We start from the raw sequence: 72,089 nt of genomic DNA on the forward strand, positions 1-72,089 counted from the left end.
GCTCAGGTGGACTTTGCCTGACTGAACATATATGAGCACGTGGGTGCTCACTCGGCCTTTGGTCGACTAGAAATATGCTAAAAATCATATATAAGGCTAAATACCTTTACGTTCGGACAGATTTTACCCAGCCAAACATATATAAGCACATAGGTGCTCGCCCGACCTTCACTTGACCGACCACACAACCCTTTTATCTTTCTTAATCTAAATCACTCTTTCACTCATCATACTGACCTATCATAATCCGTATCATCTACATTTTAAAATATTCATTTTATTTAGAATTTAAATCATGATCTCCTCATTATTACTTTTTATTGAGTGTTTTACTCTCACCACCGACTAGGGGCAATAATAAAAATTTACTATTTTGACGCATTTAAATTGGTTCATTATATATGATGATTCATAGTAGACATCATGACTAAATTTTTATACCAATAGATTCAGGATGCGTTAAAATTTATCCTCGTGAAATGACGTATATTCTAATATATTTTAGAGACAATTCTAGTGGTGTAAAATGTTGACCTCCCTTATCTAAAGGATGTGTTCGGGAAAAATAAATACCTCATCATTTATGTGTCTGTATTTTACCGTAAGATCCATGATACATAAATGATATTACATTTTGCTCCAGAGAAGTGGAAAATTTGGCTACTTTTTAAGACCCACTATATAAATCTTCCTGTGTTAATACTTTATAGATAATCATACTTTGAAACTCTCACTATAAAAAATCAATGAATTAGGGATGAAATTTAGGAACAAATAATTTTAATCCTAAATTGACAACAAATTTAGCAACAAAACAAAAATTCATCCCAAAGTAACAATGAACTTTACAACCAAATAATTTTATCCCAGAATTAGCAACAAATAAACTTTTGTCACAAATTTCGTTGCAGTTTGGCAACGGAATTTAATTTTGGTTCCAAATTCCGCGACAAATAAAATATTCATTGGCGCTTTTGCAACGAAAATGAGATTCGTTGCAAATTCAGTGACAAACTAATAATTCGTTGTAGTTTTTACGATAACTTTAAAATTAGTCGTAGAAACTTAATATTTTAATGAAGCATATGCATGAAATTTTTTTGATAAAATACATCCGAAATTTGAAAAAGAGATTCGAAATATTAGATTATGTCTATGTTGATGGATTTGCTCCATTTGGTAAATTAGGAAGAACTTATTCTTGTTGGCTAATTATTTTAACTCCGTATAATCTTTCACCTTATATGTTTTTAACATTAGTTATGTCTGACCCACAAAATCCAAAGAAGTTAATAGATATTTATATGCAACCCCTGATAGAAAAATTGAAACAACTATGTGATGAAGGTGTTCCTATATATGATATTCATACTAATCAGATGTTTGTAATGAAGGCTGCTCTTTTTTGGACTATAAATGACTTTCCAACTTATGATATGCTATCGGGTTGGAGTATCGTTGGAATCTTTGGATGCCTAATATGTATGCAGAGATCAAAGTCGATCAGATTAAAATACGAGAAGAAGCCGAGTTATTTTGATTGTCATAGATAATTTTTACCGCTAAATCATAATTTTAGAAAGAATAAAGATGAATTCACTAAGGATAGAATTGAAAGAACACCTCCACCATTGAGATTGATAGGTCTAGATATTTGATACAGAGTGATTCACTTTTCATCTGTTATTGAAAAGCCACATGGTACAATAGATGAATATGGAAGTACACAAAAATGGACTAAACGGAGTATATTTTGGGATTTGCCATATTGGTTTAGTTATTTGATACATCATTTCTCGATGTAATATATATTAAGAAGAATGCTTTTGATAATCTGCTAAATACGGTGATGAATATCAATGGAAAAAACCAAAGACAATCTCAATGCAAGAAAAGATATACGAATCATTTATAAACGACCCACTTTTGATGTCGATGAAAATAGTAGGAGACCAAAGTCAAAGGCAGTTTATACATTAAATAAGGATCAGAGACGTGTTCTTTGTGAATGATTGAAATCTTTGAAATTTCCAGATGGGCATATCTCTAATCTTTAGAGATGTGTCGATATGAAAGAATACAAACTGATTGATTTGAAAAGTCATGACTACGATATAATAATGAAAAGATTCATTCCTATTGCTTTTACGGAACTCTTACCAGATTTTGTATGGGGTGCGATTATGGAGTTGAGTATTTTTCTATATGATATTTGCTCAACAGTTTTGAGACATTCACAATGGAGAAGTTAGAGAGAGACATTCCAATCATTTTGTGTAATTTGAAAAGGATATTTCCACCATTCTTTTTTTATTCCATGGAGCATCTTTTGGTTCACTTGCCATACGAGGCCAAGGTTGGAGGACTTGTTCATTTTCGGTGGATGTATCCGTTTGAAAGGTTGAATTTTCATTTTCTATACTTTAACTCTTTGAATGCATACAAAATTTCTATTTATATTATATATTAATATTTAATACAATTTGTTCTTTTAACCACCATATTCTTATATCATTTGAAAAAAAAAGTAACAAATAAAGCACGAGTTGAAGTCTCTATTGTTAATGAATATATTATGGAGGAAGTAATAACTTTTGCATCATATTATTTTGAGCCTCATGTTCAAAGCAAAAGCCGAAGAGCGGGCAGAGATGATAAGGGTCCTATTAATCCAAATGTAAACTCATTTTCAATTTTAACTACCTTGGTCGACCAAGTGGATCATGTAAACAAAGATACTTAACTGGTAAAGAATGACGGGCAGCCCAGACCTATATTTTACTGAATTGTCTAGAAGTATCTCCATATGACAAGTAAGTATATTTTTTTTTATTTTTGTAATGTCATAAATTGTTTGTGTTATAATATATATTTTTTAGTAGGATTTTCCAAAACTTATATTTCGAATTGTCGACACAAGAGATTGATCGATTTTGCGAAGAAGAATTTGCTACATCGTTCAAATCATATGTAAGTAAAAATCTATATTTGTTTGACACATATCCATATTTTTAACAATAGGTGTTTTGACTTTAGGTTCATGGTAATCCAGCTCACCTTGAGCAAGAATGGCTATTCCATTTACCATGGGGTCCAAAAGAATTAGTACGCACTTAACCAGCATATTTCATAAATAGATATAATTTTCATACTCAAGATTATGGAATAGGGGAAAATACTATGAATAGTGGAATGTCTGTTCAGTCATCCAATGATGAAGGTGCAAGTAATGATTTTTATGGTTTTCTTGATGAAATTATAGAGGTAGAATATTTAGGGCCAGAAATACTAGTATCTTATTTATGTGTTGCTAGTTTCACTCTATCAAAGGGATGAAGGTGCATCCACATTATAATTTGGTTGAAATAAATCATAAAAAATTCTATAAAAGATATAAACCATTTGTGTTGGTACAACAAATAATTCAAGTATTATATTCTTCGTATCTTAGTTTGAAACATGATAAGATTGATTGGTGGGTTGTTTGTAAAACCAAAGCACGGAAAAAATGAGATACATTGGGAAAGCATTGCATATCAACAAGAGTAAGTTGCAAATATTGGTGCAATATCCCTTGGGTTAAGGTTGACCAGGTTGACTAAGCTTGAGTTAGCTCAAGCTTGAGTCTTGATATTTGGGTTTCGATGTTTGACAATACATGGAGATTGCAGATGCAATCATCTGATTGGGGAGATTGTTGGTACAATTCTACTCTGGTCAAGGATTGACCAATTAGATGTGAAGAAGAGTCAAGTAGGTCAAGGTTGGCCGGATGTTTGATTGGGAAAGTCCTAACTGGATGTTAGGCAAGGGAAAATCCTAGTGAGTGAAGCTAGGTGAAAGACCTAGTGAGTGAAGTTAGGCAGTTGGAAAATCCTGGTGAGTGAAGCCAGGTGAAAGACCTAGTGAGTGAAGGTAGGCAGGTGAAAGCCCCGGTGAGTGAAGTCGGGTAGTGGGAAAGTCCCGGTGAGTGAAGTCGGGCAGTGGGAAAATCTTAGTGAGTGAAGCCAAGTGAAAATCCTAGTGAGTAAAGCTAGGTGAAAATCCTAGTGAGTGAAGCCAGGAAGATGAAAAATCCTGGTGAGTGAAGCAGGTGAAAGTCCTAGTGAGTGAAGCTAGGCAGATGGAAAGACCTAGTGAGTGAAGCCAAGCACGTAGAAATCTAGGTGGGTCAAGGTTGACAGGACACCTGGTGCTAGGAAGCCCAAGTAGGTCAAAGGATTGACTGGATACTTAGCACGAGGAAATCCAGATGGGTCAAGGGTGATCAGACATCTGGTGAAAACCCAAGTAGGTCAAAAGATTGACTGGATACTTGGCACGAGAAAATTCAGATGGGTCAAGGGTGACCAGACATCTGGTGGAAGTCCAAGTGGGTCATGGAGGACTGGACGGTTGGCGGAGAAGTCCCAACAGGTCAAGGTTGACCAGATGTTAGCACAAGGAGTCCCAACAGGTCATGACTGACCAGATGTTAGGCTTGGGGCACCAACAGGTCATGGCTGACCAGATGTTAGGCTTGGGGCACCTTAGACTTGACTCGGGCAAGCTAGGGTTGGCCAATTTGATCAAGTGATCAAATTGAACTGAGCCTAATTGATCAGTTGATCGATTGGGCACAGTCTTGTGACAAATGGCAGCCTAATCGATCAGTTGATCGATTGGGAGTAATTGTCACGAGCATAGAAGCTTCCCCAATCGATCAGTCGATCGATTGGGGTCCCCAATCGATTGGGGCCAGATTTCTTGCGCAGACTCAAGAGAACAGAAGAAGGCTGAATTGATCAGCCGATCGATTCAGCCTCCACAATCGAATAACCGATAGATTGGGAGACGACCGTTGCGCAGGATAAAGCCGTTGGCGAGCGTCTTCCTCAGTAGTTCTTCCTCTCCACTTCTTGCGATCATTCTCATAGGCACACACCAGATCTTGGAGGCTTAGAGAGGAGTATTGGTGCACTTCCAAGCAAGTCAAGAGGTGTATTCAAGCAAGAAGAAGCAAGCAAGGGTTTTGTAAATCTTGTAAGATTTGTATTGTATAAGCTTGTTTTTCTTTCTTCTTGTATTATGAGTTTGTATAAGGCTTCTCCGCCTTCGGTAGTTACCGTAAAAGAGTGTTTTCATAATGGATGAGTGAGTGAGGGTGGGATCCTTGGATTAGTCACCTCTTTTTGAGACGGATACCAAGTAAATCCTAGCGTTAGCTTTGTGAGTGTTTGCTTCGAGTTCTTTTCCGCTGCACATCATCATCAAAGCAAGCAACAACGAGCACGCGACAAGCTATTCACCCCCCTTTCTAGCACAAATCGACCCTATAACAAGTGGTATCAGAGCGAGGTCACTCTTCATCAGAATCATCGCCGGAAGGGGCAAGAAGCTAGAGGGTGAAGAAGTTGAAGCAATTTCATCAAGTCAAAGACTTCATCAAAATCTCAACTTCAAGATGGAATTCTAAGATGGACTTGGATTCAACACAAGGGTACCTCCACCATTCACGATGATGAGCTTTGATTCTTGGAAACCAAGGATTGAAAATTTTCTTATGATGGATATAGAGCAATGGTTTGCTTTAATGGAAGGCTTTGAAGCTCCAACAAATTCAAAAGAAAAAATTCTCAAGAAGAGTAAGTGGAGCCAAGAGCAAATCCAAAGATGTGTGGCCAACGATAAAGTGGCCAAGCTATTGGTCAATCTATTTCCAAGCAACATCTTGGAACAAATTGGAGAATTTGTAGACGCCAAGGAGCTATGGAGCAAATTGGCTAAAATCCATGAGGTTCCCTCCACTGTACCAAATCAAGAGAAATCCAAAGAGGGTAACTCATTAGATCAAGACCAAGAGAAAGAGGACTCGGAAGTTGAGAGATGCTCAACATCCGAAGAAGAATTCCAAGAAGCTTCATCTTCAAAAGAATGCAACGCAAAGGGCAAAGAGGGAGCATACTCTTTGTTCCATATACAAGATGAAGATAAAGAAGTCTCCACCTCTAGGATTGAGGGGGGAGGGCGACATTTGGTGACACCGGACCAAGAAGAAGGAGAAGCTTCCACTTTCGAGTCAAGTGAAGAAGAAGAAGATGGCGCCACCTCCACAAATCAAGAAAAATCAAATGGAGGATCAAGTGTCATCCCTACATAAGAAGGTATAATAAGTTCAATTAAAAATAAAAATCATATTATATGTTTTGAGTGTAGGGAAAAAGGGCACTATGAGAGAAAATACCCAAAGTTGACCAAGAAAAAGAGTCAACCGTCACTAAAGGGCAAGGAGAAGTCCAAGGAGACCGCCCCCACAACAAAGAAGAGCAAGGAACACATTGTGTGTTTCTTGTGGAAGCAAAATGGACATTATCGAAGCCAATGTCCAAAGGGAAAGAAGTCAGTCGAGCCCAAAAGAGGAAGCATAAGTCAAGGGGGAACTCTTAAGAGCAAACCCAAGGTAACATTTATTGATGCAATTCCTCTTTGAAATGGTAAAGAGCATGCTAATTCTAGTTTATATCATTTTAATGCTATTTACCATAAAAACAGGAAGCATGATAGCATTAAGGAAAAACATGTAGTTCTTCATGCCAAAACCACTCAACCTAAGGCTAGAAAGATAGATAACAAATTAGGAAATAACTCTAAGGATTTTAGATACGTGCCTAAGAAAAGGAAAAATCAAGGCTTTAGTGAAGAATATAAGGTTGAGGAATTATGGAAAGAAAATCAAGTCTTGAGGTCAAGACTTGATAAAATAGAGAGGATCCTTAGAAAAATAACAAATAAAAAACAAGGGTCCAAGAAGAAAAACCTAGGCATAGGAAACCAAAAGTCATCCAATGGCCATAAAGGTTTGGGATACAAACCTAAGGCTAAGAAGGATGTTCCTTCATACCATAGGATTCCATAGAGCTATGGAACCAAACCTAGGTCTAGGAGTCAAGTCAAAGATACAAGGAAAGTTATCCCTAGGAGTATTTTTGCAACGACAAATGTGATTAAGATTTCTAAGAAGTCTAAGAAAGTTACAAAGAAGGTCACAAGGGAAGCTATCCCTAGAGTTGTCCTAAAGAAAGTGACCAGGGCTTCTAAGAAGCCTAACAAGGTCATTAGGAAGGTATCAAGGGAGGTTATCTCTAGTGAATACCTTGAACATCCAAGGAGCACCAATATATTTTGGGTTCCTAGGAGCATCTTCTCTATCCCCTAGATGGGTTAGAGAGTGTCAACTCTAATTGGAAGGATAGTTAACCCAATCTTGATGTAGTTGACACTTGGAGAGCATTTTCAAGATTTTTGTTAACATTTGAAAATGAAATGGATTAATAGTTTACTCTTTGGAAGAGTAAAATGTGCCAAAATTAGAGGAATTGAACTTAATTTAAATTGGCACACTTGAGAAAAGCATAAGAAATGGCAAGTTGAGATTTTTGGTGTTTTCTTAAGGAGTTAAGGGCAATTTAGGCCTTAATTTAAAATGATTACTCTTTGAAAGAGTAAAGTATGTCAAACCTTGAGGAACTATGCTTAATTTAAATTGGCACAACTAAGCAAAGGCAAAAGAAATGTCAAATTGAGGTTTGACATTTTCTTGAGAAAATGAGGGTAAATTTAGGATCAGTTTTAAGTTTAGCTAAGGATTAAGGATACGTAGATAAGTTATCTAGGTATATTTTATTTATGCTAATTTTCCATGCTTTGTTTGCCTATCATATGTCATGACATCATATTTATTATGAAAAAGATAAAAATACCATGTCATGTCATACATACATCATGTAATAATAGTATATTTTCTTTTGAAAATTATTTTATTTTGATGTATGCCATAAATCATCATACATTATTTTAATTTTCTTGAAATTAAGGACAATGACATTAACTAACAAGCAACATCCTAGGTGGATGTTCATGAATTAAAATGTCTAGATAAATATGCATGATCCCTAGTTTAGGGAAAAACTAAAATCTACATCTCACAAACATTATAAGATGACTTGTATATGTTTTAGTAAACATTAGATACAAGTGAGATGTTAGGATGATGAACAAGACTCAAGATGTTGATTTAGTGCATCTACTTGAGTTTTAATTTCATCAAAACACATAGTTATGTGTACTTTAATCATTGGGAAAGCTAATATACAAGTCATGCGCATTGAGCCCCAAGAACATGGTTGAAAATTGGTTTTGAAAAATATTTTAAATATACTTTAGAAAATCTTGGTGAAGACTATTTTTTTATAGTAATCATCATTGAAAAGTTAGACACAAATTTGAAAGAAACATTAAAGTTTTTGCAAGTTTCCAGGTTTGTATCAATTTTTGAAAATAAGAAGTATTTTCTTAGAAAACTATTTCTCCATTATAGTATATACCCTAAATAATATCTATAAGAGTTTTCACGATTTTTTTAATTTTGTAGAATTTTTGAGGAGTTTTTGAATTTCAGCTGAAATTTATTTTCAGGAAATCAGACCTTCAATCGATCACCCGATCGATTGGAGTGTCTCAATTGATTGGGCGATCGATTGAGAGGAGTTTCCTGTGAGCAGAAGTTCATTGAATCGATCAGCTGATCGATTCACTCAAGTATGGATCAATCAGTGGATCGATCCAAGCACTTTCTCCACAAATAGAAGTTTGCAGAATCGATCAGGTGATCGATTGGAATGGTTTCAATCTATTGAGTCCCAACTTCAATCAATTGGGAAGGCTGTTTTCGACTGTAAATGTCTAATTTCATAATTTTAAACCATTTTTAGTCTAGGTAACCATTTCTAACCCCTTGAAACACATTTGTATACATTTAGGGGAAATTTTCATGATGAAAACAAGGATGGATTGGTTAAGGGCCACTAGATTGAAGTTAGGTTGAGACTTGCATTCAAATATTGATATTTGAACATCAAAACTTCAAGTTTTGGGTTTTCTAAAGGTTTAGAGATTCCAAGTCATTGTTGGTGCAATGACAGGAGGTTGAAGCATGTTTTTAAGGGGAGCTACTTTTTAAAAATATGGAAATATTTTTCCAAAACCATTGAAGGTGGTAAATCCTTCATTTAGAAAAATGCTCAAGGTTGAGCATTGGAGAACAATGGAAGATTGGATATCTTCATTGTCGAAAAGGAGTAATGCTCAAGGGTGAGCATTGGATACAGTGAAGGGTATGAGACCTTCATTGTGGTGTTGTGAACAACATATAATGTTGTGAATAATGTTGAGCAACTCTTCAAGGGGGGAGTTTTTGATGTGTGCTAATAGGGAGAGAATATAGGGTTTAAGTTAGACCTTTGCCCCTCTAGAAAAATTAGGGGGAGAATGCAGGGTCTAAACTATGCCTTCATTATCCAAAGGGGGAGTGTGCCCTCTAGGAAAGAGAGAGAATGAAGAAAACCCTCATTCATGCTTTGGCATGAAGAAGAAGTTGAGACTATGAGATTAGCCTAACTTAAAGGTATTGTCAAACATCAAAAAGGGAGATATTGTTGGTACAATATCCCCTGGGTCAAGGTTGACCAAGTTGAGTAAGCTTGAGTTGGCTCAAGCTTGAGTCTTGATGTTTGGATTTCGATGTTTGATAATACATGGAGGTTGCAGATGCAATCGTCCAATTGGAGAGATTGTTGGTACAATTCTCCTCTAGTCAAGGACTAATCAGTTAGATGTAAAGAAGAGTCAAGTAGATCAAGGTTGACCAAATACTTGACTGGGAAAGTCCTAACTAGAGGTTAGGCAAGAGACAATCCTGGTGAGTGAAGCCAGGTGAAAGACCTAGTGAGCGAAGCTAGGCAGTTGGAAAATCATGGTGAGTGAAACTAGGTGAAAGACCTAGTGAGTGAAGCTGGCAGGTGAAAGTCCCGGTGAGTGAAGTCGGGCAGTGGAAAAATCCTGGTGGGTGAAGCCAAGTGAAAACCCTAGTGAGTAAAGCTAGGTGAAAATTCTGGTGAGTGAAGTAGGCAGATGGAAAATCCTGGTGAGTGAAGCCAGGTGAAAGTCTTAGTGAGTGAACCTAGGCAGGTGGAAAGATCTGGTGAGTGAAGCCAGGCACGTGGAAATCCAGGTGGGTCAAGGTTGACCGGACACGTGGTGCTGGATAGCTCAAGTAGGTCAAAGATTTGACTAGATACTTGGCACAAGGAAATCCAGATGGGTCAAGGGTGACCGGACATCTGGTGGAAGCCCAAGTAGGTCAAAGGGTTAACCGGATACTTGGCACGAGAAAATTCAGATGGGTCAAGGGTGACTAGACATCTGGTGGAAGTCTAAGTGGTTCATGGAGGACCGGACACTTGGCAGAGAAGTCCCAATAGGTCAAGGTTGACCGGATGCTAGGCATGAGGAGTCTCAACAGGTCACGATTGATCGGATGTTGGGATTGGGGCACCTTAGACTTAACTCGGGCAAGTTAGGGTTGGTCAATTTGATCAAGTGATCAAATTGGACCGAGCCCAATCGATCAGTTGATCAATTGGGCACAGTGATGCGATAAATGGCAACCAATTGATCAACTGATCGATTGGGAGTAATTGTCACAAGTACAGAAGCTTCCCCAATTGATCAGCCAATCGATTAGGCTCCCCAATCAATTGATCAATCGATTGGGGCCAGGTTTCTCATGTAGACGCGAGAGAACAGAAGAAGGTTGAATCGATCAGCCGATCGATTCAGCCTCCCCAATCGATTAACCAATCGATTGGGAGATGACTGTTGCGTAGGATAAAGTCGTTGACGAGTGTCTTCCTCAGTAGTTCTTCCTCTCCACTTCTTGCGATCATTCTCACAGGCACATACCAGATCTTGGAGGCTTAGAGAGGAGTGTTGGTGCACTTCCAAGCAAGTCAAGAGGTGTATTCAAGCAAGAAGAAGCAAGCTAGGGTTTTGTAAATCTCGTAAGATTCGTATTGTATAAGCTTATTTTTCTTTCTTCTTATATTGTGAGTTTGTACAAGGCTTTGTTGGAATGTATACTAAAAGCTTAGCTTTTTGTATAAACATTTACTTAGAAATAAGAATCATATTGGTTAAAAATGTATACATTTATATGCTAAATATAGTTGTTCAATTAATTTATTTTGTAGATAACATGGTGTGTGGTGTCACACATAGAAGATCATGTTATCGGTTCTTTATAAATTATAAATAGTAGCTCACGACTAAGATGGATAAGAACAAACCATTGGAATAGTCGTAGTGTAATTTGGTATTAGTTTATCTTAACTATAAAATTACACTAGTGCACTCTGAGTATATTGAGCAGAACCATTTAAGGTAAGTTCTTTTTATACTGACTTAATAAAATAACAAGACTTTAGTTATTATGGAAGTGTGTGCTCTTAATCCTAATATAATAACAAGCACATATATTTAGTATTTATTTTTTTGACTTATCAAAGGGTGAGATTTAGCTCGATAAATTAAAAGGTCCGATAAGTTGGGAAATGATATTACTTATAGTGTGTGTTGTTGATTATAGAAGGACACTGTGTCCTAGAAATCTAGGTTGATAATGTCCCCAAGAGGAGCTCATAAGGATTGTCATGTTAAACCCTGCAGGTGGATTTAGTCCGACACGATAATAAGGTTGAGTGGTACTACTCTTGGACTAAGATATTAATTAAAGTGAGTTGTCAGTAACTCAATTAATTAGTGGACATTCGACATCTTAAACATAGGGAGATTAACACACTCATGATAAGAAGGAGCCCAAAATGTAATTTGGGATTGATGCGGTAGTTCAATAATAATTCTATAGTGGAATGAATTATTATTGTGAAATTAAGTTGGGTGTTCGGGGCGAACACGGGAAGTTTAATTTCATCGGGAGACCAAAACTAATTCCTTCTCTCAGTCCCTATCGTAGCCTCTTATTTATAAAGTGTGATACCCACCTATACCCACTTTCCTACCCAACCTTAGGTGGCTTGCCAAGCAAGCTTGGAGTCTAAGCTTGGGTCAGCCAAGCCAAAGATTGAGCCAAGTCAAGGTGGTTGACCCTAGCTTGGAGTCCAAGCTTGGTGTGACCGGCCATGTAAAGAATAAAAGAGATTTTATTTAAAATCTTTTTATATGTGGAAGTCATGGTTTTAAAAGAGAGTTTAAAATTAAATCTTCCCTTTTATAATTTTCTACAAGAGATTAAGTGAAAGGTTTGATATTTTTCCTTATTTGTAGTTAAAAGGAAGATTTTAATTTTTGAGAAAACTTTTCTTTTTTGTAACCATCCTCATGGTTTTAAAAGAGAGTTTTAAAAATTATAAATCTTTCCTTTTATAACTTTCTACAAAAGATTAAGTGAAAGGTTTGATATCTTTCCTTATTTGTAGTTAAAAGGAATATTTTAATTTTTGATAAAACTTTTCTTTTATGAAACCTCATGATTTTAAAAGAGAGTTTTAAAATTAAATCTTTCATTTTATAGTTTCTACAAAAGATTAAGAAAAGATTTGATGTCTTTCCTTATTTGTAGATTGAAAGGAAGATTTTAATTTTAGAGAAAACTTTCCTTTTTGTAAATCATCCACATGTTTTAATAGAGAGATTTTAATTTATAAAAGTTTTCTTTTATAACCAACCATGAAGGGAAAAATTATTAGAGAAATTTTTATTTTAAAAATTTTTGGAAGCAAATAAGGAAGTTTAATTTTGTGTACAAAATTTTCCTTATTTGGAGATCTTGAAGGTGGCCGACCATATAAAGGGTTAAAGGAAATTTTAATTAAAATTTCCTTATTAACCAAAGGCAAAGAATATAAGGTATTTTTAATAATAATTAAATTTTCTTATTTGCCAAGACCAAGGAATATAAAAAAGGGGTAGAGGTGCCTTCACCTTACAACAACTCTCTTATATTTTTCCTCTCTTTTTTCCTCCTTGGTGGTGGCCGGCCCTAGCATCTTCTCCTCCTTTTCTTCCTCCTTTGTGGCTGAACCTCATCAATCTCAAGGAGCTTGTTTTGGTGGCCGGATCTAGCTTGGAGAAGAAGAAGAGAAAGGAGAATTTTGTTTCCTAGTTTTCCTTGGATCTTGGTTGGTGGCCGAGACTTGTTTTTCTTGGAGAAAGTTGCTTGGTCGAAACTTGGAAGAAGGAAGAAGAAGGGCTTAGTGGATTCTCATCTCGGTAGATCGTTGCCCACACAACGTCCGAGATAAGAAGAGGAATACGATAGAAGATCAAGAGGTTATTTCTTACAAAGAAAGGTATAACTAGTAATTCTTTTCCGTATCATACTAGTTTTTCTTTGTATGGATTTTGAAATACCAAACACAAGAGGCTAGAGATTCTAGATTTTCGGATTTGTAATTCGAAGTTGTGTTTCTTTTATTTTATTTGTCGATCTTATGATTCGATTGTTCTTTTTGGTTAAACCTAAGGTTATATAAGGAAATTAAATATTGAATTTCGTTAAGAGGCTTTGTCGAGGCAGTGGTGGATGTTCCCATACCCAAGAAGGCCAAGTGCCTCGTCATGTTTGACCTAGGAGCTGGTTTCCGAAATAAATATTTAATTAAATTTATAACCTAGGTGGATTTGGATTTATAATGTTAAATATCGTTTGTGATCCAAGTCTAAACCACTAAGAACAGATAAGTTAAATTTGGAATTAATAATGTTAAGTTCTGTTTGTGATTCTGAATTTAATTTCTAAAGAACACAATAGGTTATTAGGAAAGGTTTGACACATGTACAAAAATTTTTGTACAATTGAACCGGTACGATCTTCCTAGGACCAACCAACAGACTTCTCTGTCTTTGGTAGTTACCGTAAATGAGTGTTTTCATAGTGGATGAGAGAGTGAGGGTCGGATCCTTGGATTAGTCACCTCTTCTTGAGGTGGATACCAAGTAAATCCTAGCATTAGCGTTGTGAGTGTTTGCTTTGAGTTCTTTTACGTTGCACATCGTCATTAAAGCAAGCAACAACGAACACGCGATGAGCTATTCCCCCCCCCCCCCCCCCCCCTAGCACAAATCAACCCTAACAGTGAACACCTTTCAGCCTGAGGAATATATTCCAACTTTACGAGATCCCAACAGTGTAGTAATAAATGTGGATACAAGTGAAATTGATGATGATGATGATGATAAGGAGGAGGACTAGGATGAGGATAAGGACGAGGAGGACAAGCATGAGGATGATAATGAGGACTTTGATTTTTGATGATAGGTAAGTTTTGTTAGCTTAATTTAAAAAATTTGCCATATTTTTTTTCCATATGCGGTATTGATTTTTTTTTACAAGAACATTTAACTTTATTATGCAAATTTACCAAAATCATAAGTTTTTTTATACACTGTCTCATTTTTAAATTTATATGTTTTATTTGTTAATACATGCACTGTATTTTTTCCTATAGGTCATTAGAGGTGACATTTCATTTTTTCCTCCCTTATTCTCTAAACTTTACATAAATATGGTAAGTTTTTTAATGTTCCTTTTTTATGCATCAAAGCATCAAATTTACTTTATCCTATATTTGAATTTTCAACATATATTTCGACGAGGCAGACGTAGATAGAGATCATAGGATCAGACCGATTCATCACCTGCCAGTGTACCTACGTCACCCCCTGATCAGACAGGACCATCTCATGCACCTTCTCCAACCCATTCGCCGCTGTCGATACCATCGCCAGTTCCCACAGATCTTCTTGACTCAGCAAGAAACTCATTTGCTGAGTTTAGAAATGATAGAGCTTTTGTAGTCCCCATCGGAGATTCGTAAGTACTATAAATTATTTTATTTTTTTTATCTATCTTAATTATTTAACATTATTTGTTTGTAATTTAATGCAGGTTTGAAAATCCTATACAAGTTATTCACGAAATTAATAGAATCATGAATAATCATTGGGGAGGAGAATCAATGACATATTCAAGCATTCCATTGGCCACAAAAGAACTATGGTGGAGCGAGTTCAAGATATATTTGCTTGAGTTTATATTCAAATTTAAAATAAATATATAATTAATTATTTTTTCCATTTTAGTGGCTAAATAATTGGGACCCCACTAACAAAATGGAGATCAAAAGAATATTTAAAAAAAATGTGGCGATCACATTAGCCATGTATTGAATCATGGCAAGAGTCGGGGGGAAAAAGCCAAACTTCATCACCGATAAAAATTGGATGAGAATCACCAACTTTTGGGCAACGGAGGAGAGTAAGCAAAGGAGTAACCTGAATAAAATGAATCAATCTTACAATTCTAATGACTCCGCTGTGATATGTTGGATCGTGAAGAATCGATAGAGGGGGGTGAATATCGAATTAAAAAAATCTTCGTAAAGAGTTAAGCAGCGGAAAAAGAGTAAGGAAAGGAAGAGCAAGGCTAACACAAGTTCTTTTACTTGGTTTGGAGCCTTTGGCGACTCCTACTCCAAGTCCCGCACACAAGGGTGCTTTCGATGGGCAATCACTAATTAATTCGAAAGATTATTACAAGACTAAGTACAAAATTAATTAGAAAAGAAAGAACCGATAATAAAATAAAAGTTAAAAACAAACTGGCACTTGTCAGAGAACTTTTCGCAGCGTCGCAAGAGCACAAGAGAGTGGATTCTTAGTTGTTGTTGGAGCTTTAGCCTTGATCCTCCTTATATAGGAGGTTCGGGGCGCCTGGAACCTTCAGGGCGCCTCGACCATGACGTAGTCGAACCAACCAGCAAACTCCACGTGGCACAACGACGTTGGGGATAAAATTTCGCCTCAAGGCGCCCGGGTACCTCCCGGGCGCCCAGACCTCCAGGCGCCTGGGTACCTCCCGGGCGCCCGGACCCTATTTTCCAGCAGATTCCTTCTTGCAAGAAAAAGGTTAGTCCGAGGCACTCATATCTTCTGCAAAACAGATTATTAGCACAGTTCATAATTCAAGATAGAAAGAGTATGACTTAGATTCCGTCTTTCTGAGACCGGAATCTAGTCACGATCTCGACTTAGAGTTCCGAAATGGTTCTAAGTCGGATCGGCGGCTAAGTTCCCTTCCCGGGAACGTGTCCTCACAGTCACTCCCCTCCAGTGACTTACCTTTACTCACCTGCCAGACGTCTAGTCAACCCTTCGACCCGTCTGGACTTCGCGCCAGCTATCCGGTCAGCCCGTCGACCAAGCTGGACTTCTTGCCAAACGTCCGGTCAGCCCATCGACCCGTTTGGACTTCGTGCCAGCTATTGGGTCGGCCCGTCAACCTAGCTGGGCTTCGTGCCAGACATCCGATCAGCCCGTCGACCTGTCTGGGCTTCTCCTGCACACTCGGTCAGAGTGTTAGATCAACAACAAAACTAACTTAACCTATTTTGTCATTCATAAAAATCTGGGTTAGACCGTTAGTGCTAACCGCACCAACATGATATATGCGGGAGACTTGATAACCATGATTTTACTATATTATTTTGATTCATACATGCATGGTTTGATGTTGTTTTCATAGATGAAACCTATATTTACATCACATTTCATGCATTACATTTATCTTGGACTTAATTACAAATTAGTTTATTATCATGGTATTTGATGCTAATATTTTGATATATTCTTTGTAGGCATCAAAAGGATCATGGACCCGATCAGATCAGAATTGCGATCAAATCTAGGGCTAACTGAGACGATCAAGTTTTGGAGCATTCTGGACCGTCCGATCCAATTTGAGGTTGATTTAAATCGTGAGAAGCTACAGTGATCCAACGAGCTCGGCGTATCTTCCTCGCGACATTCACATTGTTCATCATCTTCATTCCCGATGCTCCCATTCACATTTCAGATCTCGAATCCAAATTCCTTCTTCGATAGCGATTCTAACATCACCGACAATTAGCAAATCGAGGATCAGATCCAAATCAGAGGGCGTTCCCCGATCTACGATTACTTCTTTCGTGATCCGCAGCTGCCATAGTTTAAAGGGCGTTCCCCAGATATGTGGTTTCCAGTCATTCGTAGAGGTTAGAAGGGCGTTCCCTGAAGCTCCTACATCAGTTCCACCTCCACCTTCATTTGTAGCTATTGAATTGGTCCGATTAATCGATTAAAGCGCCGCGATTCACATCAATCCTATGTTCTTCATGAATCAGATCGCTAGCTAAATGGGCGTTCCCTAGAGCTTGGTGTATCTTATTAACAGGCCAGAAGATTTGATTTAGTTGTCGAGAACTTGATGGGCGTTCCCAAGAGTTCTTTTGCATTGCAGCAAAGAGAAGGGATCGGATTTTGATTTGAGTTTGTGAATGTTCATTTTTATCTAGATTAGAGATTTGATTTCTAGCATTTATGTCTCATTTTCTTTTCTCTGTAGAAAACCCCCAATTAGTTTTGAATTCTGTCAAAGTTAATAACTGAGATTAAGACTTTTGTTTCTTGATTTCTAAATAGATTGCAATTCAAAGTTTAATAGATAATTCTATATTAGAACTTCAATTTTGTCAGTCAGCTTAGTGATTTAGGAAATTTGGTAGTTAGTTTTGTCTTTGTTTCACATTGATTAGTTCTTGCAAGTTAAATCTTTAGTTAGTTACAATAAGTTCATTTACCAATTTGAATTCTCGATTCCATTTCACAAGTGTTATTCTAAATAGTTGTCTTAAATGGATAATTCGTTGCAATGTTTAGTTTAGTTAGGTAAGTATGTCTTAAAGGAGATAATTCAGAATCACGACATTAGTTACGTTCAATTGCTGGATGAGATGTAACCCCTGAATTTTATATTTGATTTTGGATATCTGAATTCGCACAGCTTCTTTAAAATTCTAAGTGAACAATTTGATTCTAAGTATTGTTATCTTTCAATTGCTTTTATTTGATTCAGCTCAGTTTCAATTAAATAGAGAAAAGTTGTGAAGGGAAATTTAGTTCTAGAATTTAATTTAATTACACATTTACTAGTTATCCTTGGAAAAATACGACTTGGGACTCCTTACTACAACTCTTATCTTTAGTTTTAATCAGTTCCAATCTTTATTAATTTTGAAGTGCCACGTGACATGCAAAAATGGTAACATCAAGGCTCTATTAACATAGGTGAGCATGGACGAAGATTGGTAATTTTTTAACTCTTTTAATAAGTTTTTATCTATATCAAATCATTTCATTATTTGTAACTATATTTTTTTAGACTAGGGAGATGGGTAAGGAGCCTGCTTTCTGTTGGTGCGGTTAGCACTAACGGTCTAACTCAGGTTTTGATAAATAACAAATTAGGTTAAGTTAAGTTTGTCGTTATCTAACACTCTGACCGAGTGTGCAGGCGAAATCCAGACAGGTCGACGGGCTGACCGGATGTCTGACATGAAGTCCAAGCGGGTCGACGGACTGACCGGACGCTTGGCACGAAGTCCAAATGGATCGACGGGCTACCTGGACATTTGGCACGAAGTCCAAGCGGGTCGACGGGCTGACCGGACACTTGGCACGAAGTCCAGCTAGGTCGAAGGGCTGACCGGATAGCTGGCGAGAAGTCCAGACGGGTCGAAGGGCTGACCGGACGTTTGGCAGGTGAGTAAAAGTAAGTCACTGGAAGGGAGTGACTGTGAGGACGCGTTCCCGGGAAGGGAACATTATGCGTTGATCCGTCTTAGATCCATTTTGGATATCTAAGTCGAGATCGTGACTAGATTCTGGTCTCGGAAAGACGGAATCTAAGTCATACTCTTTTTTGTTGAACTTATAAACTGTGCTAACACTTTGTTTTGCAGGTTACACATTATATATTTGCCTCGGACTAACCTTGTCTTGCAGGAGAAGGATTTTCTGGAGAAAGGAGGTTCGGGCGCCCGGAAGGGATCCGGGCGCCTGGAGGCAAATATTATCCATTTCGTGGCTTTGACACGTGGAGCTCACTGGTTAGGTCTGCCACGTCACACCAGTGCGCCCGGAAGGGATCCAGTGCGCCCCGAGCCTCCTATATAAGGAGGGTCAAAGGCGAAGCTCAGAATAACAACTCTGAATTGAAGAACTCGCTCTCCTGTGCTCCTGCGACGCTGCAAAGCTCCAACAAACGCGCTGCTTCTTTTTTTTAAAGTCTCTTATTTTGTCGGTATTGCTTTAATTCTTTCATTAGCATTTTCTGTACTTAGTTTGTAATATCTTTCGAACTGCTAGTGAATTGCCCATCGAAAGCACCCTTGTGTGCGGGCATTGGAGTAGGAGTCGCCAAAGGTTCCGAATCAAGTAAAATTAGTTCATGTGTTAGCATTGCATTGTTTTACTTTTACGCTACGTTTACTCGACGAATTTTTCGTAATCGATATTCACCCCTCCCCTCCCCCCCTCTATCGAACGATCACGATCCAACACTTTCATAGATATTTTCACCTGCACTTTTACAAAAAAAAAAAAGGACTTGGAGTGGGGCTAAAGTAAAAGTAGTAAAGGTTGAGATTTTTATTTATTTGATCTTAATATATAATTTAGATTTTATTAGTTAAGTATCTCGTCTCTCTTAAAATTATATGTGTTTCTATTATATCTAATCAATAGCATATGCGTTTAAAAAAACATGAAAAACATGATGAGCTCGAGCTAGCCTAGACATACTCACAAGCTGGTGTCGATATTCATGGGTCTGATTCCTCTGTTGGCAATAATTTTAGTTTATGGTTGGAGGCCAGTGGAGGACTAAAAGGGGGAAGGATATTGGGGATGAGTTCCTTGAGCAGAACCCAAAGAATAGATGGTGCATCTTCTTTCACACCAGCACTGAGGGCCAAAGTAGATACCTTGACTGCAGAGGTTATTAATCTGAAGGGAATATTATTGCAAAGAGATGAAGAAAGGACGTAAAGGGATAAAGAAATGAGAGAGTTGCACCGACAACAAAACTTGATTATGCAACATCTGCAATTGAGCTCTGCTCTAAATCAGATTCCTCTCGATGACGGTGATAATCGCAATGACGACCACGACGATAGTGGTGATGGTTCATCATGATTTTAATTACATATGAATGTTATTTGTCTTATAATTAGTGTTTTTAACCATTAATTCATGGATTGTGAATCTTTCAATTTTTTTTATTTTAATTAATATTTTTATTTTGTTTTTAGTATGGTTGGTGAGCCAAAAATCTATATTGGAGAAAAAGTAAGTATTAAGTAGCACACCCTTATTTGGACATGTTGTACTTGTAATTTTATTTATTTATTTATTTTATCAGTTGTTTTTGAAGAGTTAATGGAAGAGTTAAATGAGGGCATCATTCTTTTTACAAACTTGTTGAAATTTATAACTACTACATTATTAGCTAGAATTCTGGATTATGATTAGAGTTTTACTAGCAGCAAAGTAACCATGAGCACTAAATATAAGTCTAGTATCACCTAATTGATGTTGAGTATTTTGTGTTTCATCATTTGAGACATTTTCATATGGTAATGATTTTAAGAAGGTACCCCATTCTCTCCATGTCAGATTGAATCTAATAGGATTTTTGTAGTTACAGTTTGATGTAGTGAAATATGTTATATCATATTTAGGATACTTGTAGTTATAATTTTATATAGTGAAATAGGTTGTATCATATTTATGATATTTGTAGTTACAATTTGATGTGGTGAAATATGTTGTATCACATTAAGGATACTTGTAGTTACAATTGAATGTGGTGAAATAAATTGTAACATATTTAGGATACTTGTAGCTAGTGGAGAGGAAGGTATTGAATTACAGGACTTACAAGAATAGTGGTGCTTGGCAAGGATTGCAGAGTAGAATTATTGTTTAAAAACACTCCGGGGTTCAAAGTCTACTAAAAACATTACTTACTTGAGAACAAAAAAAATGATTCCTTTAATTCTTAATGAGTAGTTATCAATTAAAACAATTAACATTTCATTTTTTTTTATTACCTCACATAATCTTCGTAGTCATGAGGTGATCCCCGGTTTGTTAGAGTTTGTTAGAAGATGAAATACCACTTTAGACTTCGTGAAATAATCCCTCAAGGAATCTTTTTTGAACCCTAGATGTACCTCTTTTATTATTTATAACTCATATTGCTAATGAAGTATGAATAGGAGCATGTCCCTGTAACTGAAGAAGTTTATAGAAAATATTTCCTTCTAAATTTGCAAAGCTGTCATAAAGTTGTTCACTACTTGTATGTCATCTTTTGTTAAACATGTCTTGGCCAGTCATTCAAACCGGTCGTGTATATATTGAGAATACATTCTGTTAAGCATGTTTCGACCGGTCAGTCAAGCTGGTCGTGTATATATTGAGAATACCTTCTGTTAAGTATGTTTCAGCCGAGAATATACTATAACCTTTATAAGGCTGATAAGCGCACTGGTGCTCGCTCGACCTTCATTCGACCGATAATATACTAAAAGCTATGTGAGGCTAAGTGCCTTTAAACTCAGTCGGGTTGTGTCCGATCAAGGGCATATAAGCACACTAGTGTTCGCTTGACCTTCGTTCGGCCGGTAAGATACTAAAAGTTGTATAAGGCTAAGTACCTTTAAGCTTAGTCGAGCTTTGTCCGGCCGAGTGCATATAAGCACACTGGTGCTCTTTCGACCTTCGCTCGGCCGGTAATATACTAAAAGCTGTATAAGGCTAAGTGCTTTTAAGCTCGGTCAGGCTTTGTCTGGCTGAGTGCATATAAGCACACTAGTGCTCGCTCGACCCTCGCTCGGGCGGTAATATACTAAAAGCTGTATAAGGCTAAGTACTTTTAAGCTCGGTCGAACTTTGTCTGGCCGAGTGCATATAAGCACATTAGTGCTCGCTCGGCCTTCGCTCGGCCAGTAATATACTAAACGTTGTATAAGGCTAAGTGCCCTTAAGCTCGGTCGGGCTTTTGTCCAACCGAGCGCGTATAAGCACATTGGTTCTTGCTCGACCTTCGCTCGGCCGGTAATATACTAAAAGTTGTATAAGGCTAAGTGTCTTTAAGCTCGGTCGGGCTTTGTCCGACCGAACACATATAAGCACATTGGTGCTCGCTCGACCTTTATTCGGTCGGTAATATACTAAAATCTTTCATAAGGCTGAGTGCCTTTAATTTCGGTCAGGCGTCGCATGATCGAATACATGCGAAAAATCTTTTATTTGGTCGGTCATTACCCTACTAATCCTACATTCACCCAGCTATGGTCTCTCCTTTCTCTCTCGACCCTGAGCTCCACGTCGTCCAACAAGTCGGCTTATCAAAACTCATATCAATCGGTTTATAGAAAAAGAAGATGGATGAGTTCATGTACATATTATTTATTTTGAAAAAACTTGTATAACTTTAAGGAGGTGTTGGATTTGTATTACTCTTTGGACTGCTAGATTTGTATAAGTTCTTGTATAACTTTTTGAGAACTTTGGATTTTTATTATTGTAAAATTTATTTCAACTATTAATAAATGTATATATATGTTAAATAGGATGTGATAATGTTAATTAGGATGTGTTGAATGTTTATGATGTGGTATTTAATTTTATTGTATACAGGTTTATATATATTGGTTTGGAAATTGCAGAAACAAAGTGATTCTGTTAGAATTTTTGGGATTTAGGGGCAAATTTGGCGATAAAAATAATTTATCGCTAAATTATCGTAATTTACTGTGTATATATAATTTTGTGACAAATTACTTTTCGTTAAAAAATTTGTCCCAATTCTGGGACAAATCCACATATTCGTCCCATATTCTTGTCCCAGAATCTAGGATGAATATGTGAATTCGTCCCAGATTTTGGGACAAAAATTAATTTATCACAGATCACAAATTTTTTTGTTATTATTTCCGTCACCAAATTTGCTGCAAATTTGGGACAAAAATTAATTTATCACAGATTATAATTTTTTATATTATAATTTTCGTCGCCAAATTCGTTGCAAATTCTGCAACAAAAATATTATTCGTCGCAAGAGTTGTAGTCGTTGCAAATTGTTAATGTAATTTTACGACGAATATTATTTTTGTTGCAGAATTTGTAAAAAAATTGACGACAAAATTTTAATTCGTTGCGAATTTCGCTGTCGATTTCGTCCCCAATTTACAGTAATTTACAACGAGTATTGTTTTTGTTACAAACTTGGCGACGAATTTGGCAACAAAAATATTATTCGTCTATAATTTCGTTGCCAAGTTGGCAATGAAAATTTTGGGGCGGAAATTTTTTCATCGCAGATTTCATCCCAAAATTTTTTGTAATGAAAATATTTTATAAATTCGTCCCAGAATTTATCCCTAAACCCAAACCCCAAAATAATAGTTTTTTTATGCTGTGTTTGGTAGGGCGTAATCTGCCTTGTAATGTAATCCTGATTACATTACAAGGCAGATTATTTTGTTTGTTTCACTTTTAAACTTGTAATGTAATGTAATCTGGATTACAAAATATAGTGAAGTTTTGTAATCTGGATTACAAAGCAAATGCTATGTAATCCGATTACATTACGAGGTCATCGTCCCATCAAAATTTAAATACCGAATATACCCTTAGTCCACCGTCGGCCCCCGCCCCCGGCCGTAGACCGGCGACGGCGGCGGCGGCAGTCGGCGGGCGGCGACGATGGTCGACGGCCGGCGGCGGCGATGGTCGGCGGCCGACGGCGGCGGCCGATAGCTGCCACAAGCTCCGATAGAAGTGCGGCAACCGTTAGTAGAGGTCGTAGGACATTTTTGTCATTTATAATAATACAAATTACATTCCTGATAAAAAATAATAGATACCAAATAAAAGAATGTAATCATCTTTGTAATCAAATATTACGTACATTACATTTCCAAACGTAGTAATGTAATCAAGATTACATTACATTACATTACAAATTTAATTATATTATAAGTTAGATTATATTACACCCAACCAAACGTAGCCTTAGTGTCTAGCGAGTTGTGGGTTGGCATTAGAGACATTACTATCATATCAATTCGTTATATATAAATTGGTTTCGTCAAAAACGTTTTACTCCAAGTCTATGACTAAAACATACTAATGTAATAATTTTGATAAAAAAATTACTATATGAATTATCAATTTAATAAAAATATCAAATAATATAATTATTATTTAAAGAAAAAATAAAGAGTAAAGTGATTAAAATTCTAGCATATATTTTTAAAAATTATTACATAAATTCTAAATTAAAAATATAAAAAAATTAAAAATATTGAAAATGACTGTATAGAAGTTTTTGACTAAACCTAATGAAAGATGAACATGCTAATACACTAATCAAAGCTATTATTATAATCTAGCTAAAAAAGTTAGTGAATTAGTTATTCATGGTAAAAACTTAAGCATATTATTTTTGGCATTTTAACATTTCACTCATTTGGTATTACTTAAAATACATATCACACTTTAAAAAGCACTTTCTTAAAAGTAGATAGTTGAAATGAAAAAGAGATGATAAATAGCTAGGGCCAAATGGATATTTTTCAAGTCAGTATGGGATATTGTTGGAGAACAATTTAAGGCGGTTGTACAGGAATTCTTTACATCATCAGCCTTGTTTTTGCAAATAAATCATACAACTTTGGTGTTGGTTTCAGACAATTGAGGATTATAGGCCTATTTCATATTGTAATATATTCTGTAATATGATCTCTAAAGTCATTGCAGGTAGATTAGCTATGGTACTAAACTCTATCATTGACTGAGCTTAGGTGGTCTATTATAGAGAACATTTACTTGGCACATACAAGAATTGCTCCTTCAATATTCTAGACATTAAAGAGGATATTTCTAAGATGTACGATTAAAGTGGATCTAAGAAAGACATAAGAAACAGTCAGTTAGGATTTCATAAATGATGTCATGCATGCTTTGGGCTTTGACGAAACTTTCAGAGGATGGGTAATACAATGTGTAACAACAATCTCCTATTTCATTTCTTTGAATGAATATTTTCATGGTTATTTCCAAGGCGAAAGAGAAACCCCTCTTCTTTTCATACTTTATCTGGAATACCTCTCTAGACTAACGAAATTGAGAACTTTAGAGTTGGATTTCAACTAGCATCCAAAATATAGACAAATCAAAATTACTCCATTTATGCTGTTCATGTCTCCAAGTTCTAATGCTTTCCCTAAAACGAACCATATGATCGTTTCAAGGCTAATCCTACTGAATGAACTACCTTATTCCTTGGCTGATATCAGCATTAATTAGGCATTCTATTGTTCATGACAATATCTTCATTGGCTCGAAGGAGACATGGAGAGCAACCACCACATTAGATGATCATTAGGAGTAGCACAAGGGGATAAAGAGAAAGATCAACAAAGAGCCATTACTTGAATTAATGCTGAGGCAGAAAGACACATGATGATGAGCAAAATAGCAAGAGACAACAAATGTGACATTCAAACAATGTGAATCTACTCAACATCAACCCCACCACCAAACAAATTTGCTATACATCACCAAAAAGAATCCTGCCAAGACCTTGGAACATACCTAAACTCTTCTCCTCCTTCTTCTTCTCTCAATGGGGCGGGGGCTCTTCTCAGAGGTCGGCAGAGTTCAGAGAACTGCTGTGGCCATATCGCTTACCACGGTGGCGGCGGTAATTGAATTTTGCCTCACCTGACGGAAGGAAGCTCTTGGTTTCATGGCCGAGAGTGCACTCAGCTGGCGGCGTCGAGTACCTAACGCGATCGTGGCAGTAGGAGTAGGTCATGTGCTTCACTCGGTACTTCGACATCGTTGCTTGTTGATCGGGTGACATTCTGATGGAATCATACACTCGGGCATCATTTCCCTGGCAGACTGGTGTATCATCGGTGGGGTCGACGGAGCAGCCGTGGAGGACAAGGTCGGCGAATTCTGCTATGTACGGGGCATATTTGTAGTTGACCTTGTAGCGGCCGCCTGAAGTAGCCCAGATGGAGCCATCCCAGATTGTAGCATAGAGGTTCATCGGCTTCGAAGGGAACTGCCCGCTCATCTCTCGAGTCCTCACCGCCTCTCTGATCGGAATGCCGTCGATGTAAAATCTGTGTACAAAACAAGAGAATTTCATGAACTTTCACAAAAAAAGTTACATTTGCAACATCACCACGCCACAAAGAAAGTGATGCATATGAACTTTCAAATTCAAAATAATAGTAAAAGGACAACTATAGATGCCTTTTCTTCTCAGTGCATGTAGATATCCACACCAAATGCACAAGAATGAGTAATGATCAGTCTTTTTCCTTGTCCAATTACATTCACAAGAACAATGATGAATAAAAAAAGAGAAGAGAAGGAAAGTTTAAAGATGAAGAAAAAAAAATGTGATGAGAATATGAACTGAAAACCTTTATAATTAACAATGCAGAAGCATGTGATTTTGATTTCAAATGCTATTAAAAATGAGTACGTTTGTCTCCTCTCTTTTTACTCCCAATTATTTTTCTTTTATCTTTTAGGCACGAGAAAGAAAAGTTTTTATGTGGAGTAAGTGAGCATCTGCATTCTTGTCTGTAACTGAGAAAGATGGAACTAAAAGTAGTAACAAAATTTAGAGATGCAGCAGTAACAAATCACTAAGTTTGTGTGTCTTCAAGAACAAGAGCCAGCAGTTGAAAGAGAGAACAGAACATACATGATCCTCTCATGGCTCCAGAGGATGGAATACTGGTGGTAGTCCTCTGTGGGATCGAACCAGAGGTCGTATCTTTCTTCCCGTCCGATCGCGGTGCTCCCGTTCCCGTAGACATTGGTCTGCACTCGCCATTCCCTCCCTCTTATGTTCCCCAAGAACTCAAAGTCTAGTTCATCATGGGTCTTCTCGAATACATCTCCATTTGACATCTGCATCGCCATCAAAAGAACTCTTTTCGAGTCATGGTGGTAAAGAAAGAGGAATCAAAACGACTGTTTTTGTTTTTGTAAGGAAAGTGCTGCAAAATCCAAACTCGAGAGCAAAGAAGCATACGTAGAAAGCAACCACCACTCCAGCCGCGTAATCGGAGGGCAGTTTAATGGAGGCACTGAAGAATCCATGGAGGTAGAGATCTTGCGACGCAAATCCAGCACCTGATCACATAACAAGGTAGGTTCAAAGATGCCCCCTTTTTTTGTAAAAAAATAAAAAAAACTTTTAACAGAACCTGTTCGCTGGTCGAGGGAGAGGTGGACAGTCCGGCCGTCGCCGTGAAGCATGAGGTTGGAGTCTCCGAACAGTTGGGTGTAGCCTTCCTCAAAGGAGATGGTGGCGAGGTTGGGCAACTCCGGGAGGAAAGCAGCCTCATGGGAAGGGAGCAGAACCGAACACAAAAACAGGAGGAAGTAGAAAGGAAAAGATAAAGCAGCGGCCATTTCTTCCTCCTCCTCCTTCCTCCCCTCGCCCCTCGCTCTCTCTCTCTCTCTCTCTCTCTCTCTCTCTGTGCCTGTCTATTTTATTGAGGCAGGGCAGGTGAGGCTTGGCTTGAGAGTTGATGGCTCACCTTTTTCTCTCTTTCTCGGGAGAGGAGGAAATAAAGACACGGTAACTGGTGAGTTCGCACCAAGCACGAAGCCAATAAAGAAATACAAGACTCTCAGATAATCAAAAACCACCAAGTTCACGAGAATATTTCCGTTCTTCAAATCTTTGATCAACACAAGCTTCAGAATTCATGTGACCACCATTATCAGGTCAAATAATTGAAGTAAAATAGTAAGGAAAGTGGATTAAAATGGCCAGCCAAGGTGGGAATTTGCTTGCTAGCTAGCTAGGTTTATTCATCTCGTGACACTTATACACCACACTGTCCCGAGTGTCAATCATATTCCACCAACCACTTGTCAGTGGAGTAAATAATGCAGGTAGAAAAAGATGCAATGAACACCTTAAATAGCTTGGCTCAAATCTAAGTGAATGGGATAAATGAGAGACGGAAATTATTGATCTGAGCTGTGTCCCATTAGGTGTGAACCCCCCCTTCCTCCCACTTCATTGCCCTCGTATCCATGGCTACATGTGAAACCTATCGTCGTCCCTGCTTTATCCTAATCATATCACATGCAAATAGTGGCCGAGGTTCATGAGGAGGTGAGGTCGAACGGTAATAGGAGACTCCAAAAAAGGAGGAGGAGCCATGTGAATTAAACTCAAGTGTTCTAAGTTAGATAGGATTGAAATTTAATTTACGGAGAGTTTTGTTCGAGTAGACTTAAACCGAGATAAGTTTGGGGTTTGTCGATTGATGAGAGAGAGAGAGAGAGAGCATGGGAAAAAGGAAGAGAATGTGATGACAGAGATGAGCAGAGCACACATCTTTTGAGCTGTCTCTAGTTCCTCTACTCCTCTGGCATGGCATGACATGGCATGGCATGGAGACGCTGAATCCATTCATGGTCATTAATATATATATATATATATATATATATATATATATATATATATATATATATATATATTTTTGTAATAATTTTAATTAAAAAAATATTATGTAGGGAGTGGATTGGTATTTTCTATCCTTTTCTCTAATTTGCATATCTAAAGTAGTGCGATTGTTTAGTTTACTCATAAAACACGAAGGGAAGGGGACAAAAGCTCTAATTACGAGGGGCTCTCGATCTTTTCCTCGAAATTATTTATCCATTCAAAATCCTCACGTTCAACCAATGACTTCGATCAAATTTCTCGCAATGACACTCACAGTGGTCGTCAGCTCCCTCGCCGAGGTCGGTGAGGTCACTCACGGCAACAAGCAGCCTCCCATTTGATTGCTCCAGTCCCATGAGATTCATAATCATAGATCATTTCACTGTTGGGGGTAAGATTGAGTTGATTAATATAAGATAAAATTATTATTATAAAATAAGAATTTGAATCTCAATAAAATTGAAGAAAAAAAAATTCTCCCCACATAAGGTAATTATAATTTTTCGATTTATCTTCTGACAGATAATCGTAAGATCAACCTTGTGAGACTGCATAGATGGTAGATTTAATTTCATTTTTTTTCTATAAAAATCCTAGTCCATTTCAATTTTGAATGAAAAAGATCTATTAATTTTTTTTTCAATTAGTAAAGAGATCATGAATTAAGAAATATCTAAAAAGTAAAATAGTTTATCTGAACAATTGTAAAAATTGGATTCCTTGATATTTTTAAAATCTATCAGTAAATAGAGCATTTGAAACAATTACATTACATAAAATTTAGCCTTTTTTTAATGTTAAATCACCTTATAGGATAAAATATAAAAAATTTAGTATCACATATTGTATCAAAATATATTAAATCATATCAATATTAGTTTATTAAAAATTTTGGTATAGTATAAAAGTAGTGTATTAAATTTTTCGATAATAATATCAGTATGAGATTTATTATCAATATAATATAAATAGTATCGATATCAAAATTTTAATATAAATGATATTAAATTTATATCATATTAAAAATTAAGTATATCAAAATTTAAATTTTAATATAATATTGATATTGATAGATTTTTTTTTATATCGACTTTTCAGTACAATGTATATGATAGATGAGTTTAATGTTTAATATAGTGTACCACTCTAAACCTCCATACACAAGAGAAAAATAAATAATAAAACTATTAACATATTTTAAAAACTTATTTATCCTCCTGTATCATTACCTAAATTTCTCATGGTGATAAAATGGTAATGTAAAAAAAAATTAGTAAATTTACTAGAGTACCAAAAACACATTCACTGTTTATCATGGTGATTTATTTCAAAATAATAAAATTTTATATAGATTTTAAACTTTAAGGATATCTTTATTTGGATAAAATTTTAACCTTTAAAATAACAAAAACAAAAAAATAAAAGTTTATGATATTTTAGATATGTGAGATGTGGAAAATATAAAAGACGAGAGAAGATGAATTTAACCTAAAACTAAACTAAACTAAAGGGGCTCCTTAGAATTCTATAACTTTAAGGACGTCGTAGGAAATTTGCTGACAAAACTAGCCGTTAAAGCGGTAGGACGGTCTGATGTGGACCGGTCGATGCCTGTGACCTGGTTTGCCTCCTTTGTTGTGATCTAACGGACATTTCCGGTTTGATTCTGTCCGATTTCTGTCGTGTTTTGCTTGGAATATTAAAATCATAATATATTGGCTTAAGTTTCCCTGCAGGAGTGTGATTTGACGTAGTCTTATCAAATTAAATTTAATGATTTTCTTAAATTTCAAAATCTCTTTCTACACGTCAAAGTTCTTTTTCTGTCTGTCTTTGTTAATTTTAAAAATTAATATTTTCAACAAATTACTATTTAATTATTATATATACACATATATAATTAAGAGCACCCACGACAGACGTGACACTATGGGAGGGAGATTTCTCCCTCGAACGAAAAAGCGACTCTGTAAGGACAGAGCTAATTTTTAGCCGTTGTTCAACATTTTAATTTTATTATTTAATATATAAAAAAATCTATAAATATGGAATCAATTTTATTCATTCCATTGCAATCTTTGCTCTCAACTCATTTCTCCTTTTCATTCCCTGTTTGTATTCGAGATGGATGAAAATCTCAAAACTTTCTTTACGAATCTTTTGAATTCTTCAAATACAGAAGAAAATTCATCTTCTCAAAGTACTTGCACTCCTCCAAATATCCAATATCCTCATATTTTCTCTCACCCACAATATCCTCCAAATGTTCAAAATATTTCATATGTTCCATAATATTCTCCAAATTTTCCAAATTTTCAAAGTTCTCAAAATTTTTTGCAGCCGTGGAATCCAAGTAACGCCACCCCAGCTTCATTTGGTATGTATCCATCCCAAGATTGGTCAGCAATGGGTAGCCAACTTGGGATGTCTTATCCTTACATATTTTCTCCTACTCAACCACCTGTCATACATTCGAATGAATCAAGAAGGGCAACTATTGATCCATCTATCAGCGACAAAGAATCTCTAACACCATCATCTGTTCCTGCAACTCAGTTGCCACTACACTCATCACAAGAGGAGCGTGAAGTTGAGCTGTAGGAAAATGAATCGAAACGAAGATTTTAGTCTCTTGATGAAGATGTGGTCCTTGCGAAGTCATGGGCAACTATAAGCACTGATGCAATCATTGGTAATGACCAGAAGGATCAAGCATTTTGGAAACGTATAGCTGATTACTACAACAACATCGACCCACTGAATCTATGATGAGAAGTTATTAGCGGCTGAAATCACATTATTATAGGTTTGCACCAATGGTAAATGAATTTTCTGCAACTTATAATAATTTTTATACTCATCGGCAAAGCGGTTGGAGTGACGAGAATGTGTTGGAGAATGCATTGAATATGTGGAAAGCCAACAACAAAGGCAAGGATTTTAAGTATATGTATGTGTGGAGGGTTCTCAAAGAATATAAGAAATATACTCCACAATCAGTTGCTCATTACTCTGACAAGAAAGCAAGGACATCTGAATTAGGGGGAAACACTTCAACATCAAATCCAGATACAAGTGTTTATTTAGATCACTCTGAAGTCCGCATTTGTCCTATAGGGCAAAAGGCAGCGAAGAGAAAGGGCAAATCTAAAGCCAGAGAGAGCGACACAATGGAACATAACATCGACAAATAATGACAAGATATTAAAGAATATCAAATCCAAAAAATGGCTTTGCGAGAAGCCGAGATCTTTCATAAGGATTATGAAATTCTTATGAAAAATACCAGTGAGATGACACCAGGACAGTTTTATTTACATAAGAAAATGGTGGAAAAAATTAAACAGAGATATGGCTTGGTGTAGATGAGTTTATGTTTATTGTTAGGACTATTATTATAATTTATGTCTTTTTATTTGATGCACTGTAATATTTATGTATTTTTTTTTAATTATTAATGTTGTTTAATGTTATCAATTTATAAATTTAAATTTTATAAAAAATTAATGGTGTATGAATTAAATTTATAAAAAATTAATGGTGTATGAATTATGAAGGAGAAATGAGAATTATATATAATAAAAAGTGTGGGACCCATGAGGAAGTTGTTGAGAGGTTTTTTGATAGTGGAAGAAGATATGAGGTTTTTAACTTTTTGATATGGCACAGACATAATAACGAAGGAGCTCTCAACAGGGTCTATTTAATGTGGATGCTCTAATTTTCTATTTTTTCCATGCACTGACACGTAACCATTGGCATAGATATAGCATAAATTGTGTTTTTATAAAAAGTTAAAACTAATCCTCATAAATCCAGATATGATTTATTATAAAGATAGAAATATTATTTCATATAATTTTTTACAAAACATAATTAATTAGAGAATAACATATTTATTATAATGAAACAGACGAATGCATATCTTAAAATTATTATTTTATTAGGTTATGCTTATGTCTAAAAAATTGAAAGCTATTAAAAATATGACTCTGTTCTATTTTTTTTTAATAATTCTAAAAATTTAATATTTAAGTTTTTTTCTTTAATCATGAAAGTAATGAATGCTATTTTCTTTTTTAATTTTCAAACATATTAATTAGGTTCTAATCATATTAAATAAAAACAAAAACTTTTCGTCATATCTTTTATGATTTTAATCAACTTGGTAGTTCATACTTTGATAATGGTTCCAAAGTTAAAGAAAGAAAAAATAGTTACTAACAAGTAAATCAAACTAAAAACAAAATTATAATTGAAATAAAATTTAGTTCTCAAGCAATATTAAATTAAAAGCAATTACAATGTTTAAAACTTTTTTATCATACAGAATTAACACTAGATTAACTGAAGTACCAAGGGCATAATTTAAAAAGTTTTTAAATTACACACGATAATGACTGATGTGGTGGTTCATATGAGATGTTACATGGTGTCAATAAGTTAAAGGCAGTCAAAGTTGGGTAAGGAAGGAGACGCGCCGCTCAGGGTAATAATTAAGCTAGTCAAGAGGGGAATTTATTTATCAAGAGAACCCTTATTGTTTCTACAGTCTTACTAAGTGGGAAACATAGTAGAGTTGTTGCTCGAGGCTTAAAGGTCTTTTCCATGTTGAGCAGTAATTAAAGTGAAAATCGCGTCATAATTCGAGCGGACATTGTCAGAAAGGTAAATCATCGTGGGGCATCGATTGATTTAATTATGGCATTAACTTGATGTATCATTGGGCTATATTAAAAGCCCAATACCGCTTACATTTAGTGTTTATTATGGACTTGTAGATACGTGAGAAAAGATAATAGGTAAAAAAAAAGGCTAATTAATAACCCGGTGCATTTATTATGTCCTCACCAATCATAACTGTTGGGATCCTTTGGATGGCTAGAGAGGGGGGAGTGAATAGCTTCCACCAAAATCTTAATCTTTTCACAAAAATTCTAAGCGAGTTTGTTAGCGCAGCGGAAAATAAGCAAACAAAAAGAAATTATACGAGAAAAGAACCAAGCACCACTAACACAAGATATACGAGGTTCGGGGATAACTTGCCCCTACTCCTCGGCGTGTCCGTAAGGTGGACGAATCCTTGATCTTCGGTAGATCACACCCCGGATGACTCCGGCTAATGAAGCTCTCCTTCTCGGTGGAGAAACCTCTCCACAAAGTCTTCGAACAAATTTAAAATGAAGCACACAAGACTTACAGATCACAGTGGCTCAAAGAAAATCGAAGTAAGCTCATAGCCACGAAGATGATGAAGACAGAGTCCAAGAACACAGCAAGCTCTCAACCGAAACACACAGCTTTTTACTTGCTTTTTGTTTTCTTCTTCTTTCCAGCATACACTGCTTCTTATGTCTCTGCATTCGATCAGCCTACACCGGATCACTGCCAACCTGCACCGAATCCCTGTTGCAAGCTACGGCGTCGCCAATCGCTTCTCTTCCTCTTCTGATTCTCTGAGCTCACACCAATAGAACCACGGTCTTCACTGGTGCCTCTGAGCTCGAACCAATCACCAGGAGTTAAGCCAATCGCCGCCTGATCACTGCCAGAAACACAACCAATCGCAACCTGTAGCCGTTGCTGCTTCAAATGCATTTGACGCAGAGAAAGCAGTGGAAAGATCCTTTGTCTCATTCCTTTGATGACGCTTAATTTGAAATTAGGCTTGGAATAATACCTGTGATCCTGCAAACTCAAAAGCTAACAGCACAGAGGGTTATATCACATGAATCAGGCAGATCAAATGCAGTGGAGGAATCACAGAAACAGCGAACAAATCTGATTGTGTGTGGATCGGTCACCAGACCGATCCATGGACCGATCAGGACATATCCTGATCGGTCCGCAGCTTGTCTGATCGGTCGTGGAGACCGATCAGACTGCAGGTGGATCGATCTCCACGACCGATCCCCTGCCTTCTTCTCTTCGCAATACCATCTCCTGATCGGTCTCCAAGACCGATCAGATTGCACTCAGTGTGCTACTGAGTGTTTCCTGATCGGTCTACAGACCGATCAGATTACACTCAGTGTGCTACTGAGTGTTTCCTGATCGGTCACCAGACCGATCAGAAAATTTAGTCTCACTAGATCGGTCTGCGGACCGATCAGTCATCCAAAGTATCACTGGATCGGTCTGTTGACCGATCCAACGCCTATGTGATACTAGGATTGGTCCGAGAACGAGCTACCGAGCTCTCTCTGACCTAATCCGGTCCAGAGAACGAGCTCCCGAGCCCTCTCTGACCTAGTCCGGAGAACGAGCTGCCGAGCCCTCTCCGACTTCGTCTGGTCCAGAGAACGAGCTACCGAGCCCTCTCTGACCTAGTCCGGAGAACGAGCTACCGAGCCCTCTCCGACTTCGTCCGGTCCAGAGAACGAGCTACCGAGCCCTCTCTGACCTGGTCCGGAGAATGAGCTACCGAGCCCTCTCCGACCTAGTCCGGAGAACGAGCTACCGAGCCCTCTCCGACCTGGTCCAGAGAACGAGCTACCGAGCCCTCTCCGACTTCGCGTGCCAAGTTTCCAACTTGGACTTTTTCCTTCCACACGATCAACCTTGATCAGTAATCAATCCGAGTTCAATTAACATCTGATACAAACTTAAATCAGTGTCAACATCAAAACAACAGCCAGGTCAGACTGTATCAACAATCTCCCCCTTTTTGTTGTTTGACAACACGATTTAAGTTTAGATCAGAAATGTTCTTATTTTCATAATTTTAGGGGAATCAAGATCCTCCCCCTAAGATGAATACACCACGATGTAAGGAAGTCAATAACGGGAATCAAGATCCTCCCCGTTATCTTCTCCCCTAAAATCAAACCTTCATACATCTCTAAACTTAGATATCCTCTCCCCCTTTGTCAAACACCGAAAATGTGCGAATGGGGTGATAAGACTCAAAAGACTCCCCCTTAACCCATACTGTCTTTTTCTTAATGCACCTAGAATTCCCTCTAAGTGTATTATGAGACAATAATAAAGAAATAAGAGGCAGTCAAGACAAAGCATATGAACAGCATATCAATAGCCAATAGGAAATGACACATAAAGAAAAACTTGAAAATGAGCAGCATAAATAGATGAAATAAGCAAATATCCAGGTCATAAAAAAATATCCAACAAAATAGCATCCAAAACACAGACAGTCAAAGTGACAAACAGAATGTATCAATCAACGTCCTCAATACGATGAACATCATCATCATCTACGGGAGGCACGTAACCCTGAGGCGGCATGCTGGAGCTCGAAGGTGGATGACCCGAGAAATGCTGCGGAGGTGGGTAGTTGGCCATCCAGCCCAGAAGCAGCTGCTGCGTCACCAAGTGCTGACTGCGTAAGTCATCGTAGCGCTGGTCGATCCGAACACGCAGTCCATGGAGCTCAGCAGACAGCAGCTCATCGTGCTGATCGAAGCGGCTCTCTAGCTCAGCGATCTGCCAGCGCAGATCAGGATCGGCCTCATCAGCAGCAGGAGGAGGAGCAGCAACCTGTCGAGGAAGTGCCCGTGGTAACTCTCCCAGACCTCTCCCATCCTTCCACCGAATGTCCCCATTTTGTCCTATGATTCCAGACTTGGAAAATGCCCGCTTCCCAAGTCTGCAATCCTGTCTGACCATCTTGATTAATCTACCCTTAGAGACATCAATATGAAGGGTCTCGAGCCAATCTGTAATTATATGCCCATAAGGCATATAAATAGTGGAGCTGCTAGGCTGAGTATATGAGATGATCGAAGAATAGATGCTCGACATGATATCAAAATTGAGACGCCGACGCAAACCATAAAGCATCAGGCAGTGGTATGGTCGGATCTCTGCTAGAGGTTTGGATGTGATTGGAAGAAGACAGTTTGTGACTATCTTAAAAAGAATATAGTCAGGAGGAGATAGTCTCAGAGCCGCAAAAGTAGGAAACTCGACATCCAACTCATCCAGTCCATCCGGTCTAGGGTGTCCAAAGAAATACTCACAGATAGTGTCAGGTAATACATCAAGTGGAGGAGGTAATGAGACTGGTAAATCAGGATAAATGGGAAAAGGATCTCCTGAACACATTCGGCAACCTAGATACCCAAAGAATCCTACGACGGAGAAATCGATAGTTCTCTTAGCGACTCTGGTTCTATAAGCACCATCACTGGTCTGATGAAGATTGTTGTAGAATTCAGATACTAGGTCATAGTTGATGTCCCTTTCTAGGTAGACTAACGAGTCAAGTTTATAATATGCCAGGGTTTCGGATACAGAGGGACAAAACTCATCCATGTACTTTCGATCCACAGATCGAGATGGGAGTAGCTTGAATGTCCTCTGTTGAAACGCTTGTTCAAACTGTCGGTTCGGGAATCTCGAAGAAGAGGAAGGTTGAGGTCGGGAGGGTGCCTGGGACTTGGATTTCTCAGCAGATGACTTAGAAGTGTTGGTTGCTACTCGGAAAACCTATAGGTTCCACTGTACAAAAATTTTGTACAAAGGTCTGAACCTTTTCCTAGCTACCATGTGTTCTTTTAAATTAAATTTTGGATCGCCTGCGGAACTTAACACGTTTGATCCAAAACTTAATCTATTTGTTCTTTTAGGTTTTGACTTGGATCTCCTGCGGAACTTAACACGTTCGACCCAAGTCTCCTTAAGTTATTAATTCCATTAAATATTAATTTCCATAAAAGGTTCCCAGTACTGACGTGGCGAGGCACATGGCCTTCTTGGATATGGGAGCAACCACCACCGACTAGACAAAACCTTTAATAGAAAGCTAATATTTAATTTCCTAAAATAACTTTAGGTTAACCAAAGAGAACAATCAAATCACAAGGAAAAGAAAGAAACAAAAGAACACAACTTCGAAAAACCATATTCGAAACACTAGAACGTAAGCCTCTTGTATTTGGTATTATTTCCAAAAATAACTAGTATGATGCGGAAAGAAAAATTACTAGTTATACCTTTTAGAAAAACCTCTTGATCTTCTACCGTATTCCTCTTCTTATCCCGGACGTCGTGTGGGCGACGATCTTCCGAGACGAGAACCACCACGCACCTTCTTCTTCTCCAAGCAAGGTTCGGCCACAAGAAGAACCACCTCCAAGGAAGAAGAACTTGATCACCACCAATACTCCAAGGGATCTTCAAGATGAGGCTTCCTCCTCTTCTTCTTCTCCTTCCTAGGTCCGGCCACCAACAAGAGCTCCAAGAGATGTATGGTTCGGCCACCAAAAGAGAAGAAGGGAGAAAGGCTAGGGCCGGCCACAAGAAGAAGAAAAGAGGGAGAGAAAAATAGAATAGATTCGTTAGCTATGAAGCCTCCTCTACCCCCTCTTTTATAATCCTTGATCTTGGCAAATAAGGAAATTTTAATAAAAACTTCCTTAATTCTTTTGCCATTGAAAAGGAAAATTTATTTAATTAAAAATAATTTCCTTTCTCAATTTTATAATGGCCGGCCACAAAAAAACTCCAAGCAAATAAAATTTTAAACACCAATTAAAACTTCCTTATTTGCTTCCGGAATTTTATAAAAATTTCTCAATAATTTTTATCCCTTCATGATTGGTTTATAAAAAGGAAATTTAATAAATTAAAATCTTTCTTTTAAACATGTGGATAAAAGAAAGTTATCTCTAAAATTAAAATCTCTTTTAATCTACAAATAAGGAAAGATATCAAATCTTTTCTTAATCTCTTGTAGAAACTTATAAAGAGAATATTTAATTTTAAACTTTCTTTTAAATCATGAACATGATTTAAAAGGAAAGTTTTCTTAAAATTTAAAATCCTCCTTTAATCAACAAATAAGGAAAGATTTCAAATTTTAAACTCTCTTTAAACATGTAGATGATTTACAAATAAGGAAAGTTTTTACCAAAATTAAAACCATCCTTTTAAACTACAAATAAGGAAAGAGGTTAATCTCTTCTCTTAATCTTTTGTAGAAAGCTATAAAAGGAAATTTTAATTTTAAACTCTCTTTAAAAACATGATATCCACATAAGAAATCATTTTAATAAAATCCTTTTTAATATTCTAGTGGTAGCCACCTAAGCTTGGGACCCAAGCTTTGGCCACCAACTTAACTCATCCACTTGGTCTTGGCGGCCTAGCTTGGGTTCCAAGCTAGCTTGGCCCCCATTAGATGGGTAAGAAGGTGGTATCGGTGGGTATAAATCTCTATATAATAGAGGCTACGATAGGGACCGAGAGGAGGAATTGGTTTTGGTCTCCCGATAAAATTAAGCTCGCCCCGAACACACAACTTAATTTTATCAATAATAATTCATTCCACTAGAGAACTATTATTGAACTACCGCACCAATCCCAAATTACATTTTGGGCTCCTTCTTATTATGAGTGTGTTAGTCTCCCTGTGTTTAAGATATCAAATGTCCACTAATTAAGTGAGTTACTGACAACTCATTTAATTAATATCTAAGTCCAAGAGTAGTACCACTCAACCTTATCGTCATGTCGGACTAAGTCCACCTGCAGGGTTTAACATGACAATCCTTATGAGCTCCTCTTGGGGACATTATCAACCTAGTATCTCTAGGACACAGTTTCCTTCTATAATCAACAACACACACTATAAGTGATACCATTTCCCAACTTATCGGGTTTATTGATTTATCGAACTAAATCTCACCCATTGATAAATTAAAGAAATAAATATCAAACATATGTGCTTGTTATTATATTAGGATTAAGAGCACACACTTCCATAATAACTGAGGTCTTTGTTTCTTTATAAAGTCAGTATAAAAGAAACGACCTCTAATGGTCCTACTCAATACACTCTAAGTGTACTAGTGTAATTATATAGTTAAGATAAACTAATACCTAATTACACTACGACCTTCCCATGGTCTGCTCCTTTCCATTTTAGTCGTGCGCTACTGTTTATCATTTATAAGGAAACCGATCACATGATCTTCTGTGTCTGACAGCACACACCATGTTGTCTACAATATACATTAATTGAACAACTACATTTATCATAAATGTAGACATTTGACCAATGTGATTCTTATTTCTAAATAAATGTTTATACCAAAAGCTAGGCTTTTAGTATACATCCCAACAATCTCCCACTTATACTAAAAGACTAAGCTGTTATATCTGCTGCCATACATCTGATTCCCATGCCTTTAAAGGCCTTAAGGACCTTAGGTTATCATCGATGCAATCTAGGCAACAACTTCTCCTCGTTTATACGATTTCTCGTATTGGGTGGTACTTGCGCTTTATTGTGTTTACTTGCCTTATAGACTTATGGTTTCTTCGAGTTTGTTACTGCACCAACATTATTACAATAAATTGTAATAATCTTTGGACAAACCAGAAATCATATCTAAATCTATCTTGAGGTTATTGAGTCATTCAGCTTTTATGGCTACCTTAGAGGCTTGCCATATACTAAGCTTCTATGGTGGAGTCCAGATAAACACCTATGCTTATCACTCTTCCATAGTTATGACTTTACCTCCTAAAGTAAACACAAAACCCCGAGGTTGACTTAATATTGTCCCTATCCGATTGGAAGTTAAAATCCATGCAACCCACAGGGACCAAAATAACTTCCTTGTAAACTAGCATATAATCTCTAGTGCCTCTAAGGTACTTATATGCTTTACTGCAGTCCAATGTCCTTGTCTAGGATTACTTTGATATCTGCTAACTATGCCCTTGGCAAAACAGATTTCTGATCTCGTGCATAGCATACATTAGGTTGTCTAACTGCCGAAGCATAAAGAACTACCTACATGTCCTCAATCTCCTTTGATGTCATCGAAGACATCTCTTTAGATAAAAACACTCCATTCTTAAAAGGTAAGAAACCTTTCTAGGAGTTTTGCATGCTAAAAACGAGTAAGGATTTTTTTTCATATATTAAACTCGGGATATATCTATATATATTTTTCTTGCGATCCCTTATTACTTTGATCACAAAAATATATACATTCTCCCAAGTCCTTTATATCGAATTATTCGGACAACCATACCCTTACTTCTGACAACATTTTGATATTGTTTCCAACTACCAAAATTGTTATCTACGTATAGTACAAGAAACACCACCACGTTTCCATCACACCTTTTGTATACACAAGACTTATCCGGTTACTAAATAAATCCATAGGTCTGGATTACTTTGATAAACTGGATGTTCCAAGACCTTGAAGCTTTGCCTCAGTCCATAGGCTGATTGAGCTTTCACACAAGATGCTCTTAGCCCTTTATAATGAACCCTTCCGGTTGCTTTATGTGGATGCTATCTTCAAGACTTCCATTAAGGAATGCTGTCTTGACATCCACTTGCCAAATAGATAAAAGAATCCGGATAGACTTAAACATGGCTACCAGTGAAAAAGTTTCCTTTTTCATCAAGCCTTGCTTTTGAAATTTTCTACCTTCCTGTCTATCCCTCTTTTCCTATTATAGACCTTTTTACACCCAAAGGCTTTTACACCATTTGGTGGTTCTACAAGCTTCAGATTTTATTAGAATATATATATTCTAATTCCGTTATTCATTACTCTTTGCCAAGATCTTGAATCTTTATCTTGGAGTGCTTCATCATATGTCCGGGATCGGGCTCATGTTCATTTGGGATCAAGTCCAAAGACTCTCCCAAAACATGAATCTCTTAGGTTGCTTGACAACCCTCCCACTATGAAGAGGCACTATCTGTAATTGTGTATCTTTTATGATACGTGTTGCAGTTTCTTGTGATATTTTATCTTGTACAGTTGGTACTAGATTAGACATGTCCTTTATTATTTCCTTAAGAACAAATTTACTTATGGGCATGTGGTTTATTACATAGTCCTATTCTAAAAATCGGTCATTGATAATGACCTTCTGATTTTTAAGACTATAAACCTACTTTTGTTTCTCTAGGATAACTCACAAACAAGTGAACTCCTGCCCAACTTATCAGTGTCTCTTATGTGCTAGACCACCCAAATCCGAATATACTAGGCTTATGCCCATTCTGCAATTCTATGGGAGTAGAGAGTTCTGACTTTAGAAGGTATTATGTTCACTTCTGTTTCTAGTGTATATCCTTAAAACAAATTTGGTAATAACTCATCATCGATCTAATTATTCCATAAGAGCCTTATACCTTCCTTCTACTACACCATTCTGTTGGGGTGTACCAGGTGCAGTTAGTTAGGATTGAGTCCCGACTTCTGATAAGTGACTCCCAAATTATCCTAAGAGGTACTTGCCACTACGATCTTACCATAGTGACTTAATACTTTTACTTTAACATTTCTCCGCATCAGCCTTGTACTCTTTGAACTAATCAAAGTACTTAGTCTTGCGGCACATTAAATAAATGTATTTGTATCTTGAATAGTTATCTATAAAATAGATGAAATATTCGATACTACCTCTTGCCTGGATAGTCATAGGATCACACAAATCAGAATGAACCAATTCCATCATATCTTTGGCTCCATACCCCTTTGACTTAAAAGCTTCTTGGTTATTTTTCCTTCCAAGTAAGACTCGTAGGTTGGAAAGATTTCCACTACTAATGAACCCAAAAGTTCATCAGCTACCAATGAATCCTACTTAAGTTAATATAACCTAGCTTTAGATGCCAAAGATATAATTGGTTCATCTCCGAAGGTTGCTTCCTCTTAAAGTTAGAAGATGTGTTATAATTTCCATTTATTACATCGTGGGAGTTATTGGATTATAAATTGTCAACCAACATACCAGAATCGATAACTTGTCTATTTTTCTTGATAACAGCTTTGTTATCAAAATAGACACAATATCTATTCTATAATAGTTTAGAAACTGAAATCAGGTTCTTCCTAAACTTAGTACATAAAGACAATTACTAATAATCCAAATAAACCTCTCCCACTGCAATAGCTGCTACTTTTGCAGTAGTGCCCATGTGGACGGTGTTTTTTATTTTCATTTAGTTGTCGGGTTTCCTGGAACCCTGCAATGAATCAGTGGCTCCCATATCTACACACCAGGTACCGGTAGATAACTCCACTAAACATGTTTCAACTAATGAATAAAATACACATATATTGTTCTTAGTTCTAAGAGGACAGTCTACCTTAATGTCCAAATCCTATTTCCAATCAATTATAATTGGGACCACTAAGTATATCAGCTAGGGATTGACCATTATCCTAAGAATCACAAAAATATTTGGTTAAGACCAACTCCTTAAAAATTCCCATGAATTTTGTATGCCACGTTAGTGTGGACGTATATAAATTCAAAAAAGAAATTTTATCATTTAATTTTATTATCTCGTCATCCTTTCTTTATGACGAATAAAATTAATAGTTGGTCTATCTTTAATCAAATATTTGGTCAAGACTCTAAATTTAAAATAATATTGATTCCTCTAACAATATTATTTAAATTTACCAACACCTCAAAACACCGTGAATTTTGCATGCCACGTTAGTGTGGACGTATACAAAATCAACATTTGTAAGAGGAGGGTTTTACCCATTAACTATCTTGTCAACGTAACTTTATGACAAATAAAATTATCTCAAACACCGTTAATTTTGTATGCCACGTTAGTGTGGACGTATACAAAATTAATCATTTGTAAGAAGGGTTTTAACCCTTTAATTTTATTATCTTGTCAACCTAGTTTTATGACAAATTAATAGTTGGTTTCATTTGGTCACACAAATAATAGCAGTGACTCCGATGGGGAGGATACTATTAGATGTGTCTAAGTGTATACCATTACTTGACACTAAGTCCATTAATAAGATTATGCCCTTCCGTTGGGGAAGATCACACGCTCTTAATTAACTTCCTATAGTCATCCAAAATGGAAGTCTGTTCTAGTGATCCGCAAACTAGCTCATCCGTTATGGAGGAAGGCACTCAGAGCCAACGCAAGCTTGTTTGCATCACTTACAAACCAGTAATGGAGACCATGGGATTTACTTAAAAATCCCTCTCCCACTTAGTTATTTATTAATGAGGAATTTTAACTATGCTAGCCTACTAAACTTGTAAACTAACATGCACACACAACACAATATAAAAGCAATAAATAGAAAATCTAATTTTCAACTATTATGGCTTTTATCTCTAGTTGTCTTCCGTGTGTTGTCATCCCAAGCTGCTGCCATATTTGGCCACCGCCACCGGGTCTAGCTGTCGCATCCATCTTGCTCCTTGTTCCGTTGCGCCTCTGGTCCATAGAAGGTTCCACGCTTTGCAAGATTCGATCCGCGACATAAATAGAATTTTACATTTTGATCCTATATTCCATAAAAGGAATGTACATGTATCTAGATCAAAAATAAAATCCTAATAAAACTAAATACAGCTCCTGCTGTATTTTAATACAATCATGCACACACATATAAATGCCCTTGACATGTCCAAGGGTCCAATCACACACATAATAACTATAAGCCATAATAGTTGGATCCTGCATCCACAAAGTTAGCACATCCTACTATTAACCTGCCTAAATTATGTATGACATGTGCATAATTAAACTAATACCAAATACACAGAGGCAAAACCCTAGCTCTGATACCAATTGTTGGTTGCTACTCGGAAAACCTATAGGTTCCACTGTACAAAAATTTTGTACAAAGGTCTGAACCTTTTCCTAGCTACCATGTGTTCTTTTAAATTAAATTTTGGATCGCTGCGGAACTTAACACGTTTGATCCAAAACTTAATCTATTTGTTCTTTTAGGTTTTGACTTGGATCTCTGCGGAACTTAACACGTTCGACCCAAGTCTCCTTAAGTTATTAATTCCATTAAATATTAATTTCCATAAAGGTTCCCAGTACTGACGTGGCGAGGCACATGGCCTTCTTGGATATGGGAGCAACCACCACCGACTAGACAAAACCTTTAATAGAAAGCTAATATTTAATTTCCTAAAATAACTTTAGGTTAACCAAAGAGAACAATCAAATCACAAGGAAAAGAAAGAAACAAAAGAACACAACTTCGAAAAACCATATTCGAAACACTAGAACGTAAGCCTCTTGTATTTGGTATTATTTCCAAAAATAACTAGTATGATGCGGAAAGAAAAATTACTAGTTATACCTTTTAGAAAAACCTCTTGATCTTCTACCGTATTCCTCTTCTTATCCCGGACGTCGTGTGGGCGACGATCTTCCGAAACGAGAACCACCACGCACCTTCTTCTTCTCCAAGCAAGGTTCGGCCACAAGAAGAACCACCTCCAAGGAAGAAGAACTTGATCACCACCAATACTCCAAGGGATCTTCAAGATGAGGCTTCCTCCTCTTCTTCTTCTCCTTCCTAGGTCCGGCCACCAACAAGAGCTCCAAGAGATGTATGGTTCGGCCACCAAAAGAGAAGAAGGGAGAAAGGCTAGGGCTGGCCACAAGAAGAAGAAAAGAGGGAGAGAAAAATAGAATAGATTCGTTAGCTATGAAGCCTCCTCTACCCCCTCTTTTATAATCCTTGATCTTGGCAAATAAGGAAATTTTAATAAAAACTTCCTTAATTCTTTTGCCATTGAAAAAGAAAATTTATTTAATTAAAAATAATTTCCTTTCTCAATTTTATAATGGCCGGCCACAAAAAAACTCCAAGCAAATAAAATTTTAAACACCAATTAAAACTTCCTTATTTGCTTCCGGAATTTTATAAAAATTTCTCAATAATTTTTATCCCTTCATGATTGGTTTATAAAAAGGAAATTTAATAAATTAAAATCTTTCTTTTAAACATGTGGATAAAAGAAAGTTATCTCTAAAAATTAAAATCTCTTTTAATCTACAAATAAGGAAAGATATCAAATCTTTTCTTAATCTCTTGTAGAAACTTATAAAAGAGAATATTTAATTTTTAAACTTTCTTTTAAATCATGAACATGATTTAAAAGGAAAGTTTTCTTAAAATTTAAAATCCTCCTTTAATCAACAAATAAGGAAAGATTTCAAATTTTAAACTCTCTTTTAAACATGTAGATGATTTACAAATAAGGAAAGTTTTTACCAAAAATTAAAACCATCCTTTTAAACTACAAATAAGGAAAGAGGTTAATCTCTTCTCTTAATCTTTTGTAGAAAGCTATAAAAGGAAATTTTAATTTTAAACTCTCTTTAAAAACATGATATCCACATAAGAAATCATTTTAATAAAAATCCTTTTTAATATTCTAGTGGCGGCCACCTAAGCTTGGGACCCAAGCTTTGGCCGACCACCTACATCCACTTGGTCCAGCTAGCTTGGGTTCCAAGCTAGCTTGGCCGGCCCCATTGGATGGGTAAGAAGGTGGGTATGCGGTGGGTATAAATCTCTATATAATAGAGGCTACGATAGGGACCGAGAGGAGGAATTGGTTTTGGTCTCCCGATAAAATTAAGCATCCCGTGTTCGCCCCGAACACACAACTTAATTTTATCAATAATAATTCATTCCACTAGAGAACTATTATTGAACTACCGCACCAATCCCAAATTACATTTTTGGGCTCCTTCTTATTATGAGTGTGTTAGTCTCCCTGTGTTTAAGATATCAAATGTCCACTAATTAAGTGAGTTACTGACAACTCATTTAATTAATATCTAAGTCCAAGAGTAGTACCACTCAACCTTATCGTCATGTCGGACTAAGTCCACCTGCAGGGTTTAACATGACAATCCTTATGAGCTCCTCTTGGGGACATTATCAACCTAGTATCTCTAGGACACAGTTTCCTTCTATAATCAACAACACACACTATAAGTGATACCATTTCCCAACTTATCGGGTTTATTGATTTATCGAACTAAATCTCACCCATTGATAAATTAAAGAAATAAATATCAAACATATGTGCTTGTTATTATATTAGGATTAAGAGCACACACTTCCATAATAACTGAGGTCTTTGTTTCTTTATAAAGTCAGTATAAAAGAAACGACCTCTAATGGTCCTACTCAATACACTCTGAGTGTACTAGTGTAATTATATAGTCAAAATAAACTAATACATAATTACACTACGACCTTCCAATGGTTTGTCCCTTTCCATTTTAGTCGTGAGCTACTGTTTATAATTTATAAGGAAACTGATAACATGATCTTCTGTGTGTGACACCACACACCATGTTATCTACAATATAAATTAATTGAACAACTACATTTATCATAAATGTAGACATTTGACCAATGTGATTCTTATTTCTAGATAAATGTTTATACCAAAAGCTAGGCTTTTAGTATACACTCTAACAATCTCCACTTATACTAAAAGACTAAGTGTCATATCTGCTGCCATACATCTGATTCCCATGCCTTTCAAAAAGCTCTTGCCTTAAGGACCTTAGGTTATCATCGATGCAATCTAGGCGGCAACAACTTCTCCTCGTTATACGATTTCTCGTATTGGTGGTACTTGCGCTTTATTGTGTTTACTTGCCTTATAGACTTATGGTTTCTTGAGTTTGTTACTGCACCAACATTATTACAATAAATTGTAATAATCTTTGGACAAACCAGAAATCATATCTAAATCTATCTTGAGGTTATTGAGTCATTCAGCTTTTATGGCTACCTTAGAGGCTTGCCATATACTAAGCTTCTATGGTGGAGTCCAGATAAACACCTATGCTTATCACTCTTCCATAGTTATGACTTTACCTCCTAAAGTAAACACAAAACCCGAGGTTGACTTAATATTGTCCCTATCCGATTGGAAGTTAAAATCCATGCAACCCACAGGGACCAAAATAACTGCCTTGTAAACTAGCATATAATCTCTAGTGCCTCTAAGGTACTTATATGCTTTACTGCAGTCCAATGTCCTTGTCTAGGATTACTTTGATATCTGCTAACTATGCCCTTGGCAAAACAGATTTCTGATCTCGTGCATAGCATACATTATGTTGTCTAACTGCCGAAGCATAAAGAACTACCTACATGTCCTCAATCTCCTTTGATGTCATCGAAGACATCTCTTTAGATAAAAACACTCCATTCTTAAAAGGTAAGAAACCTTTCTAGGAGTTTTGCATGCTAAAAACGAGTAAGGATTTTTTTTCATATATTAAACTCGGGATATATCTATATATATTTTTCTTGCGATCCCTTATTACTTTGATCACAAAAATATATACATTCTCCCAAGTCCTTTATATCGAATTATTCGGACAACCATACCCTTACTTCTGACAACATTTTGATATTGTTTCCAACTACCAAAATTGTTATCTACGTATAGTACAAGAAACACCACCACGTTTCCATCACACCATTTGTATACACAAGACTTATCCGTTTACTCAATAAATCCAAAGATCTGGATTACTTTGATAAACTGGATGTTCCAAGACCTTGAAGCTTTGCCTCAGTCCATAGACTGATTGAGCTTTCACACAAGATGCTCTTAGCCCTTTATAATGAACCCTTCTGGTTTGCTTTATGTGGATGCTATCTTCAAGACTTCCATTAAGGAATGCTGTCTTGACATCCACTTGCCAAATAGATAAAAGAATCTGGATAGACTTAAACATGGCTACCAGTGAAAAAGTTTCCTTTTTCATCAAGCCTTGCTTTTGAAAGTTTCCACCTTTCCTGTCTATCCCTCTTTTCCTATTATAGACCTTTTTACACCCAAAGGATTTTACACCATTTGGTGGTTCTACAAGCTTCCAGATTTTATTAGAATATATATATTCTAATTCTGTTATTCATTACTCTTTGCCAAGATGCTGAATCTTTATCTTGGAGTGCTTCATCATATGTCCGGGATCAGGCTCATGTTCATTTGGGATCAAGTCCAAAGACTCTCCCAAAACATGAATCTCTTAGGTTGCTTGACAACCCTCCCACTACGAAGAGGCACTATCTGTAATTGTGTATCTTTTATGATACGTGTTGCAGTTTCTTGTGATATTTTATCTTGTACAGTTGGTACTAGATTAGACATGTCCTTTATTATTTCCTTAAGAACAAATTTACTTATGGGCATGTGGTTTATTACATAGTCCTATTCTAAAAATCGGTCATTGATAATGACCTTCTGATTTTTAAGACTATAAACCTACTTTTGTTTCTCTAAGATAACTCACAAACAAGTGAACTCCTGCCCAACTTATCAGTGTCTCTTATGTGCTAGACCACCCAAATCCGAATATACTAGGCTTATGCCCATTCTGCAATTCTATGGGAGTAGAGAGTTCTGACTTTAGAAGGTATTATGTTCACTTCTGTTTCTAGTGTATATCCTTAAAACAAATTTGGTAATAACTCATCATCGATCTAATTATTCCATAAGAGCCTTATACCTTCCTTCTACTACACCATTCTGTTGGGGTGTACCAGGTGCAGTTAGTTAGGATTGAGTCCCGACTTCTGATAAGTGACTCCCAAATTATCCTAAGAGGTACTTGCCACTACGATCTTACCATAGTGACTTAATACTTTTACTTTAACATTTCTCCGCATCAGCCTTGTACTCTTTGAACTAATCAAAGTACTTAGTCTTGCGGCACATTAAGTAAATGTATTTGTATCTTGAATAGTTATCTATAAAATAGATGAAATATTCGATACTACCTCTTGCCTGGATAGTCATAGGATCACACAAATCAGAATGAACCAATTCCATCATATCTTTGGCTCCATACCCCTTTGACTTAAAAGCTTCTTGGTTATTTTTCCTTCCAAGTAAGACTCGTAGGTTGGAAAGATTTCCACTACTAATGAACCCAAAAGTTCATCAGCTACCAATGAATCCTACTTAAGTTAATATAACCTAGCTTTAGATGCCAAAGATATAATTGGTTCATCTCCGAAGGTTGCTTCCTCTTAAAGTTAGAAGATGTGTTATAATTTCCATTTATTACATCGTGGGAGTTATTGGATTATAAATTGTCAACCAACATACCAGAATCGATAACTTGTCTATTTTTCTTGATAACAGCTTTGTTATCAAAATAGACACAATATCTATTCTATAATAGTTTAGAAACTGAAATCAGGTTCTTCCTAAACTTAGTACATAAAGACAATTACTAATAATCCAAATAAACCTCTCCCACTGCAATAGCTGCTACTTTTGCAGTAGTGCCCATGTGGACGGTGTTTTTTATTTTCATTTAGTTGTCGGGTTTCCTGGAACCCTGCAATGAATCGCGGCCATATACCGGTAGATAACTCCCATAAACATGTTTCAACTAATGAATAAAATACACATATATTGTTCTTAGTTCTAAGAGGACAGTCTACCTTAATGTCCAAATCCTATTTCCAATCAATTATAATTGGGACCACTAAGTATATCAGCTAGGGATTGACCATTATCCTAAGAATCACAAAAATATTTGGTTAAGACCAACTCCTTAAAAATTCCCATGAATTTTGTATGCCACGTTAGTGTGGACGTATATAAATTCAAAAAGAAATTTTATCATTTAATTTTATTATCTCGTCATCCTTTCTTTATGACGAATAAAATTAATAGTTGGTCTATCTTTAATCAAATATTTGGTCAAGACTCTAAATTTAAAATAATATTGATTCCTCTAACAATATTATTTAAATTTACCAACACCTCAAAACACCGTGAATTTTGCATGCCACGTTAGTGTGGACGTATACAAAATCAACATTTGTAAGAGGAGGGTTTTACCCATTAACTATCTTGTCAACGTAACTTTATGACAAATAAAATTATCTCAAACACCGTTAATTTTGTATGCCACGTTAGTGTGGACGTATACAAAATCAATCATTTGTAAGAAGGGTTTTAACCCTTTAATTTTATTATCTTGTCAACCTAGTTTTATGACAAATTAATAGTTGGTTTCATTTGGTCACACAAATAATAGCAGTGACTCCGATGGGGAGGATACTATTAGATGTGTCTAAGTGTATACCATTACTTGACACTAAGTCCATTAATAAGATTATGCCCCTTCCGTTGGGGAAGATCACACGCTCTTAATTAACTTCCTATAGTCATCCAAAAATGGAAGTCTGTTCTAGTGATCCGCAAACAAGCTCATCCGTTATGGAGGAAGGCACTCAGAACCAACGCGCAAGCTTGTTTGCATCACTTACAAACCAGTAATGGAGACCATGGGATTTACTTAAAAATCCCTCTCCCACTTAGTTATTTATTAATGAGGAATTTTAACTATGCTAGCCTACTAAACTTGTAAACTAACATGCACACACAACACAATATAAAAGCAATAAATAGAAAATCTAATTTTCAACTATTATGGCTTTTATCTCTAGTTATCTTCGTGTGTTGTCATCCCAAGTTGCTGCCATATTTGGCCACCGCCACCGGGTCTAGTTGTCGCATCCATCTCCTAGTTCCGCTGCGCCTCTGGTCCATAGAAGGTTCCACGCTTTGCAAGATTCGATCCATGACATAAATAGAATTTTACATTTTGATCCTATATTCCATAAAAGGAATGTACATGTATCTAGATCAAAATAAAATCCTAATAAAACTAAATACAGCTCTGCATTTTAATACAATCATGTACACACATATAAATGCCCTTGACATGTCCAAGGGTCCAATCACACACATAATAACTATAAGCCATAATAGTTGGATCCTGCATCCACAAAGTTAGCACATCCTACTATTAACCTGCCTAAATTATGTATGACATGTGCATAATTAAACTAATACCAAATACACAGAGGCAAAACCCTAGCTCTGATACCAATTGTTGGTTGCTACTCGGAAAACCTATAGGTTCCACTGTACAAAAATTTTGTACAAAGGTCTGAACCTTTTCCTAGCTACCATGTGTTCTTTTAAATTAAATTTTGGATCGCCTGCGGAACTTAACACGTTTGATCCAAAACTTAATCTATTTGTTCTTTTAGGTTTTGACTTGGATCTCCTGCGAAACTTAACACGTTCGACCCAAGTCTCCTTAAGTTATTAATTCCATTAAATATTAATTTCCATAATTGGTTCCCAGTACTGACGTGGCGAGGCACATGGCCTTCTTGGATATGGGAGCAACCACCACCGACTAGACAAAACCTTTAATAGAAAGCTAATATTTAATTTCCTAAAATAACTTTAGGTTAACCAAAGAGAACAATCAAATCACAAGGAAAAGAAAGAAACAAAAGAACACAACTTCGAAAAACCATATTCGAAACACTAGAACGTAAGCCTCTTGTATTTGGTATTATTTCCAAAAATAACTAGTATGATGCGGAAAGAAAAATTACTAGTTATACCTTTTAGAAAAACCTCTTGATCTTCTACCGTATTCCTCTTCTTATCCCGGACGTCGTGTGGGCGACGATCTTCCGAAACGAGAACCACCACGCACCTTCTTCTTCTCCAAGCAAGGTTCGGCCACAAGAAGAACCACCTCCAAGGAAGAAGAACTTGATCACCACCAATACTCCAAGGGATCTTCAAGATGAGGCTTCCTCCTCTTCTTCTTCTCCTTCCTAGGTCCGGCCACCAACAAGAGCTCCAAGAGATGTATGGTTCGGCCACCAAAAGAGAAGAAGGGAGAAAGGCTAGGGCCGGCCACAAGAAGAAGAAAAGAGGGAGAGAAAAATAGAATAGATTCGTTAGCCATGAAGCCTCCTCTACCCCCTCTTTTATAATCCTTGATCTTGGCAAATAAGGAAATTTTAATAAAAACTTCCTTAATTCTTTTGCCATTGAAAAGGAAAATTTATTTAATTAAAAATAATTTCCTTTCTCAATTTTATAATGGCCGGCCACAAGAAAAAAACTCCAAGCAAATAAAATTTTAAACACCAATTAAAACTTCCTTATTTGCTTCCGGAATTTTATAAAATTTCTCAATAATTTTTATCCCTTCATGATTGGTTTATAAAAGGAAATTTAATAAATTAAAATCTTTCTTTTAAACATGTGGATAAAAGAAAGTTATCTCTAAAAATTAAAATCTCTTTTAATCTACAAATAAGGAAAGATATCAAATCTTTTCTTAATCTCTTGTAGAAACTTATAAAGAGAATATTTAATTTTTAAACTTTCTTTTAAATCATGAACATGATTAAAAAGGAAAGTTTTCTTAAAATTTAAAATCCTCCTTTAATCAACAAATAAGGAAAGATTTCAAATTTTAAACTCTCTTTTAAACATGTAGATGATTTACAAATAAGGAAAGTTTTACCAAAATTAAAACCATCCTTTTAAACTACAAATAAGGAAAGAGGTTAATCTCTTCTCTTAATCTTTTGTAGAAAGCTATAAAAGGAAATTTTAATTTTAAACTCTCTTTAAAAACATGATATCCACATAAGAAATCATTTTAATAAAATCCTTTTAATATTCTAGTGGTAGCCACCTAAGCTTGGGACCCAAGCTTTGGCCTGCCACCAACTTAACTCATCCACTTGGTCTTGGCGGCTAGCTTGGGTTCCAAGCTAGCTTGGCCCCATTAGATGGGTAAGAAGGTGGTATCGGTGGGTATAAATCTCTATATAATAGAGGCTACGATAGGGACCGAGAGGAGGAATTGGTTTTGGTCTCCGATAAAATTAAGCATCCGTGTTCCCAACACACAACTTAATTTTATCAATAATAATTCATTCCACTAGAGAACTATTATTGAACTACTGCACCAATCCCAAATTACATTTTGGGCTCCTTCTTATTATGAGTGTGTTAGTCTCCTGTGTTTAAGATATCAAATGTCCACTAATTAAGTGAGTTCTTGACAACTCATTTAATTAATATCTAAGTCCAAGAGTAGTACCACTCAACCTTATCGTCATGTCGGACTAAGTCCACTGCGAGGGTTTAACATGACAATCCTTATGAGCTCCTCTTGGGGACATTATCAACCTAGTATCTCTAGGACACAGTTTCCTTCTATAATCAACAACACACACTATAAGTGATACCATTTCCCAACTTATCGGGTTTATTGATTTATCGAACTAAATCTCACCCATTGATAAATTAAAGAAATAAATATCAAACATATGTGCTTGTTATTATATTAGGATTAAGAGCACACACTTCCATAATAACTGAGGTCTTTGTTTCTTTATAAAGTCAGTATAAAAGAAACGACCTCTAATGGTCCTACTCAATACACTCTGAGTGTACTAGTGTAATTATATAGTCAAGATAAACTAATACATAATTACACTACGACCTTCCAATGGTTTGTCCCTTTCCATTTTAGTCGTGAGCTACTGTTTATAATTTATAAGGAAACTGATAACATGATCTTCTGTGTGTGACACCACACACCATGTTATCTACAATATAAATTAATTGAACAACTACATTTATCATAAATGTAGACATTTGACCAATGTGATTCTTATTTCTAGATAAATGTTTATACCAAAAGCTAGGCTTTTAGTATACACTCTAACAAGAAGTACCCTCACCGGCTGATTTCTTCCTAAATATGCCAAAAATGGGACATGATCGGGACAAGTGAGAGTGCACGGGAGCCCCAAACAATCAAGAAACAAGACAAGAGACAATATACAGAGATTCAGTGAGAAATGAAACCAAAATGCCAACAATGAACAGATTTCGGGAAGGAAAAAGGAGTTACCTGTGTTGGTGCAACATCCCTCAGGTCAAGGTTGACCTGGTTGACCAAGCTGAGTCTTGGTTTGAGTTTAGATGTTTGACAATAAGAAATTGATTGAAGAAGAGTCAAGTAGGTCAAGGTTGACCGGATACTTGACTGGGAAGTCCTAACTGGGATGTTAGGTAAAATGGAAGTCCTGGTGAGTGAAGTCAGGCACAAGGAAAGTCCTAGTGAGTGAAGCTAGGCAGATGAAAAACCCTAGTGAGTGAAGCTAGGTGAGTGAAGCCAGGCAAGGGAAAATCCAGATGGATCAAGGATGATCGGACATCTGGTCCAAGTAGGTCAAAGGATTGACTGGATACTTGGCACAAGGAAATACAGATAGGTCAAAGGGATTGACCAGACATCTGATGGAAGTCCAAGTAGGTCAAAGGAAGTGACCAGATACTTGGCATGAATAGAAAAGTCCAAGTGGGTCAAAGGGATTGACCAGACACTTGGTGGGAAGTCCTAGCAGGTCAAAGGAGTGACCAGATGCTAGGCATGATGTACCAACAGGTCAAGGTTGACCGGGTGTTGGTTTGGTAGGCTTGGGACTTGGTTTTGGGCAAAACCAATTTTGGATCGATCGATGGATCGATCCAAGCCTTTCCTAGCGAGCAGAGCTCGGATCGATCCGTGGATCGATCGGATGTCCCAATCGATCGCTGGATCGATTGGGACGCTGCTTGCGATAGCGTGGATCGATCCATGGATCGATCCAGGCATTTTTCCCAGAGCACAGAGGCGCTCTGGATCGATCCGTGAATCGATCCAAAGCCTCCCCGATCGATTGGGAACATTCGAATTGATCGGGATCCGACCGTTGGCGTCGATAAAGGCCGCAGGCGCACGATTCCTTCGGTATCGCTTCACCGAATCACTCCAGATCTCTCGCAAACTCCTCCACAGTGCTCTCAAAGATCAGATCGCCAGTTCTTGAAGGATCTTGGAAGCTTTCCAAGTCAAGAGGCGGATCAAAGGCAAGAAGAGAAGCTAAGGTTAGGGTTTTCTGTACTCATTGTAAGCTTTGCGCTTGTATTTTGTTTCCCTTTCCTTTCTTCTTGTACTGAGAGTTTTGTAGGGCTTCTCCGCCCTCGGTAGTTACCGAAAAGGAGTGTTATCATAGTGGAGGGTGCGTGCGTGGTGTGGATCCTTGGGCTAGTCACCTCTTGTGAGGTGGATACCAAGTAAACCAACCGTGTTAGCGTTGTGTGATTTGTTTTTGTATTTTCCGCTGCACATCTTAGAAGAAACAAGCAACGTCGAGCAACGAGCGAGCGACGAGCTATTCACCCCCCCCCTCTAGCTACTTTTGGTCCTAACAAGTGGTATCAGAGCAAGGCCGCTCTTCACCGGAATCATCACCGGAAGGGTCAAGCATAACAAGAAAAGCTAGAGGGTGAAGAAGTTGAAGCAAATTCATCAAAAGTCAAAGATTTCAAGAAGCTCAACTTCAAGATGCAATTCCAAGATGGACTTGGATTTGATACAAGGGTGGCTCCACCGTACACTTCCACGAGCTTCGATTCTTGGAAATCAAGAATCGAAAACTTTCTTATGATGGAGATAGAGCAATGGTTTGCTCTAATGGAAGGATTTGAAGCTCCAACAAACTCGAAGGGCAAGCTTCTCAAGAAAAGCAAATGGAGCTCGGAGCAAGTCCAAAGGTGCGATGCAAATGACAAAGTGACCAAGCTTTTGGTCAATTTATTGCCAAGCACCATCCTTTGCAAAATTGGAGAATTTGAAGATGCAAAGGAATTATGGAGCAAATTGGCCAAGCTTCATGAAGAGATCCCCTCCACTGTACAAGAGCAAGAAGTATCCAGAGAGGGTGACTCTTTGGAGCAAGACCAAGAGGAGGACTCCGAGGTTGAGAGATGCTCAACCTCCGAAGAAGAGGAAATCCAAGAAGCTTCATCCTCAAGGGAATGCAACGAAGGGAACAAGGAGGGAGCATACTCCTTGTTTCATATTCAAGATGATGAAGCCTCCACCTCTAGGATTGAGGGGGAGCAATTCTTGGTGACGCCGGATCAAGAAGAAGGAGAAGTTTCTACATCCGAGTCAAGAGACAAAGAGGAGGAAGAAGATTCTACCTCCACAAGTCAAGAAAAATCAAATGGAGGAGAATCAAGGTCCGATCAAGAGGAAGCTTCTACCTCCGGATCCAAAGAAAATGCCACCCCTACAAGCAAAGGTATAAATATTTCAATTAATAATAAAAATCATATTATATGCTTTGAGTGTAGGGAACATGGGCACTACAAGAGCAAGTGCCCTAAATTGGCCAAGAAGAAGGGCCAAGTGGCACAAAAAGGCAAGGTGAAGCCCAAGGAGATCATCCCCAACACAAAGAAGAGCAAGGAGCATATTATATGTTTCTCTTGCAATCAAAAGGGGCATTATCGAAGTCAATGCCCCAAGGGGAAGAAGATGGTCAAGGCTCAAGGAGGCACTAGTCAAGGGGGAGCCTCCAAGGTAAAGAAGAAGGTATCTTTTATTGAGCCTACCCCTTTACATTATGGTAAAAAGCATGATAGTTCTAATTTTTATCATTTTAATGCAATTTACCATAAGGATAGGAAGCATGAGGGCTTTAAGGAAAAGCATGTGGCCCTACATGCCAAAACTACTACCCCTAAGGCTAGGAATGTAGATAAAAATCTAGGCAATCACACTAAGGACCATAGTTACAAGCCTAGAAACAAAAATGCTCATGGACCAAAGCCTAAGGATTTAGTGAGGGAAAATCAAGTCTTGAGGTCAAGACTTGATAAAATGGAAAAGACCCTAAAAAGGATGGAAAATATCCAAAAAGGGCAAAATGAGCATGACCTAGGTTTAGGGGTACAAAATCCATCCAATGGCCATAGAGGTTTGGGATACAAACCTAAAGCTAAAAGGGATGTGCCTAGTTATCATAGGGTTCCATATAGCTATGGAACAAACCCTAAGTCTAGAGGTCAAGTCAAAGATATAAGGGAAGATATCCCTAGAAGTCTCTTTGCAACCAAAGTGACTAAGACTTCTAAGAAGTCTAAGAAAGTCACTAACAAGGTCACAAGGGAGGCTATCCCTAGAGTTGACCTAGAAAATGTGACCAAGGCTTCTAAGAAGCCCAACAAGGTCACTAGGAAGGTATCTAGGGAAGTTATCCCTAGTGAGTACCTAGAGCATCCAAGGAGCACCAATAGGTGTTGGGTTCCTAGGTGCATTTTCTCTACTCCATAAATGGGTTAGAGAGTGTCAACTCCGATTAGAAGGGTAGTTAACCCAACTTTGAGGAAATTGACACTCAAGGAGCATTTTCAAGGTTTTGTTAACCTTTGAAAATGAAATGGAAGTATTATTTACTCCTTGAAAGAGTAAAATGTGCCTAATGGTGAAAGAATTGATTTTAATCTTAAATGTCACAAATTGGGAAATTCATAAGAACTACCAAGTTGGGACTTTGGTATGTTCTTGGGAAATTTAAGGCAATCCGGGCTTTAATTTAAAAGTGCTACTTTTGTGAAAGATGAAATATGCCAACATTTGAGGATATGCTTAATTTCGACTGGCATAAATTAATCAAGGGAATTAGAAATGCCAATTTAGGCTTTGACATTTTTCTTGAAGCACTTTAGGGCAATCTAGGTTTAAGTTGTAAGTTTAGCTAAGGTTTTAAGGATACTTAGATAGTTAATCTAGGTATATTTTATTTATGCTAAATCTTGCCATGATTGTTTGCCCATCATATGCCATGACATCATGTTTATTTTTTCATTCATGTTTTATTATGAAAAATCCAAAAATACCATGTCATGACATTCATACATCATGTAGTTATAGGATATTTTCTTTTGAAAATTATTTCTATTTTGATGTATGCCATAACATTATCATGCATTAGTTTAATTCCTTGTAATTAAGGACAAATGGCATTTTAGCAACACTTATTAACAAGTGACATCCTAGGTGGATGTCTAATACCTTTAAAATGCCTAGATAGATATGCATGATCCTAGATTAGGGCAAAACCAAAATCTACATCTCACAAAGACTATAAGGTGACTTGTATGTGGTTTAATGCACATTAGATACAAGTGAGATGTTAGGATGATGAACAAAGCTCAAGATGTTGATTTAGTGCATTCTTTTGAGTTTTTAGGTTCATCAAAACACATAGTTATGTGTTTTCCCATCATTGGGAAAGCTAATGTACAAGTCATGTGCATTATGCCCAAGGAACATGATGGGATATTGGTTTTAAAAATGTTTTAAAAATGCTTTTGGAAAACCATGGTGAAGGCGATCTTTTGATAGTAATCACCATTAAATAGTTAGACACAAACTTGAAGAAAACGCTAAAGTTTTAGCAAGTTTTCAATCTTATGTCAATCTTTGAAAATATGATGTATTTTCATAGAAAACTATTTTTCCATGATTAGGTATGCCCTAAATAATGTCTACACGAAATTTCATGATTTTTGGATTTTTGTAGAATTTTCTAGGGGTTTCTGAAGTTGACTGAAATGGAATTTCAGCAACTATCAGAGCTTCGATCGATCCATGGATCGATTGGAGTGCCTGAATCGATCCGTGGATCGATTCAGAGGGCAAGTCCCCCACGAGCAGAAGCTCGCTGGATCGATCAGCCGATCGATCCAGGTAGTCTGAATCGATCAGTGGATCGATTCAGAAAGGTTCAATCGATTGGAACTCAACTCCAATCGATCCAAGTTGCTGATTTTGGCTGGGAAGGCCTGATTTCAGCATCTTTGAACCTCTTTGAGTCTAGGTAACCATTCCAAACCCCTAAAATACATGTGTATACATACAAAGGGTGTTTTCATGTGAAAACAAGGATGGATTGGTTAAGGAAGGCTTCATTGAAGTTTAGGTTGAGGTTTGTTTTAAATTTTGAGTATTTGAACCTCAAAACTTCTAAATTTGGGTTTCCTGAAGGTTTAGGGATTCCAAGTCATTGTTGGTGCAATGACAGAATTACCACCATGTCTTTAGGGGGAGGGACTCTTTAAAGACATGAAAAATTATTTTTCATGAACCTTGGAAGGTGGTTAACCTTCTGTAAAGAAAATGCTCATGTATGAGCTTTTGAACTTGAAATGGGGAGTGGATATCCTCATTATTTCAAGTGGGAACTCGAGTGGTTAGAAAATGCTCAAGGTTGGGTATTTGTCTACATTGAGGGAGAAGTTAAGGATAAATGAAGGGTATGGGACCTTCATTATCGTGTTGATCACAACGAGTGATGTTGTGAACAACGATGAGCAACTCTTCAGGGGGAGAGTCGTCAACAAATGGATTTGTTGATGTATACCCAAAATTGGGGCATGAGTTGATGTGTGCCCAAAGATGGGTTGATGTGTGCCAATAGGGGGAGAATGAAAGGACCTGTGAATGGGTGTAAGTTAGGCTTTCATTACCTAGAGGGAGTGTGCCCTCTTAGGGGGAGAATGAAGAGCTTAACTTATGTGTTCATTGCCTAGTGGCATGAAGATTGAGGCTATAGGATTAGCCTAACTTACATGTGGTATTGTAAGTGTTATTGTGGTATTGTCAAACATCAAAAAGGGGGAGATTGTTGGTGCAACATCCCTCAGGTCAAGGTTGACCTGGTTGACCAAGTTGAGTCTTGGTTTGAGTTTAGATGTTTGACAATAAGAAATTGATTGAAGAAGAGTCAAGTAGGTCAAGGTTGACCGGATACTTGACTGGGAAGTCCTAACTGGGATGTTAGGTAAAATGGAAGTCCTGGTGAGTGAAGCCAGGCAGAAGGAAAGTCCTAGTGAGTGAAGCTAGGCAGATGGAAAACCCTAGTGAGTGAAGCTAGGTGAGTGAAGCCAGGCAAGGGAAAATCCAGATGGATCAAGGATGATCGGACATCTGGTCCAAGTAGGTCAAAGGATTGACTGGATACTTGGCACAAGGAAATACAGATAGGTCAAAGGGATTGACCAGACATCTGATGGAAGTCCAAGTAGGTCAAAGGGAGTGACCAGATACTTGGCATGAATAGAAAAGTCCAAGTGGGTCAAAGGGATTGACCAGACACTTGGTGGAAAGTCCTAGCAGGTCAAAGGAGTGACCAGATGCTAGGCATGATGTACCAACAGGTCAAGGTTGACCGGGTGTTGGTTTGGTAGGCTTGGGACTTGGTTTTGGGCAAAAACCAAGTACTGGATCGATCAGTGGATCGATCCAAGCCTTTCCTAGCAAACAGAGAGCCTCTGGATCGATCCGTGGATCGATCCAGATGTCCCAATCGATCAGTGGATCGATTGGGACGCTGCTGCTTCGCGCGATAAGCGCTGGATCGATCCATGGATCGATCCAGGCGTTTTTCCCAGAGCACAGAGGCGCTCTGGATCGATCCGTGAATCGATCCAAAGCCTCCTTGATCGATTGGGAACATTCGAATCGATCGGGATCCGACCGTTGGCGTCGATAAAGGCCGCAGGCGCACGATTCCTTCGGTATCGCTTCACCGAATCACTCCAGATCTCACGCAAACTCCTCCACAGCGCTCTCAAAGATCAGATCGCCAGTTCTTGAAGGATCTTGGAAGCTTTCCAAGTCAAGAGGCGGATCAAAGGCAAGAAGAGAAGCTAGGGTTAGGGTTTTCTGTACTCATTGTAAGCTTTGCGCTTGTATTTTGTTTCCCTTTCCTTTCTTCTTGTACTGAGAGTTTTGTAGGGCTTCTCCGCCCTCGGTAGTTACCGAAAAAGAGTGTTATCATAGTGGAGGGTGCGTGCGTGGTGTGGATCCTTGGACTAGTCACCTCTTGTGAGGTGGATACCAAGTAAACCAACCGTGTTAGCGTTGTGTGATTTGTTTCTGTATTTTCCGCTGCACATCTTAGAAGAAACAAGCAACGTCGAGCAACGAGCGAGCGACGAGCTATTCACCCCCCCCCCCCCCCCCCTCTAGCTACTTTTGGTCCTAACAACCTGGGCGCCATTTGAGGCTTTCGGAGAAGATGGAGAGAAGAGTCGGGACTGAGGAGTGGTTCGGCGTGAAATGAGAGGACGAAGGATTGGGGGAAGTTAAAGAGGGTGATCAGATCATAAGATCGGACGGCTGTCCGAACAGGAGAAATCCTGACCGATCAGGGAACGTCCTGATCGGTCAGGGAGTGTCCTGATCGGTCATGGAGACCGATCAGGGAGCCTCCTGATCGGGCCCTGGACCGATCAGAGGTCGCGTTCCAGAGCCTCCTGATCGGTCGTGGAGACCGATCAGGGAACCTCCTGATCGGTCCCCGGACCGATCAGAGGTCGATCAGTAACTAGTGATACGTGCCAGAACCCCTGATCGGTCTGCAGACCGATCAGATATCGAACAGTGAGGTGGAACTCTCCTGATCGGTCGTAGAGACCGATCAGATATCATCCTGATCGGCCCCTGGACTGATCAGTGTCTGATAATCAGTGATTTCAGTCTCTGAAATTCATATCGAAAGCTCTGAAACTTGGTTCAACAACTTCCAAGTTCAGAACCTAGGATCTGAAGAGCCCACAGATTATATTCAGTGATACCAATGAATATTTCCTAATGATGAGCTCTAATGATTTGGAATTATTTAGGGCTCGAAAGTTTCAGACACTTCATAACAAATGTGTTGAATCTCAAAGTTTCAAAACCAGAGAAGTTTGTTTTGTTTGTTTGCTGAAACCAAGGTAATAAATCTGACTCAGGCTATCGGTTCAAAATATATCCTTGCTATGAGTAGTTACAAGTTTGTCAAAATATGTCAAAATTTCTTCACCAACTTGTCCTATTTTCAATCAAAATCAGGAAGGTATCAATCAAGGGTATCAATCAACACATGAACAAGGTTAGATGATTTCTAGACACAGGTCCAACCAAGATTCCTTGGTTGGAATATATGAGTAAGATCTAGGAGCCAAATACACATGAATTATGTAATGGCCTTCCCCATACTCAATTTATGTCTCTTCAACCTAATTATTCAAGGAATGCATGATACATTTTGAATAATTTGGTTGATCCTAGCATCTCACCCCATATTTAGCAAACAAAAATAATTTGTTAAACCTTATAGTTTGTGTGAGATGTCCCCAAGTTGCCCAAATTAATTTCCCAATTTCTCTTGTCATTTTAGTGGTCCTTATTGATCATGATGTGGTCAAAATGACTTATTGAGCCAAACACATTCCCAATTCCCTCCTTAAATGACTAAATTCATTTTCCGGAAGGGGTTTGGTGAAAATATCGGCTAGGTTTGACTTTGACTCAACATATGTGAGTGCAATGTCTCCCCTAGCTACGTGATCTCTAATGAAGTGATGACGCACTTCAATGTGTTTGGTCCTAGAATGATGGACTGGATTTTTCGTTAGGTTTATTGTGCTAATGTTGTCACACAACACTTGCACTCCCTTATACGAAAGTCCATAATCTTCTAGAGTGTGAATCATCCACAACAATTGAGATACACTCTCTCCCATGGCAATGTATTCAGCCTCGGTCGTGGAGAGAGCAACACAATGTTGCTTCCGACTTGACCAACTAACCAATGATGATCCTAAGAATTGGCAACCCCCACTAGTGCTTTTCCGATCCAATTTGCACCCAGCATAATCGGAGTCGGTATAACCTATCAAGTCAAAAGACTCAGTACGAGGGTACCAAAGACCTACTCTAATTGTGCCTTTAAGGTATCTCAGAATTCTCTTAACTGCAATTAAATGAGATTCCTTGGCACAGACTTGATATCTAGCGCACATGCCCACAGCAAAGAGTATGCCCGGTCGACTAGCTGTGAGATATAGAAGACTACCGATCATGCTTCTATATTGCGTTAGATCAACTGATTTTCCACTCTCATCATTGTCCAGACGAGTGTTTGCCGCCATTGGAGTGGACACTTCCTTAGAGTCACTCATGTTGAATTTTTTGAGCATCTCTTGAGTGTATTTCGTCTGATGGACATAAATTCCATCTCGAGTTTGTTTGATTTCAAGTCCAAGGAAGAATGTCAATTCTCCTACTAGACTCATCTCAAACTCACTTTCCATGTGAGAAATAAATTCATTCAAATAGCCCTTGTTATTTGAGCCACAAATTATGTCATCGACATACACTTGGGCTACAAAAATATTTTCACCATCTCTACGCAGAAATAGTGTTGGATCTATTTGACCTCTCACAAAACCCTTTTCTAGTAGGTAAGTTGACAACCTTTCGTACCAAGCTCGAGGTGCTTGTTTAAGCCCATAAAGAGCTTTCTTGAGCTTGTACACGTGGTTTGGAGCTTCGGTATTCACAAACCCTGGTGGTTGTTCAACATAGACCTCTTCTTTGATGAATCCGTTTAAGAAGGCCGATTTAACGTCCATTTGATAGAGCTTGAAACCTCTATGTGCAGCAAAAGCTAGCATTAAACGAATGGACTCTAATCGTGCCACGGGAGCATAAGTCTCATCATAATCGAGGCCTTCGACTTGACTATAGCCCTTGGCTACAAGTCTCGCCTTGTTTCTTACGACTTCTCCCTTTTGGTTTAACTTATTTTTGAAGACCCATTTAGTTCCAATAATGGTGGTCTTCTTAGGTCTAGGAACTAAGTCTCACACTTGGCTCCTTTCAAATTGACCTAACTCATCTTGCATAGCTATGATCCAGTCAGGATCGTGCAATGCCTCATCAACTATTTTTGGTTCAATTTCTGAGATCAAGACGACCTCATTAGACTCATTTCTAAAGAATGATCTAGTCCTAACCCCTTGTTGGATGTCTCCCATAATCTGGTCTTGGGGATGACTAGAGGCTATCCTAGATTGCCTTGGTGTTGGCGGTGCCTCATGAATGGTCTCACTAGGCACAGGCAGAGACTCAGTATCAGGCAAATGATCAGCCTGAGCCCTTTGTTGCCTTTGCTCATCGTCATCAGAGTCAACCTCGACTCTTTCTTCATTTTGATCATTCAAACTTAGATTTCTAAGTTCAAGTTGAATTTCTCCTACATCCCTTGATTGATCATTCGATTTAGGGATTTCTTCAAATGCTACATCTGAGGACTCTTCAATCAATTTAGTCCTATTGTTGTAGACTCGATAGGCTTTGCTGAAGAGAGAGTACCCGACCAGTATCCCTTCATCAGCCTTAGCCGTGAACTTTCCAAGATGATCCTTGGTGTTCAAGATAAACACCTTACAACCAAACACCCTAAGATGTTTAATTGTAGGGGGTTTCCCAAACCAAAGTTCATGAGGAGTTTTTCCTAAAAACCTATGTATCAGGACTCGGTTTTGCACATAGCAAGCTGTATTCACAGCTTCAGCCCACAAGTAGCTCGGTAGTGAGTACTCATTGAGCATGCTTCGTGCAGCCTCTTGCAAAGCTCGGTTCTTTCTCTCCACAACCCTATTTTGCTGTGGGGTCCTTGGAGTAGAGAACTCATGCCTATATCCTTTTTCTTGACAAAACTCTAAAAATCTATGATTTTGAAATTCTCCACCATGATCACTTCTAATTGTTTTAATTGTTGTTGATTTTTCATTTTCAGTCATTCTACAAAAAGAAATAAAAATATCTATGGTTTGATCCTTATTTTTCAAAAAGAAAGTCCATGTATATCTAGTAAAATCATCAATTATCACTAAGCAATATCTACTACCATTCAAAGAAATGACACTACTACAATCAAACAAGTCCATATGCAGTAAATCTAAAACAGTAGAGGTACTTACAGTGCTTTTACCTTTATGAGTTGCTTTTGTTTGCTTACCCTTTTGACATGCATCACATAGTTTTATCTTTTGGTACTTGATGCTTGGTAAGCCTCGCACTAATCCTTTGTTGGCCAGCTTTCTAATATTCTTCATGTTCACATGAGCCAACCTCCTATGCCAAAGCCATGATTCTTCTTCTTTTGACATGAAACACTTAGCAGAGGCATTAGTAGCACTTTTAAAAGAAATTTGATAAATGTTATGTACTCTTGTGCCTATTAGTACCGTGTCAAGTGTGTCAATGTGTTTGACCAGACATTGACTTGAATGAAACTCAATTGTGTAACCCGTATCACACAATTGACTGACACTTAGGAGATTAAAAGTCATCCCCTTGACTAGAAGGACATTCTTGATTTGGAGGCCTTCGGATATATGAAAGCCTCCAACTCCTATAACCTTAAGACTACCATTGTTACCAAATGACACATTACCTCTATTTTTGTTTTGAATGGTAGAAAATAGTGACTTGTCCCCGGTCATGTGCTTGGAGCATCCACTATCAACAAACCAAGTTGATAGACGCTCCCCCTTTACCAATGCCTACAAGACACGAAAGATAGATGTTTTAGGTACCCAAATCTTGGGACTTAATGCATCTACAATGAAAGACTTAGGCACCCATGCCTTTGTTACCTTCTTCCTAGTCTCATGAACCCTAGAAACATGCGATCTATGAAATTGGGTTCTTGACACTAAAGAAATAAAACTAGACTCCTTAGGTTGGTATCCTAATCCAGCCTTGTAGTAGACCGCCCTTTGGGCATTTAGAATCATGTCTAGGGTCTTAGAGCTAGTTGAGAATTTTTCAAGCATTTTCTTGAGTTTCTCAACCTCACCCTTCAAGGCCTTGTTCTCATCCTCAAGGACCTCTAGATGTAGGTCATCAACCTCATCTTCCCTAAGGGCCCTCAAGTTTTCTACTTCTTCTTTTAATGATTTATTTTCTGTTTTTGATTTTTTAAGCAAGGTAGACAAATGTGTAATAGTCTTATAGCATTTTTCTAAGTGAGAAGAGGTTACCTCTTTATCATCCGAAGATGATGAAGCCGCGGCTGAAGTGCTTGCGTCCCCATCACTCCCGGAATCGGATTCCTCCCTTGCCATGAGTGTCAATTGCCGAGTACTCTTCTCCTTCTTCTCTTCCTCCTCCGATGAGCTTGAGGAAGATTCATCCCAAGTGGCCTTGAGAGCTTTCTTCTTCTTGGCTCTTTCCTCCTTCTTTTTGGCCCGTTCCTCCTTCTTGAGTTTTGGACACTCACTCCAGTAGTGGTCTTTCTTGCTACACTCATAACATGTAACATTAGTCTTATCGATATTTTGATCATTAGGTTTACCTTTTCCTTTGTATCTTCGGCTTCTTCTCATAATTCTCCTCACGAAGTTGGCCATCTCGCTTGATGATGATCCGCCTTCATCATCAGACTCGGAGGAGGATGTAGATGAAGAAATCTCTTTCTCCTTCTTCTTTTCCCTCTTTCTTCTTCCATCCTTGTTCTTTGGTCCTGCAACTAAGGCAATACCTTTCTCTCTTTGACCTTTGTTAGCAAGTTCATGAAGTTCCATTTCACAAAAGAATTTGTCTAATTTAACAATGGAAAGATCCTTGGAAACCTTGTAGGCATCTACCATAGATGACCACAAGGCATTCCTTGGAAAGGCTTTAAGAGCGTACCTTATTAGATCGCGATTCTCCACGCGTTCATCTACGGAATGTAGACCATTGATGATTTCCTTGAACCTCCCATGTAGTTCACTTACCGTTTCATTTTCCTTCATGGTGAGATTTTGTAGTTGATTCAAGAATAGGTCCCTCTTGGCTATCCGAGAATCTCGAGTTCCTTCTTGGAGCTCGATAAGCTTGTTCCATAAATCTTTTGCACTCGAGAATGGACCTACCTTGACGAGTTGGTCCTTGGCAATCCCACATTGTAAGGTGACTACCGCCTTGGCATCGGCTTGCCCTTTACGAGTTTGTTCGGTAGACCACCTTGTTGAATCAAGTTCCTTACCTTCTTCGTCCTTCGGTGGTGTGAATCCTTCCTTGACCGAGAACCACATGGAGATATCAGTCTTGAGGTAATAATCCATGCGGCTCTTCCAATACTGGAAATCTGCTCCATCGAAGAAGGTGGTCTGTTGGTGCTGAATCCTTCCTTCATGGCCATCTTCTTGCTCCTTAGGATGTTAGTCCAGATGAAGAGCACCAGGCTCTGATACCACTTGTTGGGATCCTTTGGATGGCTAGAGAGGGGGGAGTGAATAGCCTCCACCAAAATCTTAATCTTTTCACAAAAATTCTAAGCGAGTTTGTTAGCGCAGCTGAAAATAAGTAAACAAAAAGAAATTATACGAGAAAAGAACCAAGCACCACTAACACAAGATATACGAGGTTCGGGGATAACTTGCCCCTACTCCTCGGCGTGTCCGTAAGGTGGACGAGTCCTTGATCTTCGGTAGATCACACCCCGGATGACTCCGGCTAATGAAGCTCTCTTTCTCGGTGGAGAAACCTCTCCACAAAGTCTTCGAACAGATTTAAAATGAAGCACACAAGACTTACAGATCGCAGTGGCTCAAAGAAAATCGAAGTAAGCTCACAGCCACGAAGATGATGAAGACAGAGTCCAAGAACACAGCAAGCTCTCAACCGAAACACACAGCTTTTTACTTCTCGTTTTCTTCTTCTTTCCAGCATACACTGCTTCTTATGTCTCTGCATTCGATCAGCCTACACCGGATCGCTGCCAACCTACACCGAATCCCTGCTGCAAGCTACGGCGTCGCCAATCGCTTCTCTTCCTCTTCAGATTCTCTGAGCTCACACCAATAGAACCATGGTCTTCACTGGTGCCTCTGAGCTCGAACCAATCACCAGGAGTTAAGCCAATCGCCGCCTGATCACTGCCAGAAACACAGCCAATCGCAACCTGTAGCCGTTGCTGCTTCAAATGCATTTGACGCAGAGAAAGCAGTGGAAAAATCCTTTGTCTCATTCCTTTGATGACGCTTAATTTGAAATTAGGCTTGGAATGATACCTGTGATCCTGCAAACTCAAAAGCTAACAGCACAGAGGGTTATATCACATGAATCAGGCAGATCAAATGCAGTGGAGGAATCACAGAAACAGCGAACAAATCTGATTGTGTGTGGATCGGTCACCAGACCGATCCATGGACCGATCAGGACATATCCTGATCGGTCCGCAGCTTGTCTGATCGGTCATGGAGACCGATCAGACTGCAGGTGGATCGGTCTCCACGACCGATCCCCTGCCTTCTTCTCTTCGCAATACCATCTCCTGATCGGTCTCCAAGACCGATCAGATTGCACTCAGTGTGCTACTGAGTGTTTCCTGATCGGTCTACAGACCGATCAGATTACACTCAGTGTGCTACTGAGTGTTTCCTGATCGGTCACCAGACCGATCAGAAAATTTAGTCTCACTAGATCGGTCTGCGGACCGATCAGTCATCCAAAGTATCACTGGATCGGTCTGTTGACCGATCCAACGCCTATGTGATACTAGGATTGGTCCGAGAACGAGCTACTGAGCCCTCTCTGACCTAATCCGGTCCAGAGAACGAGCTCCCGAGCCCTCTCTGACCTAGTCCGGAGAACGAGCTGCCAAGCCCTCTCCGACTTCGTCTGGTCCAGAGAATGAGCTACCGAGCCCTCTCTAACCTAGTCCGGAGAACGAGCTACCGAGCCCTCTCCGACTTCGTCCGGTCCAGAGAACGAGCTACCGAGCCCTCTCTGACTTGGTCCGGAGAACGAGCTACCGAGCCCTCTCCGACCTAGTCCGGAGAACGAGCTACTGAGCCCTCTCCGACCTGGTCCGGAGAACGAGCTACCGAGCCCTCTCCGACTTCGCGTGCCAAGTTTCCAACTTGGACTTTTTCCTTCCACATGATCAACCTTGATCAGTAATCAATCCGAGTTCAATTAACATCTGATACAAACTTAAATCAGTGTCAACATCAAAACAACAGCCAGGTCAGACTGTATCAACAATAACCTCATTAAAAATCTAGAAGATGATGAAAGGTCTCTTGTAATTAATGAACCAATAATTGATTCATCATTCTCTTGTAATAAACACAGCTTCATTGGGAGGTGAAAGGTTTGAGGGAAAAGTGTATAAAAGGATTATAATAAAAAAGAAAAGGGGAAAGATTTTTGTTTTTGTTTTCTCTTCTCTAATTGAGATTCACCTCCACATCACTTGACCACACCAATTCTCTTGTAATCTTGCAAATACTCTAGCAAGTCATTCTAGAGAATCTTAGAGCAAGATCAAATTAACGTTGTCTGTGAGAACTTAATACTTGAATTGAGATACCCATGGAGGGCATCAGACATGTTACCCTGACGCAAGCAGAGTTAGCCCAAATTGTAGTGGATGCTGTGAAAGAAGCCTTTGGGCAATATCAAGTAAATTAGATACAACATCAGCTAATAAATCAAATGCCACAATAGCAAGTGACGGTGCCTCAGGAGCAAGCGAATCTCCCTCTGCTCGTACCTCCTGCACAAGTGGAGCAGCCCCACCTCTCCCGACCGACATCAAGGCCGAATGTTGGCTCAGGATACCCGGGTCAGGAAGCCTGGGCATGCCCAATCAGCCGAGACATCTGCTAGGAATACCCCTTCACGCAACGCTACCCGACCGAAGACTTTAGCTAAAGGTCGATTGGGAAACTCAGTTGTTTCACCTTTCAGCACCGATATTCTAGAGGATCCTCTGCCTCGTCATTATCAACCACCTACTATTATAGAATATCTAGGGTCAACGAACCCTGAGAACTATATCTGTAAGTTTGAAAACATGGCACAACTGCACGAGTATACGGATACGGTAAAATGTCGAGTATTCTTAACTATGCTCTCCTGACCAGCACAAAGGTGGTTCTCCCGGCTCCCATCCAATTCCATTCACTCATTTGAGGAATTCAAAACTATGTTCCTATATCATTTTGCTAGCAGCAGGAGGTATCACAAAACCTCCATGAACTTATTCACCTTGAAACATAAATCAAAGGAAACGCTGAAGGATTATATTCAAAGATTTAACAGAATGACGCAAGATGTTCCCTCAGTGACTTCTGAAATACTGATGAGTGTCTTCTCATAGGACCTTCTGGAGGGAGATTTTTTTAGATCTCTTGTGAGGGAGCCTCCAGCTAATTTTGATGACTTACTTGATTGCTCAATTAAGTATATGAACATGGAGGAAGTTCAGTTGGCTGAGAGGAAAGAATTGGGAATGCCGAGTCAACATGATGTCCAGCTGAAGAGGAAGGCACTCCTCTCCCGTTAAGGAAAAAGAAACTTACTCGTTCAAATCAAAGGAACGTCAGGAAGGAGTTGTTTAGAATATAAAGGCAACTCCTCCGAGTCCAGTGCAAGAACATTTCTGCACCTACCATCAGTCTCGAAGCCATGCCACTAAAGATTGTTATACATATAAGAATAAGTAGAAATGAGGAGCCACTAGGACATGGCATAGAGATGAAAGGCATGTTTCCTCTTGGCCTACCCAACCTAGTCGGAATGAAGGCTGATTGACCCACAGAGAACAACTAGAATGGGAACCTTTGAAATGACCCTGAGAAGCCTCTCTGTCATCTGAAGACGAACGGAGGCGACAGGAAAAAGGAAAAGAAATCACAAGGGAGCCTGTGAAAGGCCTATAGGCATCATCTCGGGCGGACCAACTGATGGTGATCTGAACCAAGCTAGAAACACCCACACCCGACGACTAGAAATCTATACAGTGGGGACTAGTCATGAACGGAGAGTGAGCCCTTCTATTAGCTTTAGTCCAGAAGATATAGAAGGAATTGAGATGACATACTAGGATGCTCTGGTAATAGAAGCTTTAATTGTAACATAGTTTCGAGATCACTTACTTCTACTTCACGATTGCCCGTAAGGTGGATGATTTCCCGGAGAACTTCCGGCTAGCTCACGTAGCTCCTTATGGATGGAGAAATCTCACCATAACTCGCACAAGACCATATTAGATCACTTGACCACATTAATTTTGTCACCTTGCTTAAGCATCCAAAACTCCATTAAATAGAGCTTGGATGGAAACATCTAAGCAAATTTTCTGCCACCAGTTGACTGCTATACTTATTAATCGACTAACCTTCATGGATTTCGACTTTTACATGCTAACGGTTCGATACAAGTTGACTGATGAAAACATCAGTCGACTGCTACAGTAATACTTATAGTAATGTTACAGTAGTTGCTATAATAACCTGAAATTTTATCCTGAGTACTGTCTCTCATGCACTCGTCCTTGCTCGCACAACCTAGATCAAGCCTTCCAGCCTCCTCCATCAACCTCGCATCCCTTGGATGTCTCCCCATCCTTCACGCCTTGCCTTCTAGAGCTTCCATCAGCCTTGTCATTGCTGTTGGGTCTTCCTTTGCTAAGAGTTCGGGCCTCCGGGATTTCATCCATTGCTAAGTCACACTTGGATTTACGTTGCCAAGACTACTTGCTTGGACTTACACCTTCAAAACTCCTCTTGGAATTTTCTTCTTTTCCAAGATCGTACTTGGACTTTCCTTATTGTATCTATATCTTATACGCTCACAATGCATATTAAATACAATAATAAACCTAACTTAAATCTTTGTCCAAATATTAAAACCTAGGGCACCTAGCTAGATTGCTCCAACAATCTTTTCCTTTTAATGTTTGGCAATCCGTTTAAGTTAGGGAAACATAAATGTAATAACAATGCAAATAAACATGCATAAGTCATGGAACATAACTCTAGGCTTCTCCTTCACCTAAGCTCTCCCTTGAGCTAGGATTTCTCGTAAAGTTAAACTTCTCCCCCTTTGCCAATAAGTGAGCAATTGCTCCCCCTTCACCTAAGCTCCCCCTTGAGCTAGGATTTCTTGCAAGGGTGTGTAGGTTTCCCACTTAAACTCAACACTTCTCTCCCTTTGTCATACATCAAAAAGAGCTCCAACAATATCCCAATTATTGGACTCTTTAACCTCTATTGATCATAAACATCATGTATTAATCTCCAATAAGATTGCATACATGTTCACCATCCTTTTGGTCATTTTTTATTACTATAAAACATATTTTTAAACTGTATTAGTCGGCTGCCATTAACTTCAGTCGACTACCCTCTTCAAAATGAGCTCACAGAGACATTCTGTGCTCATAAACAGTGTTACCAACCGACTAGTAACTGTATCAGTCGACTGGTACACTATTTCAGCCAAAAATATTATTTCTGACCCAACTTCATAAATGCACTAGAAATTTCACAGATCTCCAAAAAAATCCTAAATTTTGTGGAGAGGTTTATTTTATCAATGTCTACTTGAGAAAAATATATAAATATATCTATTTATCACATATCCTAAGATTGATATAAAATCTAAAATTATCTAAATAGTTCAATTGAACCTGAACGTAAAGTCCTAGTTTTGGCTTCTTCTTGATGTATCTGTCCA

At 38.1% G+C, this 72,089-nt stretch overlaps 1 protein-coding gene across 1 annotated transcript; it reads right to left on the reverse strand.

Moving 5' to 3' along the window:
* Positions 1–25,184: 25,184 nt before the first annotated feature.
* Positions 25,185–27,489, reverse strand: LOC121992452 (probable xyloglucan endotransglucosylase/hydrolase protein 28). Its single transcript, XM_042546837.1, has 4 exons — positions 27,018–27,489; positions 26,843–26,943; positions 26,510–26,718; positions 25,185–25,916 (listed from the first exon to the last, which is right to left on the reverse strand). The coding sequence occupies exons 1-4, from the start codon at positions 27,223–27,225 to the stop codon at positions 25,427–25,429; spliced, it is 1,008 nt and encodes a 335-aa protein (XP_042402771.1). The 5' UTR covers positions 27,226–27,489; the 3' UTR covers positions 25,185–25,426.
* Positions 27,490–72,089: the final 44,600 nt, after the last annotated feature.

Source organism: Zingiber officinale, chromosome 6B, assembly GCF_018446385.1.
Source record: "Zingiber officinale cultivar Zhangliang chromosome 6B, Zo_v1.1, whole genome shotgun sequence".
Classification (NCBI taxonomy): Eukaryota; Viridiplantae; Streptophyta; class Magnoliopsida; order Zingiberales; family Zingiberaceae; genus Zingiber; species Zingiber officinale.

Coding starts and splice junctions, on each gene's coding strand:
- LOC121992452 (XM_042546837.1), bottom strand. CDS start 27,225: ATGGCCGCTGCTTTATCTTTTCCTTTCTACTTCCTCCTGTTTTTGTGT. Junction 26,719..26,842: donor GAGTGGTGGTTGCTTTCTAC/GTATGCTTCTTT, acceptor ATGGCGATGCAG/ATGTCAAATGGAGATGTATT. Junction 25,917..26,509: donor TGGAGCCATGAGAGGATCAT/GTATGTTCTGTT, acceptor TTTTGTACACAG/ATTTTACATCGACGGCATTC.